The following is a 72089-nucleotide window of genomic DNA, read 5'->3' as shown; positions in this document are numbered from 1 at the left end:
ATTAATAACTGGAAACGTGAAGTAAGTCTCATATTTGATCCTTGTTCACAGGAGGCTTATTTACATAGGAGCAGACAATGTCAGTCGTACATGAAAGAGCTGACAGCCGTTGCTAGGGGGCTGGATTTAGTCTCAACTATCTTTGACCCAGCGCCTTGCGTTGTGCCTTAAACAACGCTCCAGGAATGGAGCAGTCTCACAAGCTGTGGATATAAACCAGCCAATTTAACATCCTTGCCTCTGAAGAGGCATACTGTTTGCTTTTGGATCTGACTATTGTCTGCTGGGCTGGGGGGGGGGGGGGGCAGTTAAGTCCAAAAATAACTGTAGGGAAATTAAAATGCTATGTTGCTCTGCCAGCTACTTCTATTATTACATCTAATTATTGTGAGAACCTTTCTTCAGTTCTCACCAGTAATTTTTTCACTTAAATAACTTGTCACAATAGCTGCCATCAAAGTTCTTCTTTGATTCATCTATAGTTATTTTAAATTCCCTAAATGACACTTGGAACTTTCTTGAGACAAGTTTTACAGTGACATATCCACTGCACAAGTCTGTCAAAGTCAGAGGAAAACCTGACTCTGAGTCAATTTTTTTGCTAAAACTTGAAACACTTTATGCTATAGATAGGGTAGGAAATTCAAGTTTTAGTGCTAGACTTAGATGTGAAATCAGCAGAGGAAATGCATTTGTCTTAACATGTAATTATTTAAGTGCTATTAGTGTATTTTCTTTATTGCATATTACCCTGACTTTTCAAGTTCCTTGTATGATAGAGCAAAAGTTATGAAATAATGGAGAAGTGCATCAGAGAAAATGTAGGGATAAATTACGGGCGCTCTGTGCTGTTTTAATAAAGAATATTTTCTTTTACCTACTGAATTCTGCTAATGAGGCAGTACCCTTCAAACAGATTATAAATATTTTCCTTATATGCCCCAATGAATTGTAGTGTTAAACTTTTTCTTTTTATATATAAGCATGATTTTCACTCCACGCATAACAAATTAGTTCTTTTTTTCTGTTCTATTAATAATTCATTTGATATGTTCACCTCCTAATATAATGCTATGTGATTTTACACATACATTGTTAAAAGACATCATGAAGTCCTAGCGCCAAACAATAGGAAACATTAGACACAGAGATTTGCATGCATGTTAGCTAGTTAAATCTGAGTCTTGGTAAGCTGTTTCATTTACGTTACTGGTTTAATGTAATATAGAATCTTTAGACTTGCTCATCTGAATAGTAAATGCTTGTAGCAGGTCAACAGCACACCTGTAGTTAAGTTTTGGTTGAGGCTAAGTAGATGTCATATGAAGGCTTTAAGGGTTCAAGTCAGATAAATAAAAATTGGATTTCATTCCTGAGCCAAACTTAGCTAAAAGAAGAACCTGCTTTCCATTAACAATATTATTCACGTATACCTATTTTGGTAAAAGAAATGTATTTCGTCACTTACTTCATATACTGACAAACTTGTGGAACTACGCAGCTGGTTACTAGTTAGTTTTGGCTGATCTAAGTTGATTTCTACTGAAAGACAATAGCCCCAGGAAACAGGAGCTTGGCTTGAAAAAATCCAAGTTCCAGCAAGAATCAGGAGAACATTTCAGAAAACTTTCCATTGGATTTTCCATAAATATTGAAAAGAGTTATATAAATATCGGATATCCTCCAGTGTGACCACCGGCCTTGAGTTTCTCTTGTGATATGATATCTCTGGATTTGCCTAAATAGCTCAGCAAGTTGATTCCATGGCTGGTACTTTGTTTTATCCTCAGCTCTTGTCCATATACTGATCATCCCCTAAATACACAGTTTCCCAGGAGTTTATGGAATTAAATAGTTCTTAATATAATTGAGTATTGATGCTTTAATTAAGAGATGGATAGTCACAACAGCAGCAAATGAGGCAGGCAGGCATGTTACAGATCAGCTCCAGAAGAAGTTTTGAGCTTTTATTATCTTGAAAAGTTCCTATTTTTAATTCTGAATGATTACAGTTAAATTTATCAGACTATTGCTAATATTAAAAAAGATAAAACCAGGTAATATATTCTCTATGTTGCAGTGCACTGCTGCTGTAGGAGAAGGAGTGTTCCCCCTTCGCAGTGCTTCCAAGAAGGCAAAACACTGGCATCCTTGTCTCTGTATCGTGGTCATAGATTCTTGTTCTCTTTGCTAGTCCTCAAGTTTTGGGATATAATAAACAATTAACTACAAACTATGCAGACCAGTGGTGACAGCTGCCCAGTAGAAGTAATAAGATGTTATATTCCCATAGCTGCTTTCCATCCATTTCCAGTAAGAACTGTTGAAGCCTGACACTTCAGAAACAACCTAAAAGGCAGTTCCTCTATCACGTTTTTATAATCAGTTGCATATTCTTACGATTTCTCATCATATGTCATCAGCAAGGCCTTATGTCACTCTCTGGCTACATATTACTATTTATTACTAATTACATATTATTAAAGTAAATTCTTTCTTTAAAATGCTGTACTAAATAATATCTTAAGAAAGCTTCTGGATAGTCTGACTTGGTCTGTCAAAAGGACTAATAAAGTTTACGTAGCACTTTGTCAGATTATGATTGTTTTTATGTGGGTTAAATGCTGTTCCTATTATATATAATCATGTCATGTTTGAATAGCTGCAAGTGAAAAAGCCAGTTGTACTCAAGATACAATGTTTGCAAATCTTGAATAAACCATTTATACAGTTTAAGCTAAAGTGGAAATCAACTCTGGCATTTTATTGCCTTGCGTGGTGATTTTTCTTTTTTAACACAAATTATACTTTCATAACCTCTCACAATCCAGAGTACAAGCAGCATGTGAAATGAAATTTACTTTTTGTTATTATTTTCAGGTTTGTTCCATTGCAGATGTTAACAAAGGACCAGAATAACGAGGCTGGTTTTAGAAGATGGCAGTGTGTGTAGTCATGGCAACAGAGAACTCGGCGAGTACCAGCCTCCCAGGTATTTACTGAATTTGTCAGGTGATGTCAACATGCACTGAGTTACTGGCTGCCACAGCCACATTTTGTCAGTGCCTAAGATGGTTAGGTTAGGACTAACTCAGCTACAGCCCCGCGAGCCGCCAAGGTGTACGAAAGTCAAAGCGTCGTCTCCTTCCAGGGTTCAGAGGCAGCTGTGCTAAGCCTCCCGTGAGCTCTGATGCTCAGGCAGAAAGTAATCTGCCTTAGATTTATTGAAGGCAGACATAGTTCAACCAGGAATGTCAGTGTAGAGGAAAAAAATAAGACAGTGCCCTCCAAAATATAAAACCTGTGGGCACCATTGCAGACCTTCCCCCTTTCCCCGAAAAGTATTGAAATGACACAGAGTGAAATGTTTGCAGACAGTCAGTTGAAATACAGTATACAAATTCAAGTCAAACAACCTGAAAAGAAAGGCATTGTTTTGATATTCCTGACGAAAAATGAAAAAAAGACAGAAAAAGCACTCTTTCTGAGCACAATTTCAATGTTTTGTTCTCTGGGTTTTCTTCAAAAGTATTACTTTTAACCACTCAACAGTATTTTAAATGGTTTTAAGTTACGTTGTTTATATACCTGATTGAACAGCAATGTATGCAGACATGCTTAGGTGAATGTTTTTTGCATTTGTCCCTTATGCAAAGACTTTTTTGCATTTGTCCCTCATGGTAAGACTTTAACTAGTCTGCGGGTGACTCCTCCCTCTGAGTTGTGTCTACTTGCAACAGTCAAGAGAAGGGGTAGGGAAGAGAAGTGCTGCAAGTTAAGAGGATTGAACTTTTATGTTAATGCTTAAAAACTTCCTGTGCTCAAGTAAACTCTTACACATAAATTCTAAAAACATGGCAAAAAGGAACATTGTCGACCAGATAGCAGAAATGAAGCTGGTTTTCCAGGGATGGTGGGGAGGAGTCATGACAACATTAATGATCATTGAGTATGGATTTGAGGAAGATCTTAAGGTCAGCCGTAGCTGTTGGTGCAATAAAGGTCAATGAGTAACTAGGCCAGGGGTCTTCTGACACAAGTCTTATGTTGATAGAACATTAAGAATAAGCCCCAAGTACTCCCCATGCAACACTAAATGGATACTAGCAGATTCTGACTTCCTTCTCCAGCCATATTTTCTTGTTTACATTTAGTATATAAACAAATTACATTAATCATAGAAGTCCTATTTCTTAATGCTTATGCATGGTGTCCATTACCAATATTACCAGAGGATCTGCCAATATTTAGTTTTTCATTTTTCTGTCCCTGAAGCCTGCTATGCAATTAGTCACTGTAGTTAAAAGATGCAAATCACAGAAAAAATATTCTGAGTGTACATCATTCAATATGTCACATTACCACATTTCTCTCACAGAATTTTAGTAATCTCCAGCAAATTTTCTATAGAACTATTAAGTATGGTAGCTTATCTCAGACCCCTTAGTGTGTGCGTAGCAGCTAAACTGGGCGATGCTCCATAATTATTCTCAAGCTCTGTCATCAGCATCCACTAATAGTAGCTGTGGGCACAGGAATGCACTTGGTGATACTAAAATGTTCAAAATATATATCTAGTACATCGAAATGAGTAAGTATACTGATTTCTTAACCAGATGACTTTAGGTGGGTTGGTTTTTTTTAAAAAAAAATCATGTTATGGAAAAGATCTTTATTGTAATCACTGGCCAATACCCTAAAGTGCAGAAGAGCTGATGAAGTGAAAAAAACCCCCATAACAAACCCCCTCTGAAATCTTAAGTTCACTGGTATTTTTAGGTATTTGTCAAACAGTATGAAAGATTTCAAAAGTTTGACCATTTGGAGCCCCCTCCATCTACGCAAACTTGTAACCCAGTTTTTCAGTTCACAGAAAACAACATTTTTCTCCTCTGTTTTACTTGGCTTGATTTTCAATTGGAACTTCTCTTTCCCACAGTGTACTCTGAAATGACAGAGAGAGAGAGAGACAGAGATCAAGCATTTTCTTAATGGGTGACGGAGTTAGCAGTAAAGGTCTGTGACTTGCTAATTTTCAGCCAGCAACCTCTTCAGTAGTGAATATGCTAATTCATCATTATGCTCTTCAAATTTGAAAATGCTTTTATAATGTAGCCTCAGGAAGTGTGCCTTGGCCAATTTGTTAGCCATGCGTTAATGGAGGAGTAAGCAGAACCACCTAACCTTTACTGCAGGACATCCAGCCAGCCCCCGCAGAAGAGGACAGAGAGGCACCCTGTACCGCAGCGACTCACAAAAACTATTTGTCATCAGCTACATGGATTTCAAAACAAACCAGTAAAATGTTCTAAATCTTCTCACTGTCAGTTGGGAACAGCTAATGAAAAAGCAGGCTTTGCATGGTTACTCGCATGTCACTGTGTGTGAAGCTGTGGTTGGTTTATAAAATAAACTGATGAAAAGTAGTGATGTGGTTCATGTTTAAAGCTTGCAATAGGAGCAGCAAGTAATAAGACAGAGGGAAGGACCTCATGTTACTTTACCCTAAGTAGTCTGTTTGGGTCTGATGCAATGTGGTAATCTTAAAAAAAAAAAAAAAAAGGCAAAATAGGAAAAAGACAGCTTTATCAAAAAACATGGCTCATATATATATATATATACATCCCAGGAAAGAAGGAGTTGACTGAATCTTCACTGAACAGCACTCTTCACTCTTCAGCTGTGAGAGAGAATTCGACCACACAGTTTCTATTTTCTAGCATTGCTCTGGATATCACGTACTTCTAGCACTGTAGCTGCAGCGCTATTAAAAACAAACTTACTTTATCTTTCTTATTATAACTGTAAATGGGCTTGGACTATCAGCTAGCTACTAACCCACAGGAAATGCCCTCTGACTTGAGCGTTGCTGTATGCAACTATAATGTAGACAATTCATTATGCCTGTACATCAGTATCAATTGTGGTTATGACCTTTTTAATTTACTTAGCAAACAGTAGTATAAAAACTTGACAGGTGCTATAATCCATATTTCCCGAGCTGCTGTCAGCCATTCAGATGAGAGTAACGCTGTAGTTTATTAGAGTGGCAGCCAAGTTGATGCTTATGCATAAGCACACAAGATAGAAAGCCAGTCCTGTGGGAAGATATCTGCTGTACCCGGAGAAGCATTTCAGTGTGTGTTTATCTTTGAATACAAGAGCAACCTCATTATTTCCGTGAGCTGACTCAGATGTTTAGTATCAAGTATGTGTTGAACAAGTTGGCAGAACTGAAACCATAATGCTATGCACTTTGCAAGGCTGAGCCCAAAGGGCCCTTCGTCTCAAAGAACAGTGATTACCGATCATACTGCAAGGTCAGCCACTCGTTACTGTTACATGCTCGGTATCAGTCAGCTCCACAAAATATATCGAAAAGCATTTAGAATAAAGCTTTGCACTGAGATTATTTAATAATTTGTTGAAACAGACTAGACAGAAGTACTAGAAGGTTTGAGCCAAATCGTACCAAGTTTACATACAGCTTCCAATGACTTCATATCTGCTGACTGCAGGGTAGCCACATGCTTTGGTCTGAAAGCAGAATTTGGCTCTATGACAACTTAAAAACAGAAAGAAGCCTTTCAAACCAGTTGGTGGATAAATACTTTGTACCAAAGGCCTTTGTATTTCAACCAAAATGAATCACCACACTTTCTGTCTAGACAATACTTTTTCAAATTAATTCAGCCCTAGGAAAACCACAAAATTGTATATTTGTATTAAAATAGTTTTTTTTTTTTCTTTTTTCACATGAGAAGAATTCTAAACATCCATTACATACATAGCTATTTTCAGGTAGATAGGAATTAATCATATTTATAGAGCATGTTACTAATTCATCTTTACATTCTGATAGTAGAAAGCCTGTTAATGGGATTGAGACACTATAACAACTGTTATACGTAACTGTTATACATAACTGTTTACACATATAAAACATATGCAGATGGGACGAACTCACTTACATCATCACATCTGATTATACACTACATTATTTACCCTGACTAGTATGATTATACACAAACTAATAAGTAAAGAGGGCGGTCAGACCACAGGGTTGATCGACGGCTGGTCAACTTCCAGAGTTTTAAACGTTAAACTCCCTGGTGTGATTTGGATCTGCTCCAGCTAACCTTTTCCCAAACAGTTCAGTTGACAGCATGGGCCAGGGACCGTTCCCAATGATCAGTCTGCGTGTGATCACCTTCTGAGGGCAAGAGAGTTTAGATGCACGGACGCGAGTATGTATATCTCAGGGACAGAGAAAATTCCAGGGTCCATTAAAAATCACAGGAACAGAGTAATTTCAGTTCGAAGGGACCCCTGGCGGTTACGTGGTCCAACCCCCTGCTCAAAGTGGGGTTAACTTCAGTTAGATTGTTTCTCAAGTCGCTATCCACTTGAGTTTTGAATATCTCCCAAGGTGGAGACTCTGTAACATCTCTGTACTGCCTGCTGCAGTGTTTCACCACTTTCACTGTGAAGATTTTTTTCTTTTCCTTAGTCAGAGTTTCCCTTGATGCAGTTTAGGTCTATTATCTCTCCTCCTTTTGCTGTGCACACAGTAAAGATTCTGACTCCATCTTCTCTACGGCCTTCCATGAAATAGTAGACACCAGTGAGACCCTCTGGAGCCTCCTCTTCTCCAGACTGAACAAATCTCGATCCTTCAGCTTCTCCTCATGCATTATCTGCTCCAGCCTGCCAAACATTGTGGTGGTTTTCCACTGGATTGTCCACAGTTTGTCAATGTCTCTGGGAGCACGGAAGTGGACAGGTACACTCCCGCATAAAAATTGCTCCCCCAGCTTTGGTGCCATTTGTTAACTTCCCGAGCGTGAGATTTCCATGCTTTTTTTGTGAGCAGCAAAGCTTAATGGTCCCCATGAGGTATTGCCTTGGGAATTCCTCTGCCACATCCTCGGTCTGGGCCTGTGACAAGCAACAGACTTCTGGAGATTACTAGTGTAGGGGTAAATTGACTTTTATATAACTGGAGTAGCACGTATTCAGGATGATGATCTATATTAATTGCGCCTACAAAATCTGGTTCAGGATATCCCAGCTGTTTTACATAAAGTCATGCTGGCATTAGACTGGATACTAGAAGCAATATAGCAACATTTCTATTGAAGTTAATTCAATTGGCATTTTAATGCACCAATCCTATGATGAAAAGGAGTATATATAAATACAAGCAGAAATCTTCGCTACTTTGGGTTTATTACTCCAGGTATTCAAGCTCCCCCATTTATACATAACTCTGGCAATTCTACATTGTACTGCAACGTGCAGTATAGACACAGTCTTCATCTGAGCCAGCTGCATTCACTGTAACTAGAACCTCAAGAGCTTCCTTCTCCTACCAGATGGCATAGTTTTGGTTCATGACACAGAAATGAACTCATAGCTCGTCTTTAATGCATTAAAAAAATGCATTTTACTTCCACTTTAAAAACTGTTTGCTGTCTTTTTTTTTTCACTGCAGATAGTACTTCTGACAGCCCACTTTATAATTAATCCTGACATCTTTGATGGTCTGTTTCTACATAGAGAAATGGTGTTTTCTTGCTATACTGGCATTTCACATCCCACTGAGTTCAGAACAAAGGTGGTTTTGCTGTGTTGCTTGAATGCTAAGCTTAGAGTAAGAGATGACAAGGTGCATGTAAGCCTTTGATTAGGTGGTTCCATTTTTAAGACATGATTGATATATAAATCTGCATCAGATTCTTACAAAAAAAAAAAAAAGTCCTGTCCTGTTAAAATCCGCAGTATTTCCTAGAGCAGTGCATTGAAAGGATAAATACATACTGCTATGTTAACCTTATGTGCTAGATAACACTGGTGTTAGCTCTATCATAACCATCACAAGCCTGGTTATTATATTTTTTTTCTACTTTACCCATATCTGGAGCACGTAATTTTGTTTCAAACTGACAAAAATCAATCTCAGGACCTTTACCACAGGCGAGGTGATAAATACCTGGAACTTGGAGGCTTTATTTTTGCCTTTTTCTAACACTGCACACCCTCTACATGATGGCATCAGAAGAGTGTAGGATATGGCTACCTGTTCTTGTTCGGGATAGAGGACCAAGTAAGATGCAGAACCTGTTCCTTTGGCTTTACTCCAGCCACTAGCTGGAACTGTCAGTGATGCGCTTTAAAGCTTCTGTGCTCTACCATGGAATACAAAAGGAATATTATATTGTCTGCCTCACAACAGACAAATAACTCACTAAGTTATTTTATAATCCTTTTCCCACAGCTTTGATGGACTAGTCATAGGGGTTTGGTAGGTGATAGAGGTTTAATTTTATTCCTTTAAAGCCATGCTTATTTGTTGATTTTGTATTGTGATCAGCTAAGGTAGGTGTTGGGATTCAGCTTTAACTATAATTACGGTTCATTTAAATGGTGCTGAAGTAAGGCTTATCATCATGTAGCTAGTAGGATCAGCTTTATTACAGAAACTTAATGCCTTTATTAAAGTTAGGAAATAGCTTATGAGAAATGTATAATGTTCCTAAATAGTATTAAAGATCATCCTGCAACTATTTTATATTTTAGTACAAAATTTGCACATGTACAAAATCTGCATCTCAACAATAACAAACACTGGTGTGTCTGCCTTGAAATTGTAATTAATTTACATGCTATTTACTTAATAGCATGTGACAGCATAAACAGCAAGTTCATCTTTAGGTTCTAAGTACAAATGGAATAATGCTAAGTTCAAGCCTCTGATAATCATAAAAAATCCTGCATATTCTAATTATTACTGTCCCATCTCTCATCAGTAAGATATATCAGCATACAGCACTTTTAAGCAGATCTGCTGAAAGCACCTGTAAGCAAACCAGATTTGGCATGTCCACTTGCACTATGTTGTGTAAATTTAGTTTTGTATATAGGGTTTTTTTAGATTTTTCAAGATATTTTCTCATATTGCAGGTTTATTCCAACTAGCAGACTGAAAGATCTATGAAAAGATAGAGACTCCAGAAAAGACCTTGCTGTGAATATTTTTGTAACTTTCTGAGATGCACGTCTCATACTGGTGGCCCAAAAATACATGGCAAGAGTACACCACCCACACTGCAGCACTTCTCATGCGCCAGGGTGTGGAACAGAAAAGGATTACCCTTTCTTCATTCTGCCCATTTTGAGCAACTGGCATCTTGTTTGTGCAGTTGTAAAGAGCAGGAGCTTTCCTCCACGATGGGATATTGGATTCTTTAATTTGCCGAAACAGGGTTCATTTATAACCTGGGATCAACAGATTAGATGATTTTCTATACATAAACACATATACATACATTGATAAATTTACTTCTATATGTAAATAAGAAACTGTTTAAACTCCTGGGTGTCTTCTCTGGTTTGCAAGACCAAAGAATTTGTGAAGCTGCTGACTTCGACTATGGTGATCCTGTAGCACCGTGCAAAGCAAACAGTTTGTAACAACTCGCATGCTTATTTGGATTTACTGCTGAGAAGTAAAGATGTGAAAATTTTGCTTGCCTCCTGTTCTCTGTGACTGAGTCACACTATGGATGATCAACACTGAAACTGTATGTCGTCACTACAACCGATCCTTCCAGTGATATTTATTAAATAATGATTTGAGTGCACTGCAGCGTAAAAAGAAATACTACATGTGTCCTCCCGCTGCACCCGAGAAGGGATAGAAAAGCCCAGCTTTAATATGGTGAAGACAGGAAGTTATGATGGAGCTGGTTTGCGTTCTCATTACAGTAATTGTCATTCATAACCTGCCATTTCCCATTCCTGTCAGAAACTTTGCTGGAAAGAAGAGATTTTCTGTTTAAAATCAAGGAGCCCAGAACCCTCCTCTCTCTCTAATGTTTGTGTGAGAGGTACTCAGTATTTCAGAGAGCCTAGCCCAATGCTTCCCATATTCTCTAAAAGACTGCAGAAGGGTGAAGCAATATGTTCGTTCTGTTCTTCAATTTTGCTTACTTGGCTTATCCTGCTTTCTATAATGGGCTGAAAAAACTGTCTGAGACACACATCATAATCTAGCAGTTCAAAATTAGATGCTTTAAAAAAAATGTAAATAGAAAGCCTATATATAGGTATATACACCTACTATAATGATATACTCTTTCTGAACACTTGAGAAAAAAAACACATTTGGAAACAGACTTACATTATGTATTTTTGAAGTGTGAAAGGCCAGAATCCTTTATTATATTTAGCATACATCGGGAAAAAAAAAATTCCAAAGATTATATCCACAAAGCTTTTGATCATCTTATGCATTGATAGTTACCCAGTCAGACCTTATCTTCCAGATAGTTTCTGAAAATTAGTACATTACAAGATTTTGAAGTGCTTAAACATGGTAAAAGAAACTGCAGAACACTAAAGAGAGGGAAGGAAAGAAAAACTCAAAAAGCTACCTGAAGAAATAGAGAGAGCAAAACAGAAAGGCAGAACAGGCTCAAATCCAGCTAGCAAGATATTAATTCCATCTGTCAGTAGTAGGAAATAATCAGAAATAAGAATTTAAGGTGGTCAATAAAGGAAAACTAGCTAAAAGGCTTATTCCAATGTAATACAACCCAGAAATTTACCCTAATCTTTCTCTCACATTGGAAAGTCTTCCCCATTAAATAAATTGCTCATTGTATTTTTCACAATAAATCTGTGTGCTTAATTTTAACCCGCATGGAGAATTTTTTCCTAAGTAGATAGCTCTTGAGTGGATATTTCACAGTAATTTGCTGAAATTTCATGGCCTGTTTTCCCTAGCTCTATGAACCCTCATGAAAGTCAGAAAGCCAAAAATAAGATTGTTTTTCATAAATTCTTGTACTTCAGTTTTTATCACAGGTTTACTGTTCTGCAATTTCTAGCCTTCCTTCCTTGGTATTATGCAGCTTTATTCAACAAGGCTCTACTTGTACATATATTATACCATGTTACAAGAATTGCTTCCTATAATTATGGCAAATGGCTTTTGCAACATCTTGTGAATCTGTACTAAGCTGCTGAACTTTTGTGTGTTGATCCATAGCAGGAAAGCATGAACATTCTTAACAGGTTTTCAGACTGAAGCAAACATTACCGAAATAAACAAAACACAATGTGTTCACAGTTAATTAATTTAACCAGGGCACTTTTGTTTCTCATGAACAGAAATTTGAATGAATACAAAAAAATAATTTAATTATAAATATACTTGCAGTTGAACATAATGGTGCCATCAATTTTTTAACAGACTCCACATTACAGTCCATGGGGGATCTGTTAAAATATTGATAGCAGGATATGGCCCATTATGAGGACACACAATGTGTTCTATTTTAAACAGAGAATTAATAAAGATTTGTTTGAGGAGGATGTAAGAAGAATAAACTGTAAGGTTTATTTCAGTATATCACTGGAGCATATAAGGAAATGTAAACTATTGCCTTTCACTCTTTTTTGCCTTGAAACCTGCATGATTCTATGATTCCATGATTCTATGTTATTCATAGAAAAGAAAAAAAAAAAGAACAGTGTGAACTAAAATATTTTTATTTTGTAAATATATATATTTTTCCCTGTCTTACATAACAAAAACTAGACTCCCCAAATGGACCAGAGTACTCAAGGATGTGGAATTCTCTTTCTTTATTTTCTGCTTTTATCTCATCCGGGTTTACCAGAATGATGTTTCCATTGTTCTGAGGGAAGGAAATAAAAGCCTCCATTTTTAACTCAACCTCCTTGAAGCCTTACAGAATGCATAAGAGACACAGAAACCAATACAGTATTTCATATCTTTTGTCCTTTTCCTGCTTCCTTAGAAAAAATTGAGGTTCCTTCTATAAATGTTTTCGAGCTAATACTTTCCAACGCTCAAAAGAGGAGGAGAATATAACATTGGTGGCAACTTAGTCTTTGGAATTTTTATGTGATACTCTCTTCTCATTTCACATTTTGTTCCCACACAAAACATTCATTCCTCCCCCTAATTTATTTCCTGTACTGGGGAAAGGGAGAGAAGCACCCATGTACTGAGGAAGCGGAGGGTAACAGAGCCCGTCAAGCCATCACAGTCCTTTGGACCCAACGGTTCAGACTGACAGTCTCCTCCTGTTTGCTGTACGCTGGGTGCATCAGCCATTTGTCGGCAGCCTTGAAAGCCTGTTTGGGAAACAAGGGCAATTTATCACCTTCTAGACACGGATCTTGAAAACTGATGATCAAATCCTTTATCTGCAGGTTTCACAGTGTGAGTAAAGTGGAAGCTTATGTAACTTATTGTTACCTCTTTTAGCTAGCACACCACTATATGAAGCTAAGCTATGTGAAGACAGCTAGCTGACAAGATTTCGGCTGAAGCAAGCTTTTGGCTTTCCCTGTTGGCAGGGCTGGGGTATCTCTCAGAGCAATGATTAGGAGTTCATAGCTCCCCTTGCCCCCCAGAAGGGATAGAAATCTGGTGTGTGTGTGTGTGTGTGTGTCACAGCTGCCAAGTCTGATTTGAAGCTGGGAGCAGTTTATGTCGGGTCCCGTATGCAAGGGCAGTTAGAATCGATAGGTCTCGGAAACACATGTGGCAACTGTACAAATGCCAAATCAGCTCATTAAAATTGGTGAGATTACGGTAAATAATCATCAAACTAATCAGATTCGACTGAGCTATCAGGTAAAGTGAAAATGTATATTCCTGAATCCCAAATATCTAAAGTTATCTCAGCTTCTTGAGTTTCTTGTTTCCTTTTTCTCCATCTTTTACCTGTGTTGTCTAAGTCTAGCCAGTATACAGTGGTTTGATCCTGGTCTCACTAACATCAGTTTCAGCAGGGCTGGGGTTACAGCCTTGAACCTATCCAAACACGGCAAATGAATAAGCCCCAGCTGACTGCAACTTTGTACACAACTGAAACCAGCAACCTCAAATGGTGTCATCGAGTGGGGCCAACAGCCATTCACACTGATGCAGTTAGATCAGCACCTGGTGCTGACAGGATGCCCCTTCCTTTACAAAACAGGTCAAGAAGTCAAGCATTAGATCCTGAGGGTTTTTCTCCGGCAGCTGCATCACAGGATGCAGTTTTCTACATCTATATTTCTATGCCTTTTTTACTTTTTTTTTATTATTATTTTTATTTTAATGCAAGCCTTGATATAATTACTTAGTCCTTGTTTATATGGAAGATGTAGAGGCCTCTTGCAAACTGAAACACAGAAGACCAAACTTCTTGTGTGGGAAAAAGTTTTATCAGGTCTAGTGTGGCCACATAAAGAAATGGGTAGGACAAGCATCTCTTTTTCCATCTGTCTGAGCCCCTATGCCTGCATCTAAAATGTGTGTAGAGACTACACAGCTTCTCATAGGAGGAAAGTGTTAGCAGGTTGCTCATTCTTCATGAAGGCTCTTGGCTTCATAAAATATGCATAATACCACATCTTGGATTTACAGAGATGGTATAAAGTCTGTATTTCCCCATAGATTTTCTATACACAATTTTATCCTAAAATTGAATGCAATCTATCTTGCTGATGACCAAGAAGATATGTGAAAACACTGTTGAAGATATGTGAAAATAGCAGCTGTGAAAATACTGCTCTGCTGAAGTGAAATTAGAAAAAAAATTTAAAATTTGAATTGTTAAAGGAAGGTATTGGGAGCAAATGGAAAGAAAGCACCAAGCTTTTGTTTAACAAATTTTCTAAGCAAAGCCTGTAATAAGGTCAGGTTGGACGGGGCTCTGAGCAACCTGATCTAGCTGAAGATGTCCCTGCTCATTGCAGGGGGGTTGAACTAGATGACCTTTAAAGGACCCTTCCAACCCAAACTATTATTCTATGATTCTATGATAAAAGAGCTGAGGTGATCATAACTGCTCACAGACACAGAAAAAAACCCAACGATTACAGTTTTGGTTTGTCTTACAACTTTAATTCCTGCCAGCAACAGAAATATGCAGAAATCCAATAGTGGTTTTGGTTGGATGCTCACTATTTAGGATATGTTATACTGAAGTATAGAAGTTCCCAAATTGCAGCTCCAGAGGCATTCCTTCCCTTTCAGGAAAACACGGACAGGCTATGAGGCTCAGCCCTGGGACAGGCTATGAGGCTCAGCCCTGCAGAACTGACTGCACACCTACAAGGGCATTACAAGTTGCTCTTGTCTACAAGCACAGGCACAGAGATCATGGGTCTGTGACAATCTGTTCTTCTCATTTCAGTAGTTAAAATTTCTAAAACAGAAAAAAAAATGAATGAATTGTTCTCACGTACCGTCCGTCTCTCGCAGGAGTACCACCACTGAAGTCAAAGAAGAATGGCATTCAGTAGAAATAAAATAGTGAGAGCAGATACTGAGTTTACATGTTGCCTTACATCTTTGCCTATCCGTGTATGTCATGACTGACCTGGAACCTAGCATTTCAGTACTGTGAAGAGAGTTTTGCACTTCAATTTTTTAGGCCAGTCTCTTTTGGATATAATGATAATGGTAGGTGACTGTGGAACTAGTCCATAAGCAGTAACCCTTTTTATCTACCAGGAATTCCATTTTTTCCAAAAAGTCAGATGGAAGAAGTGATAAGTTATATACACTGCATTTTGTGCGCCTGCAATGCCCAGAACAGCTGCCTGAGAGAAGACAACACAAATGAATGGCGTTAGTCTTTGTCCCTTTAAGTATGTAATATAATTACCTGAGCTCAGGGCAGAAAAATGGATGTAAAGTTCATAAGGAAAGAGCTGAAACTGCAGAAATGGAACAACTGCTTTTATTGTGTTGGATCTTTTCCTTAACAAAAATCCATGAGAAAAACATTGGAAAAATGTTTAATCCAGACCAAAGCAGTATATCACGAGACAAACTAAGTAAGTGTCTGTCTTAAGGTATCTGGCTCTCAGGGTGTGATGCAGTGACTACAGATGAGGTCTTATGAGATAATTATGGCAATACAGAATATGCTGACTGATGAATAGTGCCCAGATGTCCTCCCCGTTAAGAGAAGTAAGTGGTGGGAAAGAACATTTCTGAACTGAACCTTTATAGTCTTCCATGATTTAAGACTGATCAGCCAAGGTTAGCATTTAGTTGTGACGTGACTCAGCCTGTGCTATAGCCGTAAATACCCACACCTACCCATCACATCAGGAATATCAAAGCACTTCGTGTATACAATCCATTTAGCAAAATATTGAGCAACATGAGCATAAGTACTTCAAATATGGTTCAAGTAATTACTACTTTATATGATAAACTTAAAGGTTTACCTACGTTAAGGACTGCAGAAGTAAAAATATTTCCTTTGAGATAACAAATAAATTCATTGTTCTGATAGGATCGAGGGACAGAAAACTTAAATAGCTTTAGTCAGTGCCTGTCAACCCCTTGTATAAAGCAAGTTACATTCAATCCCATGAAGTATTCCTTTAGATAGAAAAAAAGCTCACTTGTTATGAACATTACAATGCGCATAGTCATTCTCATCCGTAAAAGAAATGTAAACGTTGCTCCAAGCCTATGCCTTTGAGAGTAGGACACAGCGAATCACTTTTTGGAACACCGAAATCATATGGAAATAATTGTTTCACTTGGAACCTGAGATACAACATGCTGTATTGTGGTGCAATACAATATAGCGCTGCCATGTTGCATCCTACTTCTTTAGAGGAAACAATGGAGAAGAGCAATAGTCCTTCATCCAAATAAAACAATGACATGATGATAGCAAGAAATGGCTTAGCAGGACTAGTCAGTGTCTCCACACTTACAGCTTACTTTTTGCACACTCTTCAGCAAGGATTCCTTTAATCATCATAGTAAGGAATACCTTCTTCCAGACCAAAGGTAGACTTCCCATTGAATGCAAACAAATACTGCCAAACCTGTTCCCTAAGCCCCACGTAGGTAGACCATAATATTCTTCACAGACCATTAAGCAGCCATTTTCCAAAACCTTTTCAAAACCTTTTCAAAAGATGTGCATCTATGTGTTTAACTACACCAGGAAGTAAAAAAATATGATAAATCCCCTCTGCACATTGTATCTGCATTTAATCTAGGCTTGCTTTCTTCTTCCTGTGAACTTTTATACATGAATTTTCTGCTAGTGTTATTTTACAGTCAATAGAGGAGATCAAAGAGCAGAACTAAAAATATTCAGAATTATTTCTTCTCCTCCCTCCCTTTCACACTTCCCATTTTCTGTCAGTTCTGTTTAATTTCTACTTTTTTCTACTTCTAGTAAATCTGTGTCCTTTTAAATTCAACCAAACCTCTGACATTGATACTATATTTTTATTCTGGTATACTATTAATAATAAAGATTCTACAGGTCAAAAATTTCTGTTACTTACAGAAACTTAAGCCATGCCTCAGGCATTAAATAATCAATGATTTCCATAAAACCTAGTATTTTTTATAGGTACATTTCAAAGTTTCTTAAATTTCAGAGATTAGCAGGCAAATACCCTCTAAACAACATTTTTTTGTTAAACTTTCACAGTGTTTTGCTATTTGATTATTTTTCTTTTAGCCTGCAATTCTGAAGTCAAAGATTACATCTAAATCTCACTTCCTTTTTTTTTTTTTTGGAAAACCAGAAGGCAATATGAATAATTTAACAAAATTCAACATGCTATTTAAAATACTTTTCTGGTTAAGCTAATATAATAATTATTTGAAATTCAAAGCCCTTCTATTAGTGCATGGGATACTAAGAGATAATATATTTGATGGATTTAACAATTAGCTCTTTTAATTCTCTGGGACCTTCAATGAAGAGCCAAAATGTGGATTTACTGTAGTCTTGTTAGGTGAAAGAGACTTGTGTTGATCTTCATTGACGAACTCTTCAAATACTACATAAAAATCCATGTTTGTGAATAGACCTAGTAATGTCAGTGGCTAGATGTTTGGGGTCAAAAGTCATAAAATAGCTTGCAACTCAAGAGATATCACTCAAAAAAGTGACAGAGGGTTCCTCCCAGGTATGTGCTGTATTCATCTCACTGTGTCTTTTGTTAATATTCAGAAAAGAGATGCCTCGCTCTGCTAAGCTGAATATTTTGCGCAATGCTTTCCTAAATACAGATGTGAATATGACAGGTACAAAAGAGTACTGCCATCCTAGATGCTAAAGAAAAAAATATTTTTTTTTGCTCATGACTAAAAGCCTTTATCTCTCTTTCAATAGAGTCCTTTTGAAATTGCATAATAAGCTTTCAAATAGGCCCCATCAATGCTTCAATTCAATTAGTATATTAAATTGTCTGTCTCACAAAGTAATATATTTCCCATAGAAGAGGATAATTACATTTTTAAATGTACTTTTCTGCTGCATTTATTTTCTTTTAACTAGGAAAAATAATCCAATCTCAAGCGTATATTCTATTCCAATGGAGCATAGAAAATATATGCACTGAACCAAAACCAAAGCTCATAAACTAATTCATCATTCCAAGACTCAGGTGAGAGATTTTTGGACAAGAGGCATGGAAGCTGCATGTGAACAGAGTAAGCCTGCAAGGTTTGTGGATGCTGACCTTAATGTGGATGCTGACCTCATCTACCTTCTGGCCTGAAAGACGCTTTTGTGTAGTTTCCCAGATATCTATAGAAATTGATACATTCCTTGTAAAAGATGCAATATGCCCTTGAAAATCTCATTTCACATTGTCCCCATTCTGCTTGGAAACCTGTTGAAAATACGTTATTCGTATAATAATACATGTCACATTTCTTATATTTCAGTTATATATTTTTGATAGGTTTATTTGCCTTTATTTTAGTCGTTCTTCCACTGGCTACAGTGAATTGGTTCAAGTTCTGCCCTTACCTTGATCCTATCAAGATATTAAGACAACAAAATAGTACCCTTTTAAGTTTCTGCTGGGCTTGATTCAGGGCATGGACAAAACAGACTAGTTGATTTAAAATGCACATTTTACACAAAAAATAGAGCATAGATACAAGTTTTGCATTTATAGAATCATAGAATCATGGAATCATTTAGGTTGGAAAAGACCCTTAGGATCATTGAGGGTAATCAATGACAATAACAAGTAATCAAGCCAGTAGGAAGGAATTCCATAATATAAACCTATTACTCGGTGTCCTCCTTCTCTGACTGATATTCCGCAGGTATAGCAAGAGGTACAGTACAGAGCACAGTACACCGCTCTGTCTTGCGGCATTTCTGTACATCACTTAGGAAGCTGTTACTGGCAGTAATGCTTCCAACACATACCCTATCTGCAGCCACAGACGGTCCATAGTGATGAACAAGCATCCCCCAGTATGCTTCCGCTGTATTTTTAGTCTGAATGCAGGATCCTACACTGAGCTACCACTTCTAATGGTGACAAAATGCCATGGATAATAAAGTAATTTGCATGTTAATAATACAACTGACAGGTTAATGGGAACCAGCAGTTTAATGGAAACATAAGAGATTTTATATCCTTTTTTTTTTTCCACTCAACCTTTTCCAGAATAATGTTGTTTAAAAAAAAAAAAAAGCCCAAACAAAAAAACCAACACCCAAACAAACCAGAAAAACCCCTTTTATATTTTGATTAGAAGACAACCAAGGGATATTGACTGTTTCACTGAAATGTATCAAGTGCTCACTCCTTCCAGGAGTCATAGAATAATGAAGTCCAGAAATCACAGTATAATTAAGAACATAGTTGTGAGATTTTTTTTTTTTCTCCCCATAGACATTAAGATCTAAAACTAGAATGTAGCTATTGCAAATATTTTTCTGGTTTTTTTCCCAGCCATCAAACGCCTTTTGCGCTCACCCACCTGTGAATGTTTTATTTCAAATATGCTCATATGTGGATACCACCTGCTATTACTCTGTGTGTGGATAAGTCGGTGTGATGCTTGGACCCGAGGCAGGAAGTCCTTTTGGATGCTTTGAGATTCCTGCTGAAGTCAATCAGTCATTTCAGCGGTTGCTTTACAGACCCGCACCTTCATAGGAAGTTAGATACAAAACTGCACACCACAGTCTAGTCTAGGAATCTGTTTCAGAAGTTTCCCATATATGGATTTCTACAGCAGGACACCATCACCTGTTATTCTAGCACTGTTAGAGAGATATTAAAAAGAGACTGTTTTGCATCACAAATCACAAAACCACCTGCAGGACAGCAGCAGTTTATACACTGAGGTGATACATATAACTGAAATAGAATTAAAGCAGATGGAGGAAACTTGACCCCAGCTTAGAATGTCATGTGCATATGAATTGTCTCATCTTGAGATCTCTTTGTTGTTGTGAGCTCACTGATAACATTAAGATTAAAAGAAAGGAGGAAGCAGTGCAATAACATCTCAGTTTTGACAATTCTAAAACTGTGGCTGCTAGGAAAAAAAATTATTGCAGTAAATTTTTAAATTTTTCAGCTCATTCCTGAAAGCAGCAAGCAGATAATATTTTTACCCATGAACATTTATAAGCAGTTATAAATAATCCATTCACTATGGACTTGGTCAGAAACTGGGTTGACTATCTGTGCAGGTGAGTAAAGGAACAAAAAGCTGGCTGCTGGATGCTATATGAACAGGAAAAGCAGATTTCCCCTGAGTGTAGGAAAGGATGGGGAATACACTGTTTAAATGATAATCTGATTCTAGACATCTTTTGACTGCACACAAGTAGGCTGGCTTGTAAGGCTGCCCAGTTCAATTCTATGTTAACTAGGAAAACTCACCTAGTAGTTAAAAAGAACTTAAAAATGCAAGCAAATGGTACACATTAAGCATAGAATATCTGGGGAAAAAAAGAAGTGAAGGAAAATTCTCAAGTCTATTCTAGAACTTTTTGTGTTTTAGTTATTTTAGTATACAATCAAAACCCATCAACACAAAAATCTCCTTTGCAACAGCACCAGCTCCAAACAGTTCAGATCTGAGCATAAGGTGCATATACCATTCTGTATACCAACAGAAGCAAATTTTGTGCTCAAAGTCAGCATAGACCAACTGTAAAAAAAAAATTCCAATATGGCAGTTCTGGCACTTCCACTGATCCCTGATTCCTATAATTTTGTAATAGGGTGGTTAATATTAACTCAGCCTTTAGGCTCTATATGTTGACTTTCAGGAAGCTACAGTGCTTTATACTTTGTAAATTGCTATTGCTCTGTGATATAAAAATTTATACTCATCAAGGAATTACTTGCTTGCGGCTGAGGAGGTATCAGGAGGAGTGAAAAACAGTAGATTTTTAAAGCCGGTGGCTTCCCAGTTGGAAAGGTTAGCATCCAGCTCATGGTGTGCTGCCTACCCATATCTCTTCTCATATGCTTTTGGCAGCCCACTCTTTATCAGAATTGTAATTTTTTTTAAAAAGTGCAGAATTATTTTCCTTTGTAGGCAAATGGCATTCAAGACATAGGCATTCATAGATTTGAATAAATTGAAGCTTTTATGGTTTAATTACATTTGAAGTTAAATTACATATTAAAAACTGAAAAATTAAAAATTAAATCACTGCCAAGGTCACGTTGCTGTTCCTATCTGCAGTTATAGATGAAATAGATGAACCACCACCTCCAGAACTTCTGAAGTGATTCTTCATTCTAAAGCTTGCAAAATTAAGCATTTTTCTTAGAAAGGATGGCAGGTAAACAATCATTTTGAATCTTTTCTCCCTGGTCCTGAAACATTTTTCCTTATTTGGATAAGTGCTGGAAACATGTATTAGTAAGTCTTTTGACTAAAAAATCAAACCGAAGGACACCAGGACAGACCAGGATCATAAAACTAGTTTTAACTTCATCAACACTTTTTTTTGCCTTGGCTTTTGATTGTTTTTTTTGTGCTGTACGTTTTGTGTTTTTCTTAATCACGAAAGATAACGAAATACACTTCTGAGTTTAGTAAAGCTTTTATAAAGAGACAAGCTTTCACATACCACCTACAAATGATACTAATTAAGCTACAATGATATTTATATAGTGCCTTCTAACTGAAAAGTGCATAGCTTTGTAAATAACTCAGTCCATGGTGATGCTGCCTGCAATAGCTATATGGTGGGCTCATTTCCCTAGGGGGAAGATCAGCCAGCTTTCCAGCCTCGTTTACCTACCCAGACACCTAAACCCACCATAAACAGAACAAACCCTTACAAAATACCCAGATTTCCATCCTCCACGTTTTCACTGTAAAAACAGGTCTTAAAGTGAAGATTTTTTTAGTTCAGATTCGAGGTAAAGGAGCTGTGGTTCTGTTACAAGAAATGTCACAGGGCGATCCCGGTGGCAGCATCTGGGTGTGCAGGAGGAAAGTGAACGTTGGTGCACATGTCTGTAAGAACACGTATGTGCTTTGTATTTTCCTGGTTGCTACTGTAGAGTACATAATTTGAAAATATTACAAACATAATAAAATGTACTTTTCACCTCACTTTCTTAATATTTTTCACCTAAGGAGCTACCTCCAGAAAAATGACAATAAACCTAAGGATACTAACTAAGTACTAGGGGAAGCGATGAGGCTAACAACAGGTGCATGGGATCTTTACTATTTGAGGAAGAATGCCTTTTTCTGTGCTCATCGAAAGATGTCTTTTACTTCAGTTTTAAGGATGCACGGTCCAGCTGTGCAAAACTCCTCTAACACAGAACTCTAACTTTCAGGACCTTTTTCATATCAGAGCAGTTATTATAGGACTGACAATATCAAAACACACTTTTGAAGCTTTTTAATTTCTCTCCATTAACTTTGCGAGCAGCAGTTTGGACGGTACACGCCTAGGCAGTGCAGGGACATATTTTACTATTGACTATCTTGCAGCAAGTGCAGCAGCACTTGATGTAACCTAGCAGTGGCATTTTTTATAGAACGGCTACTGTGTATGGAATTTGAAATTCAGAGGCAAAAAAATAAAATCACTCAAGTGATGCTGCTCTCATTATTATTCACATTTTTTTAATTCTTCTTACCTATATTTTTATCTTTTGCCAGGTAGCTCTTCTGGCTTTTCAGAACTTGGCTCCTTTTCTCTTTTTTTTATTCTGGTTCTAGTCATGATATTAAGTCAATTTCAAATTTCCTTCTTTTGTTGTCTTATTATCATATTTAATTATTCAAAATTGAAAGCGTGTTACTTCGTACTGATTTTATACAAAGAATCTACTCATAGACTTATTCCATGGAAAGGTCTACAGAACAAAAGGAGTGTCAGGCTCATTATAGGACAATGTGCACTGCAAAGAACTAATTGTGATGAATACAAGTGTGAGGTGAAGGGAAAATGACAAATGTTCATGCCTAAGATAAAACAGAAGGTTTCTGCCAAGATGTGGGACATATTAAAAATGACTTTAGGAAGTTTTAGAATGAGGGAAAGATACGCATATATTTGGAGGGTGGAGGGGGGGAGAAAACAACATTTTATTTTGTAGAAAATCAAAGTTTAATGTGCTTAATGTGTCAAATTTAGGTGATAATACACTTTCATCTGTAGTCAGTCTTGAACTAATTAATATGGGGTTGTTGTTACACCATCAGTGCTCATCTGACACAATGCATTGGGCTTCACAAAAATTATTGGAATAACTTTTCCCTGGTGTTATTTCATAGGAATTGCTCTGCTGCTGCCGCAGAGAGAGGCAGGAGGCAGTTCCTTTGTCAGTTCTCTGTAAGCCACTCCATTTCTATCTCCCTACAATGAATGTCTTATCTGTTATCAGAAAAGGAAAATGAAAATGAAGAAGCAATGAAAGAAGAGGAAAGTTATCTGCACTATTGCTGGGAAGTGAAAGAGGCAAAAAAAAGGGATGCGTGAATTGGAGGGGGGCAGGGGGCAGGGAAGTAAAAGGGAAAAAAGGAAAGATCTGACAGGCAGGAGGAGGAAAACTACAGAAAACTCCTTGAGAGTGCAGTTCCTATTTGCTTGAGTGCTCCAAGAGAAGAAAATAGGACTGCCTGCATGTGCATAGTTCACATGAAAATTCCTGTGAGAAAGAAGTTCCTTCTTTGGTATTTTTCTATTTTTCTCAAAAAGAATAACCTGAAAAAAAGACTGAATTATTTTTTTTTTCTCCATATGAATTTTAGGCTAGGTTTCCATTACCTAGCCATGATTTCTCTGAGTAGACGAACTGAGGTTAATGAGGTCACTGTACCTCAGTATTTATTTGCATTTACTACAACTAAACAACACGGTTTAATGGGGCAGGGAGGGGAGTTTGCAGGCTTTTTCTGACGAATTGGAAAGCCAACTCCAATCAGTTCTTTGCAGTATGATGAGCCAGAATTTCCAGAATTCAGTAACAACTGCTGAGAGCTAGATTCTGTTGATGATAATACCTTTGCTCTGTAAGTAGCCCATTCACTTTAATTCCATGTGAACCAAGCTAAGAGGTTTCAAACGGAAACAATCCAGGAACAAACACTGAAAACAAGAAATCTTACCCTGTTTACAGCACAGTCAGTAGGCGTTTGCCATGGTAGGTAATTAGAATAAAAGAGAAACCTTTATCTACACAAACCAGCACGTGCAAAACTCAGGTCAACCAAATTTTATTTGCAAACAATGATCTCCCTTTCTCAGTGATGATGATTCAGTTCTGTGTTCTATTTTCTTTTGACACAAAAGGATTTCTGCAATAAAGTCCCTTTCACTACTCATGATAGTTTCCCACAAAATCAAGAGTGGATCCAGATGCCTGCAAAACGGTATCCAAAAGAGAAGCTTCATGAATTCACTCAATAATGTTTTCATGAGCGATTATATCTATAGAAAATGGAGAGGTTATATGTGTAGAAAGTTGGATCTTAGCATATATTTGTACTCTCACGGCATCCAAACATGTAAAAAATGACTGTAACCCATTGTACTTGACACAATGCAAACAGAATCTCCTTAACAAAAAGTGAATGAGTAATTTTTATAATGATGTAATTATGCAACTTTATCTAATTTAGAAGATCAGAGATTGAAATATTGAATGAGAACTACTGTTATGCACAAGAATAATACTTGATCTTATTCTCAATAATGCTAAGACAGCAGATAAAACGAACGCCTCAGATGTGATTGCCAACTCGTGCACAGGGTTTTTTCTTCTCACATCATTTTAACAGCTGAATTAAGCTGATACTCAGACTGTGGAGAAAGGGTGGCATTACAAGAGTGGACTACAGTACTTAAACATTTCTCCAAACTGAGCAGTTTAGAAATAAATACTTTTTTCTGTATAATAATGGACTTACAGTATCAGCGACAGGCTGTTAAATAGCAGGGAAATCAGTTTGGAATGGCTACATTTTCTCAGCACAAGTTTTCCACCACTGTCTAATATAGCTGTGTCTTTCCTAGCCATAAGGAATGCATTGAATAGATGAATAATCTAATCCTTATATATCAAGTTTCTTATATATCCAGAAATTTTGCGAGACTTGAATTTCTGTACCTACAAGAATCAATTCACTAATCTGAAGACGAAACATGAAAAAGGCTAAAACTTGTTGCAGCATACATGCGTTTTTTGGTGTTTGCTCCCTGCACTCCTAATTCCCCGAGCTCTGTGCTCCCTGTGGGAGCACTCTGCAGCTGCTTTCCTGCCTCCTGCCTCCTGCCTAGGCTGCCTCGGAATGGAAATCAAGGCACAACGGAAAAGAATGCACGTGCAGAGCTCATCCAAGACAAAGTCAGGGTGTCTTCAGGGCACGCACCTGGAGCAGGGAGCTGAAAAATGATTCCGGATCACACAGGATAGGCATAGCCAATGTTTAGTAGAACTCATGACAAAGATTTCATAACAATGTGCTCGGGACAGGAAGGATGCCATAACAATTTAAATTAGAGGAGGATGCAAAGAGTTTGCAATTACCCAACCTGGAACTTGTAGTTAAAGTTGAGAGCTTCCTAAATAGAACTAAATAAATTTATCCTCTGGCCAAGTATCACTGCTTCCTTGTCTAAAAAGAGGTATTAATACTCGATCAGTACAAACAAGCCTTACACTCATCTTCCAACTGAAAATAAGAATGTTGGGCAAGAAAGCAAATCCAACTGGCAGGAAGATGTTTCCACGGGAAATCTAACTACCTGTAGCTTCCAGTGAAGTTCCATCTCAGGATGAAGGCTGAGAATTCTATTTATCTGTTGCTGCTGTTAGAACCTTTGTAATATTTCTGTGACTCTCCATAAGAACTTCACAAATTTGTCTTTCTATACAAGATACAGACATATTTTCAGAGGACACACAGGAAATTTAGCTTGCCCTTCAGGAAACAGCAGTTTACCATTAAAACTTGCAACAGCAACAAAAATCCTTTTGATCCTCAGAAACCTTGTGTTCCAGGACAGCTTGCTTGCATGTGTATGAAGTCTATGAAAGAATAGGGAAGCTGTGCTTTTATTCGCTCATTGAAACAAAACACTTCTTCAAGACAGACTTGAAACTCTGCACAAAACTTACTTTGGTGAAAATGTAGACATTACTCCTGAAAAATATTCAGATCTGACTGACCAAAGCTGAGGAACAGTAGGAATATGACATGTACTATTTGAAAAGGAGTCTTTCAGTGGAAAAGGGCGAAGGGAAAACATTTTAATATCGGTACCCTTTTGAAATGCGGTGAAACAGCAAGATATATGTTCCTGAGGAAGGTATTTATGAGCCTTAAGGATAAGTAATTTCTGAGATGATTTAACGTTGTCCAGAAAGGGACAAATTGAGATAGAATAAAACACTGAAACCTTCTCTGAATTTGATATAACTTTAATAAGTCCAGTATAATTTTAATAAGAAGTCCAGTAGATGCCTTCAGGCACACCAGTGGCAGTACGTTTTCCACAGTGTTTTTGCCTCCCTCTAGCAAGAACAAGTGAAGCAATAAAAGAATACTAACCAGGTGACAGAGGTATCCATAACCCACAGTTAATCTTAGTTCATATGTATTTTAGATGTGCAAAATTAAATTAACTCTTCAGTTGGCAGCACATCTTTTGGCACTTAGATTAATCTTAGAAGGCTCTCAAAAAGATACAGTGTATGACACAATTTGGTTTAGGTTTTCAAATTCTCATCTGCCTTCAGGAATAATTGTCATTTCTTGCTCTGTAAAATCAAATTTGATTGCTAGTGCCATGGATGAGGTGACTGTCACCTTTCCATGTCATGTGTACCTCCTCTGCACTGGAATGAAAAGCTAATGTGTTCCTCATGTGAGTCTCCAATAAATGGCATTGAATGGCAATACTGAAAATGTATCATTATGGAGGGGAGTAGAAATTGCAAACAAAAACATGATTAAAAAAAATAAAAAAAAAATCAAAGCTACAAAGCCAAGCATTATAGTTGAGGTAAGAATTAAGTTTGCCCATGCCTTGAAAAAAGATGCACAGCGTAGCCACGTCACTCTTGGGTTCAATAACCCACCAACCAGAGGTGAACTGAGTCAGGGAGTTCTCATGGACTCTGGTTGACCAGATTGAATTCAAAAGCTGAAAACCTAAATGAGCATAGTATTACAGCCAAATGGACTACTAATGGAAGTGGAGTGCTGCATGCACAGTTTCATCAATGCTATGTCTAGTGTCAGTGATAAATGCAAATAATATCATTTAGGCTGCATTAGGAAGAGCACAGCCGGAAGGTGGAGGAAGCTAACGCTTCCCTTCTACTCAGCATTGGTGAAACACCTCTGGAGTGTTGGGTCTAGGTCTGGGCTCTCCAGTACAAGAGAGACATAGACCTACTGCAGCAAGTCCAGCAAAGGGCTGCTAAAATGATTAAGGGACAGCAGCACCTGACATATGAGGAGAGGTTGAGACAGCTGTGACTGTTCAGCCTAGAGAAAAGGTGGCTCAGCGAGATCTTATCCACGTGTATAAATATCTGATGGGAGAGAAAAGAATTGGGAGCTGGACTCTGCTCAGTGGCGTTCTGCGAACAGACAGGAGGCTGTGGGCACAAACTGAAATGGAGGAAATTCCATTTAAACACAGGAAAAATATTTTTTGCCCTGAGGATTGTCAAACACTGCAACATGTTGCCTACAGAGGTTGTGGAGTCCTCATCGTTGGAGATACTAAAAACCTGCCTGGACACTGCCCTGAACAACGTGGTCTAGTTGACCTTGCTTTGAGCAGTGGGGTTGGACTTGCTGAAGTCCAGAGGTGCCTTCCAACCTCAGTCTTTCTGCAGTTCTGTGATCTGCCAGCATCTTCAGTCCCACGGTGCTGGTGCCCAATGCCATCAAGGCTGAGCCGTCAGCTGCTCAGCACCACAGCTCTGGGCTGCAGCTTTCTGTATTTTCAGAAATTTCGGTTGCCACGGGGGAGATGATAAATTTGAGAGGTGCTTCTTTGAAGACATCTGATTTTGAGAACTTGATTTAAATACAGCAGATGCCAGTAAATGGCAGTTTAGGAGTGCTAATTATGCTCTGAATTATGATGACCTTATATTCGATTATACATATGTCTTAGCATCATTACATATAATATAATCTTTCTATTTTATTGGTCAAAAAGAGACATTTAATTTAAAGAAGAAACTGAAGGAAATGTAGCCATTTTTAAGGGTGACATAAGCATTTCTTGATGGAAACATGGTATCTTATTGGTATTTGTAGGATATTATGGAAGAAATTTATCTAATCTAATTTTGTTTGAGAACTACCTTTTCAACGGCTAAAATAAAATTAATACTGCCTTATATTAATATTTCAATTAATATAATTTGAAATATTATTTTCTTCTTCCGAATACTCATTGCAAAGATCTTACCCCGAAGCATTTTCTTGGTTCTTTGCTTGGTGCGAGTTTGCAAGTCATTACTAGTACACACATAGCGATTGATGTGATAGGGACGAACAGTGGCTTTTCAAGAACTCTGGGAGACCTTTGGGTGCTGATAATCCAGTTACTCACCAAATTAATTTGTTGCATTGGGCACAGCAGGTTTACACTGCAGTGATCATATCGAAATTTGCACAGTGCATCCTGGAATAGGCATTCTCTGTGCCACAGAAGCTCTTACTGCTTTTTGGTACAGAAACTCGAAAATGGAATTCATTTATAACAGTTGCTCAGGAGCTGGTTCTACTTTTTTTTTTTTTTTTTTTTTTACAGAAAAAGCTGGTTTCCTGAGGCAAGAAAAGTGATACTGAACAGCAAGAGTTAGGGTAGCTTGCAGGTGATGGCAAACATTAGCAAGACCATGCCTTGCCTTGAGACTAAGCTTTGTTTCTGAAGGCAAGAGACTGCATCGATACATTATCTATTAATACAGTAATTTTATGAGGTACACAACGTCCTAGACTATTTAGCACTCAATTAAGGTTCACATTGCCTGTCAATAACTTCAGAAATGGCAACAAAATGGGCTTTGGCAGATTATTTTCAGCTGACTAACTGGTGGTTGAAGGAATTCATCAGTTCTTTACTCTAGCTGACAGGTTTCTCTTCTTTTAACAGTGCAGGGAGGGAAGCATGGTGTGAAGCAGATATATTTATTAAACCGTTTTTCAGTTCTGACAGTCAAGGAGGCAACAAAACATTCACACCTTAAGCTTTGATACCCTCTCTTGTGTAAAGCTGGTCTGTTCAAAACCACTTGGAGATGTGCTGCCTTTGGTTTAGTTGATTTCAACTCTCTCTTCTGCACTGGCTTGTTAAGGTACGACAGTGAGCTAGAAGAAATGCTACCCTTTCTTCTCTTGCAGTGTAGGTATGGTGCTCCTCCAAACTCATCCTTCAGCTTACAACAGCTGTTTTTCTTGGTGAAATATGTTTGCTTCCATGCAACTTGGCCAGGCAACTAATCCTCCTGTGAGGTCAGTCGCTGTTAATTGCGCAAGTCCAACAAAATAACTATTTCTGATCCTGGACTTCCAAAAACCATCCGATGTTTTCACAGTGAAAATCCTATGAATATGCTATGGTATTTGTGAAGATTTAAAAATTGTGGAGTTGTCGTTCTGTTTCGATGGTGACATGCAAGAATTAAGAGTATGGTTTCAGACCCCGGCAACTCTATAGGAAGTGTTTTACGAATTTGTGTTCTGTATTGAACTTGACTCCCTGATATTCCAAAGTTGTTTGAATGATTCCTGTTTTCTGTACTTGTTTGGAAAGGTATTGTTTCCCTTCTGTCATTGCTTAGGTATTGTTTTTAATGATGTCACTCCAAAGCTATTGTAAAAGTGTATATATTATAGATTGCACAGAATGTCACTAGAAACCAATAAATCAAAGTGGTAGTAGGAACAGCGCAAATAAACCAAAAATGGTAGCGCACGGTTTTCAATTTAAGAGTATTTGGAAGGATGCTTGTGCGGAAAAGATATCAGTAACCACAACGCCTTGCCACCCCGACGATACTGGTTCCCACTCGCGCGGAAGCCGCGAACAGAAGCTCCCGACTCTGCGCACACTGACATTTCTCGAAACCGAAATTCGTGCGGTGCTGCACGACCCCGATGCGGGAGCGTGCGGCAGCAGGGCAGTACGTGCCCTTTCCGCAGCCCAGCTGAAGCCCCCCCCGCGCCACCCGCGAACGCCGCGCAAGGGGCGCTCCGTGCCACCGGGGCTCGGCGGGGCGCGGCTGCCCACGGCCTGACCGCGCTGCCGGCCGCGGGAAAGCGGCGCGGGCGGCCGGGGGTGTGGGGGGGGCGCATCGCGCCTCCCCCGGGCCGCCGCCACCGCCCCCGCCGCGGCCCGGGGCCGCCCGCCCCGGCTCTGATTGGGCCCGCGGGGAGGCCCCTCCCGCCCGGCCCCCGCCCGCCGCCCGGGCGGCCCCGCCGCCGCGCCGCGCCCGCTCCCCAAATACACCTTTGCGGCGGCGGGGATCGGCAGCGGCGCCCTGCCCAGAGCCCCTCCGCGGGGCTGCGCGGCCGCGGGCAGCCCCCCGCGCCATGGTGAGTGAGAGGCGCCCGGGGCGCGGAGCGGGGCGCGGAGCGGAGCGGCGCGGCGGGGACCCTGGACAGCGCTGGGACGGGGCGCCCGGCCGTGCCCGGGGGAGCGGGGCGCTCGGGGCAGGGCCGGGGCAGGAGCCGGGGCCGGGTGTCTCGCGCGGCCGTGCGGTGTGGGGCTGAGCCCCGGCATCGGGGGATGCGCGGGACGCCCCCTCCCCCGGGCACCCCGACCCCCGTTTGCACCGTGCCCCCAGACAAATACGGTCTGGAGCGAAATACGTAGCGATTCGGGGCTGGAAGCGATCTGGGAGCTCGCTGAGGTCCTCAGCCACGAGGGCTACTTCGGCGGCCTTTGTGCATTGTGAGGCTTTCTAAGAATTTGCTAACTGCTAGTGCCTGTCAAGCTAATGAAACCCACTGAGGCTAGCTTTACTTCGGTAAGGTTTCCGATCTGGTTTCCAGAGTAATTCGTGTCATTGCACTTCATGAATTAGACGCAAACCTGATATCTGATCACGTACTCGATGCTCTAACTTCATTTTTGCATTTGTTATTCCAATTTTTTTTTTTCTAGGAAGGATAAATGAAACCCACAAACTGTTGTAATGAACCCCACAAACTGTTGTATTCGTTATGACTGGCAGTTTACTTTTTCAGTCGATTTTCTTAGCTCCAATCGTCTTTCTATTTTTTCCAGACTTTAGGCTTGTAATTCCTTTTCTGAGTGGATAGAGTTGTTTCTGTGGCTAAAGTTCAGTGACCATTACTAGCCTAGGCCTAGTAGTCCCTTTATAAAATCATCTCTATGTATAAACACGAGACACTTGAAAAGTTCCTCTCTCGTATGTAAAGGACTACTTTTACACGTTACGTACTCTCTCAAGCTTCATCTAATACTGCTTCTAAAATGGGTCTATTTTCAGAGCTGGTCACTTATTCTGTGTATGTAGCGAGATGGTTTTCTAAGTTCAAAGGATGAATTAACAGGAAAAAAGTCCTAAGCAAGGAGGCACTATTACTAAAAATGAGTATTATGGTGAAATGAACTGCTTGTAATGCTATATTTGGCTATGCACTTTCACTGGACTGCAGGTTACACTGTGCTGCAGACGTGTTGATCTCAAGAGAAATGGTAAGACTTTTGATAGTTGAAATGCTAGTGGGGAAAAAAGACATTTTTATTCACTCGGATTTTCCATTGTGAAGTCTCAGAATACAGAGTTACAGAAAAATGTAACAGAGCAATTTTTCATAACAAGTGTAAGAGTTTAATTATCTTTCTGTGAATAGAACAAATGGTTTTACTTAGTTGGAAATGGTCTAATCTTATAGTTTTTCCTAAGAGAAAACTCCCAGTGGAGCCACTCCCTTTTCTGATAGTTATGATTAAAATGATTTGTTTCCAAACTACAGAAAGTGGGCGCAAGGAAGCATACACTTTAAATCACATAAATGGGTCTATTGCTTTTCTAGGGTTAGGAACAAAAGGTGGTGAGAGCCCATGCTGGAGATTCCAGTAACAGACTATTTTACATAATTAATCAGAGAAGTTAAGCTATTTCAGCAACCAGAGAATGCATGCAAATGTGTTACAAATGCAAGCATGCAAAGTTCTCTTTATTGTAGAGAAGTTTCTTGCTTGGGTTGTGTTGCTCTGGGGCGCTACATATGGCCATACATTCTGCAGCTCTGATGACTATTCTCTTTGCTTTGCCAATAGCAAGAACCTTAAATGAACTAGATGATTGTAAGGAAGCATGAGGAATACTGTAATGCTGATATAAAAGACTTCATGCTCCATTCTCAGAAGAGAAAAGCAATTGCTGAAATCATGCTGATCTAAAGCAGGCAGGAAAGGTAAGGAAGGAGAAAGAAGGAAATCACATCTCGAGATCTCTTGGCTGCATTTTTTTCCATGGAATTATGTAGCTTGCAGCTATTATGAGTCATGACAGTGCAAGATCATGAGGCAAACATTGGAGGAGAAAGTAAGGAATTTAGTTCTACAGTGGGTTTTTTACCCTTTTTTGACATCAATCAGATGGCTCACCATCCCCTCTTGCACTGGTTGACTTGCTGAGTATTCACTTAAATTATTCAATTAAGTTTTTGATGAATCGTTAAAAATGAGAAGTCGAGGTTAGTCTTTAATGTTGTACCCATAAAAGTAAGTACTAAAGTCTTGTATATTTCTTTTACTCTGATTAATGCTTTCTTTTAAAAAATTGTCTTTTAACCATTCTATGACAGTCTGTTCAAAACAGATCCCACAGTGAAATCAAAACATAAGTAAGAGTTTATAATAAAATATAATACTCAGAACATCAGTAGCAGTCAAAACCTGGTTATGTCACGTAATAAAAGGTAAAATATCGCAGCCATTATGAAGATAGATGCCATCTATTTAAAATTCTAAAAAAATACTGAGACTCAAAATAAGCAATCCAAGAAGTCAAGGTAGAGTTTGTAGCAAATACAACTATTTTCCTTTTAACTGAAATGAGTTGTTAAACCAAAATTATATCTTACTTAAAAAAAATAAAGATCAAGCACTTCAGTAATCTAAGGAAGCAGACACAACATTCTAAACTATCAACAAGGAAGTATGTATTAGAAGGTACTGGCTGTATTTTGTATCTACTCTGTAGACAAGCAGCAAGTTTCCTTTCTTTTATACAAACAAATTTAAGAAAAGTTCAGTATAGGTAAAAAGAAGTGTTTTAAAATAGTTAGTGGAAACTGCAGGAAATGTTTTAAGGAATTTTGTTGTGATGATATTTAGAAATCATTCCATTTCAGCTTGCACATTTTATTAGCAAATGAAAATTGAGCCGTGAAGAGCTGCCATTAGAGTGTCTTTGCTGGAATTCCTTGCACATTTTGTACTATTTCCTTTTTAAAGATCTTTATTGTCCATGTGTTTATTAAAATTTACTGCATTTATTTACATGCTTAGCATTGCAATTAAGATTTTTAGCACTTGAAATTTAAATTAAGCCAAATCTCAGATTTGAAATTGCTTTGAATATTCTTTTCAGCATGTTTTGAGCATCTGAGATATGGCTCTAATATATAGGATATATATTCATCACGTCTTGCATGACTAGTTGTACCAGGAGTAGAGATTCAAGTTCATCATTGAACAGATATTATATTTTTAAGTCAGTGTTCACAGCATAAGTCTTTGTTCGAGAAAGCAACACTGTTCAGGACAGGATATTAATATCTATTTAATTGTAAAATTCCAATAGGATTTAAGCATGTGCATAAATGGGCTAGGACTTCTGGCTAGGGCTTCCAGCTAGGGTGTAAACAATTAATTATTTTTTGTAATAAAGGCAGTAAAATTTGCTAGAGACAGCAGGTTTTTTATAAAGTTTTTGTTTACAGATCCACCTGCTATGAAACAATTGAAAAGACTGTACTAATATCTATAATGAAGCCTTTTACTTGTAACACAGGTATTGATTCCTACTCATTTGGTAACATGCTGTTCTTCCAGTTTTTTGGTTGTCCTACTCAGGTGATGCCACTCTTAGGTCAGTGCTAGTCTTTCCTTGTCGTTTTGGCTCCTCATTTATGGCCTGTAGCTCATACAGGATGCTTATTTATTTTTGTAGACGTGGAGTCTGGAGCAAGCTGACATCTACTCCCTTTTCGTAGGAGTGCAGGTTTCACTGCTGTCAGTTGTTCTGCTGCTTCATGACCTCAGTCAGAGCAAATACGTTCTCTAGGGACTAATTTTACTTCACCACAGAGAGACCTCACCAAGTCCTGTCCATTGCTTCAGACCCCAATTTGAGCTTTAGAGCTTCCATAGGCCTTCAACCTTTGGGAGAATCTCACCCTACCAGAGTGTAGTCTTTTGTGATACTTGCTTCCACTTATTTTTCATTCATATTTCCTATTATATGATAGTTTTGTTAAGCGGAATCAATGCCCTTGCTAAGAATATTAGCTTGTGTGTTTAGCTGCGGGGTATTTTAACTAACATTCTCATTTGATCGAAATGCCTCCTTCCATAGTTCAGACCCTCACTGCTACTTTTAGGCGCTCTCCCTGCTCCACAATACTCGGCAGTATTGTGGTAGCCATTACTCTTGATTTTACTGCTCTGACTCCTTAAATCAGTTCCTCTGTGTCACTTAAAGCCAACTTTTGAATTGATTTTCTTCTTGCGTATTCATACTAGATGTAGCTGTTCCAAGAGAATGGTGCCCTGCTAGTCGAAGTATTCAAACAAGCCACCTCCTCATGCAAGCCAGCACCAGTAGGCTAATTTCTTACAGGCAGCACGCTAAGCCTAGATGATAACCAAGCCGTGACTTTATCTATTATTTCTGAGAGGGTACTGCTTTCACGGGACCCCCTGTCTGTACCTCCTACGCACATGTATCAGCCCGAATGTGAATGGAACGCCGTGCTGGCCCTGCTCGAGTGCCAGTGCCGCGTTTTCTCTGCCTTACCCTAGGGCAAGGGGACAAACGCCTGAAGATTTACTTCCCAGCATGGGGCTACGGGGCACAGAGCTGTCTGAAACCTCTCTTGGGACCGTTCGGCTATGCCTTGCACTTTACGCATGGCTATGCCCATTGATTGTCTCAGCTAAGCCCATATAGAAAATAGGTCAGCCATGCAGTGGCTCAGGAAGAGAGCTTTAATTGTGTAGGTTGCAATCTAGAAAGCAGGGTGTGTGCATCATCATGGAGGAGGCTGGAACCAGTTCCAAAGATTTTATCAAGCGTTGTGGAATCCAGCCCTTAGACAGCTATTTGTGTTAGAGAGTTGCAGGGAATATCCCATGCAAGTCATCCAATTGTTTCAGTGTGAGTAAAAATTTCTTACTATAAGGCAATGTGCTAAAATCCTTTGATTATTTTCTCCTCCACAAATGGAAATTGAAGGAAACATATTGAAGGAAACTCTCTTCCTCAGCCCCATTCTAAGGTATTCAGAACATAAATATATCACTCTTTTGAGGGAAATATATTTTGTGGGAATCTCCCTCGTGTAACTCTAGAATGTCATTGATTCCAGAGGGTGCGGTAAAACTTATGGTTTCTGTGACGCCACATACAGTAGTTGCTGCTAAACTCTCCTCTTTTAATAGCACAGTTATATTTGAGATTCCAGAAACAGGCTTCTCTGTCGTATATTAGACAGGAGTGTGATGACTGCCTTTCTAATGCTGACCAAGGCAAACGTGTGTTTAATTTCATTTAAACCTTGCATTTCACTTGGCACTTGATACAGATGGAGACTGACAAAAGTTGTTCAGGGAAAGCTGATTTCCCTCCTCGGCAAATATAGAAACTCTTCACACACGAAAGAGCATTCGTAAAAGGCTGACTACAATGGAGGACACCTCAGCAAGATTTCCAGTTTGTTGCTTGGAAAAATGGGGATTTTGCATTTGCTCATAATTATTTCTCTGATTTGAAAACACAAGACAATATACCCAGTTGCTGTCGTCTGGTTAATAGGGAGGGATGTCTGCTTATGTTAATAGCTGTGTGGCTCCCTAGTCCTGACTGCAAGCACCCTGGAGCCTAAAATACTCATTGCAGTTCCTGTTTTAAATAGCACTGCTAAAAATGGCAAAATTTCCATGTCTTTGGAGAAAGCATGCATCAATCTAACTTTAAATTTCCTTTTTTTTTTTCTTTTTGCTGAAATTGTCTTCATAGTTGTCTCTGCAACTGGCAAGCTGAGAGTGCAAAACTACTTTCCTCATGTTGACAAAAATATTTGGTGGATTGATAAACTGTTTAAATTTTGGTGAAAATACAGCCATTAGTCCACAGAACTCACAAAGCATATTTAGAGATAGGATTTTAGAATTTCCTCATGGGAAGAATAGTATGAAGGGAAGGATAGTCTTGTGACTTCAGAAGCTTAGCAAGGCTTTTGGTCAATGTGGAACCGATTTTTTTTTCTCGAAAACTTCAGGAAATCATTGCAGGAATAATTACAATTCATTTTAGATGTAATTAAATGGTTATTTTAATGCAGTTAAAGGTTCCCAAACAGGTTGCATGATATTAATAAAAACATCCAGGTGGAAATGCCTTCCTATAAGCAATTACAGAGCCTTCAGAAATGCGAGAACAAAGTAAAACCTGGTGTGTGTTAGGCATGAAGCTACAGGGTGAGGACACCTTCCTTGTTCTGCTTTTATATATAGCACCTATACCCTTTTATGAATCGTACCTGCTAAATTTATTTGAATTTCATCTGTAGAAATGTGCAACTGTTTTGATCCCGTATTTATTTTTTAAATCTGGCTGCAAATTTTTGTAAGGTTTGACCCGCTTTTTGTAAATCACTCAGATCTACTAAACTCCTCGCCAAAAAACCTTGTGCAACTCTGTTCAAGAGATCTGGATTAATTTCTTATCTCAGCTGCAGTCTTTCTTTTGTGATCTCCGGCATGCCTTATTTCCCCACTTATAAAAGAGGCATCCTAATGCTTCCTTTCATATCCCATTTTTCTGTCTTAGCTATTCAGACCCTTCAGGTCAAACAGCATCTTTTACTGTATATTTATTTGTGTATGACCCTGATCTTAATTTGGGCCTTTTGGGGGGTTAAAATAAACAAATAATACACCTAGCAATAGTGATAGAGAAAAAGCAGCATGCAAGACAACAGTGGCACAATTTCTCTGCTGAGCAACCTCCCCAAAGATGAACTCACCAGACAGAAGGTTAAATACCAGTATTTCAGGTTAAGCAAAGGCTCCATAACAATTTTCACATGTTGACCAAGTATCAATCTCACTGACTGAATGGTGGCCTACATGAATGCTCAAAGGTAATGAAATAGTTCCCTTCCCAGGCAAAAACATTTGGTGGTGTGGTGGCAATAAAATAGCATAGAGAAGACGAGTCTTTCAGTCACGAGTTAGGCATGGCTTGCAAAACATTTTGAAAGGCTCATGAGGCAGACTCCATTTGTAATATGATACTGAAAATCCGTAGCTGATCTGAAAATTAGTATCAACTTAGATCGGCTCTGCATTTTGCATGCCACATGCTCCGGATCTGTCGGAGATGCATGATGGTCAAAAATATGTGGCAAAAGTCATTGACCGTAACAACAGTAAAGTTTAGAACCAATAGAGTCATGGATTCGTCAAAGTTTGAAGTGTGCAACTATACCATGCACGAGGTTGTGGTGGGCATCATGACAGAATAATTATTCTCTTAGAAGATTAGAGACTGGCACTAGCAAATACCAGTTAAAATGTTTTTGACTGTTGATTAATATAAAATATGAAATGTGGTTTCCTGATATCTTCCTTCCAGTTTCTCTTTGAAAGTAATTTGCAGTTCTAAGCAATACTAAGTTCTAAGCAAAAATAGGTTTAAACGATAGATTAAAAGGTAAAGGTATCTTTTCAAATAGGCTTTGAAGTGGTGAAGAGCAAGGAGTACTAATGGAATATAGGATTATGATTTACATGTAGCAAAAACTAAAAAAGAACATCCGTCCCTGCCCATGTTGTGGGCAGATTTTTGTCAACAACAAATTGCAATAGGGAAAAAATAAGAAACTGAAATGAGAGTAGTGGTGGCAGAAAAGCATCTAATGGGGTTCATGTATTTAAAAAATACAGTTAGTTTTTATTGCAGTTGCTGTAATGTACTGTATTGTAAATGGCTGATCCATCTAATGCTGGAATAAATATGCCGAAAAAGGCAGTTTCTGCAAGTATTTATACAACATATCCTCACTGTTTTCTTTCCCAACTGTTACTCCACAACCATGGAAAACACTCATAATCTTCAGTAGAATATTAATAAATGCATTCAGATCTTTAATGCAAAACTTAGGTTTGATACTCTGTCTTTCAGCAAGGAAGCTGCATTACTTAGAAATGCAATCCTGTTGTCAGTTTAATATGTTATGGGCAGCGTGGGATTTAGATGCCTGTTATAAACAGAGTTGAAAACCTAGAGCAAAGGTTTACAACATGAATATGCTGCAAAGATATTTGTGATGCTGTGAGAATTCTCTGTTGTCACAGGATACTTGTAAAGTTAGTGCTTTTGTCTCGTTGGAATTTGCCAGGTACAAATACTTAAAACAAATGTTTTGAATTTTCAGCATCACCTAAACTGTAAGCAGAAATGTCAAAGGTTTCTGACCCCGTGTAAAGGAAAACTATACACAGTGCAGCAAACTTTCTTTCCTCCCTGTAGTTTTTTGTTGGTTTTTTTTTTTTTATCTCCACAAGATTCATGATGCTTCTGGATGCTCCAGAATACCAGAAGGTTTAAAAAAATATTGTCTCCATCTTGGCAGGAAATTCTTCATGAAGGACACACTATCTTTCTTTATCCTTAAACTTAGGTCTCTGGTTATATCCTCTAGGAACTCATGCCTCTCATTCCCTCCCTCTGACCCCACTGTACACATGGGCTCTCAGCCTTTTCATCGTGGAAATTCATACATTTCTAGAAAAAGGGGGAACTTGCTATGCAGCATCCTCTTTCTGTGCACATACACAAACACAGAGGTGGAACCTATTATTTGTTATGGGATTTATTTTATCAAGAACCCAGTTAACCCAGTTAATTTACCTTTCCAGTCAAAGGAGCATTTCTTTTCAGGATAATATTCAAATGACATTCAAAACCTATTTGAAGTACTCCTCTGAGTACATATGGACTTGCTAGGGCCAGAATTTAATTTCAGTTCATTTTTAGGTTTTCTCCCACAGTTCACTGTCCAGTCTCTCTGCCCTTACACCTCTGAAACAGCTGAACTGTTTTCTGTGCTGGCTTGGAGCTACTATTCACAGCACCAGTATGCAACATAGCAAGTTGGAGACATCCTATTATTTGGCTCCATTTTTGAAATGAACGTGGTTTCTTAATATAATGAAAAAACAGGTGCTTGGTGGTGGATGCCCATTTTACAGATTTAGGAAACAGCACATACAGAGTAGTTGTTCTTTAATGTTTCGGTGGGAAATAGTACTTGAAGAGCCTTTGGTGTGGGACAGCTCCTACACTAAAACTGACCCTTACGATCGCTGAGTAGTTTATCTATCATTGCACAAGCTGAAGTGTCGGGACAGAGAGGTTTGTCAATTAAATTTGATATTAGTTTTGGTTCTCAGTGAAGTAAATCTGAGATGACCCCATTACCTCAATGAAGGCAATGCGGCCAAGATCCTCTACAGCCATTGCCTGCCGCTTCAGGATTCAGCCTTCATTGATGACGCTACTGCACTTTGATGTTACCTCATTGGAATGCAGGTCAGGGTCTTCAAGGAAGCCAGGTACTTCGTCCATCCTGGGACCTCAGATGCATGTGCAGCATGCACTGGTATTTCAGGAGGCCTGATGGAGAGAGAAAAGAGGTTCTGTATAGACGTATTATAAAAAAGTGAAATATCTGTAAAAAATAAAATGTAAAACTGTGAACTCTTAAATCAGTAACAATGTGTATCTGGCCTTTAACTTAGAAATCGGTGCCATTTAAAACAAAATACTAGAAAATAACATATGAAATGTCCAAGTCTATAAAGTGTTTATTTCATTATTAACATAGGGTAACCTCATTAGACAGTGCAGCAAAACAAGGTGTGTCACTCCCTGCCGCCCATTAGATGCTAGTGAGGCAAAACACTGAAACTAGAAATTGGATCTTGGCAGCCAAATCAGGGTGATAAACACATATCCTTCCTTAATTGAGCAACAGAGAGTAATATAGAACCAGCAGAGTTGGTTGAAACACAAGCTGTAATTACCACAAAAATTTTTCCCCTTAATTCTAAAATATGGCCGAAAAACTTCTTGAAATTATCATTTCAACATTTTCCATAGGCTATACTGACAGATTACAGAGAAGTTATTTGCCTAAGTACCCACTGTACTTCAGCAGAGAAAAAGCAATATATCAGTAAGAGAACTTTCTGTGTCGTTGCAAATTGTTTTGTTCTATTGCCCACGTTTTCATTCTTTCTTACAGATTTTTTAATCCTCTTATCCTTCTGTAGGCTTCCTTCTCTACTTTCTTCTGTTTTTTCCTCCTTGCTCCTTTATTCTGTCTGTAGCTCCCTTTTCTCCTTTTTCTATTTCACATAATAAAAACCAACAGATATTCCAAAATAATGCTACGATAAATGAGAAAAAAATGAGAAAAACTATGCTGTCTGAGAAATGGAGCAAAGCTTTGATCTTTCAGGCTTTGGTAAGAATACTGTGATGTTAACATCATCGCAGTCAATGCAGTTATACAGGTTGTGAGATGAAGCACTGTGGACAGTTCTAGGTTCTCTGCCTAGAATAGCTCCAGGAGGATTACCCATTGGTTCATACAGTGCAGAAAATTCAGGTTCTGTATCATGGAAGCATATTAGTTTGGATGACAAACATTTTTTTGGTAAAAGTTTTTCATATGATTTTAGTCTTTTGGAAAATCCAAGTCCTCTAGTGAAATCATCTCCCTTGTTTTATGGAAAAATGACCTGCATTTTCCCAATGAGAGAAGGGCCTGAGGGCCTTGCCCAGAAAGTCAAAAAAGTTTGTGGGAAAAGTAGCAGGAGAATCCTTATGGTTAAAAAGCATTTAATTTACCTTCATATTTAAGCCTCCATTTAGAGGCCGGTGATTGGTACGTCCGACCAGAGATTCTGCACTGTGTTCTTTGTTAACCCTTTATTGGATTTCCATTCCTCCAAATCTCTTAATCTGTTTAATTTCTGTTAACTTGAAATTCCTGCCACAGAAATCAGTGAATGTCAATGGAATGGAATTTACAAGCATTTTGAGCCAAACATGTGTTTCCGTGCCAGTCTGCGCCTGGCACTCTGGCGCTAAAATACCCAGAACTGAAGCAGACACTAGAGTTTCAAAAATGCTGGATGATGTTATTTTTACATCTGTGGGATTTAATATTCAAGTTTGATGTTGCTCCAAGAAGCTGCAATTCAACAGCTAATGCACTTGAATCGGTGCAATGCATGGTTTGGAACACGCTAAATTTTTCTACATGCATCTGTTATAACCAGGCGAGCAGCACCGACCGAGGCTTCTACTATTTGATAATATTTTTTAGCTATAACGGTGGATCTTTTCTCTGTCGTTTAGCACTGCTGAAGATTTGGAAAAGTAGCATATATGTCATGTAATTTCCTTTGCCTGATGATCAATGCCTAAATGATCCTCTGATTTTCACTGAAAATATTATTAAAACAAGAAGCTACATTTTAATAATAACTTGAGAAATTTCTTTGTAAAGGATCTCACATTTCTAGATCTGAACAACCTAGATTTCTGTTATAGTCTGTCCCACACATTCCTTTTGTTTTTAAACAGAAGTGTCAAAGCTGAATAACCGCCCATAAATATTTTCAGTTTATTTTTCTGCAGGGCCACATTTTCACCTCAGTCTTTACATCAAACTGCCACCAAGGCCAAGGGGAAGTTCCGTATACAGAATAAGTGGTGAATACGGCAGTTATCCCCGAGTTAGTTTTGCATGCCACCTTTTTCCTGCTGCTGTCATTTGCATGTGCTGACTTTTCCTCTGCAAAAGTCATCTGAGAAACACTCTGTGCAATTTCATTTTTTTCACATGCTCAAAAGAAAAGTAGAATAAATGGAACGGAAGGATTTGAAAGATAAGTAGCTGTGATAACTCCAGCAATTGCACTGGAGACAATTACAAGCATCGCAGATTGAACATTCTACAGGAAGCCAAAATCTGCCTCTTGATTTATTTAATTTTTAGTTTTGTTACAGAGGTGGTATACCCTAACAGCAGGCTAGTGTTAGTCATTAAGTGCATATTTACTGTGATTAATTAACAACATTAATTTCTCTTAATACCACATGTGCAAGCTCCGTATTTCACAAAACATCTCACCTTTACTTTGCTTCATCATTTTAGTGAAACAAAAAAAAAGCCTGTGTTTTTAAAGACAATATAAATTCACTTATTTACCATATTTACCTAACTTTCTCTACTTTAAACGCCTATCTACTGTATTTTGCAGAAGAGTATGAGAAAGCAAGTAAGTGATATACTCAACGGGGAAATTGGTATTGTAATGTATTCCTAGAGCATTCAGTCTCACAAGATGTGCTGATAGCCTTTGGAACTGTGCTGCGCAGTGGTAAGATCCAGTGCTTTTGTGTACTCAGATCTTTTTTAAAATAGCAGATTTTGAAAGGGATGGGCTGTGAATAGGCCAATCAGCGAAATAAAAAATGAAGGTACTAATTTACAGTGCACATGGCCAAATCAGCATTTTCATTTATTTTAAACATGTTTTGTAGCAGAAACCATCTGTAAGCATTTAATCAAAAAGGAAGGTGCCTGCTGGTCCTGCCCCGCAGATACCATGGAAGAGAACAATTGAAAAAGTAGCTGATTTTTCCTGTTCTTCAGAGCTGCTTTCTTTGCCATGGGCTCTACATAAAGCAGAATCAGTAGCTGCATGATGGCTGTGAAAACACCTCTTAAACCATATATTCTGGTTGAATACACCTCTTCAATCAATATATTTTTTTCCCTATCAGAAAAATTACAAGGACATGACCTTGCTGCTGCAGGATAAACCATTTTCACTAATTAGAAGTTCCTGTTATTAGCTTCCCATGCATAGTATTTAACTTTTCCAGAATCTCAAATGACCTCAGTTCTGTGTTTACCATCACATCTGCACACCTACCGGCAAAAACCCAAAATGAAAAAAGCCAAGGCCGTATTTTGCTTCAAAAATAAGGAAACATGCAAATCAGTATTTCTGTGACAACAGTCACAGAACTGTTAGGTTTAATCCTATTCCTGCCTTATCCAGAAACCTGTTATTGACTTCAATGGGAGCTGGCATGAGTGCTTAACTATGAATAAATATGAAAGGTAGTTGTCAGTGATTTTCAGTGTGAAAATGATTTTGTAGACATTGGAAACAGAAGTGGCAGCTGGCAAATAGTCAGAAAACTCTGCACTTGAAATCTACTGATGAAACACTTTGCTTTCTACAGACCTAGTTTTCAAACTGTTCTCTGAGACCTATAGAGTTCAGAGAAACTTTTAGTACTCCATTATTTATAAAACTTGCTGTTCATTATAATTTAAAGCTGTGAACACAAAGGGAATATTTAACCATATGCACTGTCATAAGACACTACAATCAATGTTTTATATTGCTCTACAATGCTCCAGGATCTTTGGGAAAACAATAACAATAATGGTATTTATGCAAACCTGTTGCATAAACAGTTACCCACATTCAACTTCAGTTAGATGAATACGTGCATGTACAAGTCTCAGCAAGGTAAGCGTCTGTGAAGAATTCTTTTATCATGTCTGAAGATGCTTTGCAGTTAATCCAGGCCATGGTTCTCAAATGAGGAATTATTTCTTGTGTTAGAAATTTGGAATTTTTAAATAGTTTATTGCTTCTTTTATTATAGAAGATGCAGCAATCCTGGCTAAGTCATGAATACTAGCTAAAGATTTCAGTGAAAAATACTATGAGATTAAAAAAGTTACTAGATTTCACTCTTATTACACAATAGCTACAATTATTTTTTACTTTCTTTGCTCCTAAAAATGTTTTCGACCTATGAACTACATAAAAATCAGATTTTGCAGACATTCAAAGTTAGAGGTCTACTTAAATGGGTACAGTTATATGCACTGGTAAGTTTGAGAGATTCAACTGTAAGTAGGTATTTGGAAAGAATCATTAAGCACAACCATTGACAATTACTTCATTTTCTAGAACCACAGCCCTTCTCCTATTGTGGAATCCAATTTACAGTTCATTGGCTTCTAGCAAGACTTCAGTCTTTACATTTAACTCCTGCTAACTGTCATGAACACCGCATGTCCTCAGGACAGGTTTTAATTCTTGAAAAGAAGGAGTTTTGAAGACATAAATTTATTTCTTCCTTTTCCTCTTATGATTGTCATGAAAGTATTGTCCTTTCACAGGCTGCAAATGGAGATTAAATGCTATATTTAAAATATATTCCTTTAAAGTGTAAGAATAGTTTCCAGATACTTTGGATTGGTTTTGGTTTTGCTTGTCCTCACTGCAGCACCTCCTCTTTTTCAATTGCTTCCTCATCGGGGTACCCGTATCGCTTGAGGTATCATCAGTTCTGTCAGTTCCATATCAGGATTTTAAAAAAAAAAAAAAAATCATCAACTTAAATAATGTGTTGTGGTTCCATACAGCAGGAAAAACACCCATGAGCAGTCAGCCTCAAGAGCTCCCAGCGTGTAAGGAGGCTGGGGTTCTCAGGGGTAGTATCTCCATCATAGTTGCTTACTGGTGGTACAAGCCATGCTTTGGACCCGGGGTGAGGGTGCGAGGGTGTGCCACAACCAAGGGCTGCCGTTTCCGCCTGAGCATGTGGGGGGGGAAGCAGAGAATGGGGTGCTGCGAGGCTGCCTGCTGGGCTTGCTATGGAGTGTTTTCACAGATAGGCTTTGACTCACAGGAAGAGAATATTTTTCCCACGCTATCTTCTCAGCATGCCTCCCTGTTACTTGGTCCTAGCATAGGAAAAATATTTACCCTATGAAAGTACATGTGATACTTAAAATGACAATTATATATTTTATAAGCAACATTTGGGAATCAGTCCTTCCTTTAGCTACATGCCAAAACATGGGTACAGTAATTAGGGTTCCCCCTGTGCCTTTAATTGAAACCAGAGATGTGGCTGCCACATAATTTTCACATCTGGAGTCTGGGCTTCTCCCAGGGCTAAATTTGGATCTAGGGATTTGCTCCAGACCATTAGAGGGAAATGAGTCAGTCACAAAATCAGTATCAGAAATGCAGTGATACTTTAAAACTAGGGGTTTTTCCTGTCTTCAAGAACACTGGTTTCTATATCAAGATATAAAGCTTAGTGTTATTACACAAATGCTAATATTTTAAAGCAGCAGAAATGTCTGTCTCATGAGACATATTAGCAGTTTTGAAGTTTACTTATATATTCCGTGAAACCTATTTTCTGCTGATTCCAATAGGAACAAGATGGAAAAGGAGGTAACTTACTTTCTTCTGAGAAAACAAAAGTAATTATTTTCATCATCTCCTGGCTTAGTAGCTGTCTAATGTTGTAGATCACAATCCATTTGACATGGAGCACAGAGCAAACATTTTATAGTGTTTCTCTGTTTCTTAAAACACTTCATAAAGAAAAAAAGGTAGAACAGTGAGGAAATTCCACATTATGTGGGAAGAAACTCTTTCTTGTAAGCAAGGTCTAGATTTTTAGCTTGCCCTAAGCTGTCATATAGGACAGTCACTGAGATGAGTTACAACATTGAATTTGGATTTACTAAAATGTTTGCACTGTTAAAATAGTAATTGATTGCTGTGACTTGTATTATTTTTTCATAGCCACTGTACTACCTTGTACTTTGCTTGGTAATCATGGCGAATCCACTGGATGGTTCAGTAAGTGCTGTGGTGTGCTGTGGTATTTCCTTACTATCAAAAGTATGCTGCGCATTACAGAAAAGTTCCAAGTATACTTCTCTTAGAAATAGCTGCAAACAGAGCTACGCCTGGGCTTGCACAGCGCACGATGGCAATTAGTGCTTTGGAGAAAAAATGGTAAGACTACTTTAAAGGGCTCTGGGGTACAGACAGATCAGAACTAGGGATGACTTGGCAGACAGAAGGGTGGAAGTTTAGGGGAACAAGCAGAAAAGTTAATGCCTGATAAAGCATATTCTTTTTGAGAGCTAGAATGGAATTTGAGATTGCTGAATCTAGTAATTTCTTGTGTACCAGTAAATTATTGTGAAGTCCACTGTCCAATATCATGTCTCATCCTGAACTACAGAGTGGATGACAACCTTTTCATCAGTTATCGCCTGCGCTCAAGCAGCAAAAATCTGTGCTGTGAGAGCCTAGAATCTTGCTGAGAAAAAAGGTACTACTTTGTAGTGTGAGTAATGCCTGTATCTACACAAGAGTGGTAATGATTTAGGATTGAACGGTCACCTATATTTGGGATTTCCTAGACCTCAACTCCTTGGCTTTGCAATTTTCTTTTTATAGAGTTATATTATTTATGCAACTTGGTCTGATTAATATTTTACTTAGTTTGTGTTGCTGCTGCAGATTTAGAAATCCTATCACTACTGTGCACTTTACCTGATATGCAAGTTACAGCTGATACTTTTTAAAATTATTCTTGTGTAATGACACAGTTATCCCCAGATAGGTTAGCAAATGTATTTACTCTTTTAATGACAGGACCAAATTACTGGAAAGAGGTAAATGAGGCATCCTCAAATTTCAGATGATGGGTTAGTCTCTGAGTGGGGAGATGCAGGAAAACATCTCACTCCTCTTCACAAGGATGCATCTTTTCCAAGATGTCCTCTACCTAAGTCAACAATTGGCCGTTATTCTATTAGGTACGACTCTCTGCCACCTAGAAATTTGTAAACAGATTTGCCTATCTATCTCCTCCGATTACTTACATCTTGTTCTCTCCAAAGCAGCAATACTCAAACAAATTAATACTTGGAAGGTGTGCTCACTCTGAACGTGTTTAGGTTAACAATGAAGCAGCCAAAGAACACTTACTTATTTGTACATGATTTAATAAGACTAATAAATACTTACTTTGACTTCTGAAAATATTAACGTATATTGATGCAGACTTGAGCCATTTTCTCAGTATTTTAGAAGCCTCCTTAAAATCCTTGGAAACAGACAAATTACCAGGGCTTTGATTCTGTTGCTACACACAGCACTTGAAGTAGAAAAAATAAAGTGTGGATATTGCCCTTCAGATTAATAAGACAAAATGATAGGATTTAGTTAGTTTCCCTGTGTTTGTCTGCTGACAGGCACAACAGCTGAATCCACAAGGAGCTGCTGCTACTGATGGGGTGATGGGTACTAACCTGTCTTGCTAGAAGCTGATTGTGTTTTGCCTGTGTGTAAAAGTAGCTCTGTGCAGAGGCCTGCTGACTGGCAAGGAGCAAAAGGCAGTGATTTCTGAATCCCACAGAGATTAGAGCTGAGTGGGAATTACAAGCTTCTGGTTTAGATTAAGGCAAGACAGAAGTTCACAGCTGCTTCTCTTGAGGCAATGGCTTCCAGACTGCACTGAGCTCCTGCAAGTGCTGTGCGATCACTCTCGTGCTGGAGAAAGTTAGATCCAGTCAGTGCTATCTTCTGACTGCTGCAAAACAAACTGATCACTTTTTTAATTCTTGCTCAACTTGCATCAGTTCACCTAACAAAGTGATATGTATGATTAAATACAAAAAAGTAACATTATTGCATAATACCATATTCTGTCCTACTCTGAGCAAGGGACTGCTTGTAGTAAGAAAAAAGTATTTAATGTTGCTTCTAATTTTTGTGTCGTGTCCATAAGCTAAGATTATAAACCAACTTTAGCTACTGTTAACAAATGGTATTGCTTAATTCTTATAAATGGCTGTGTTAATATTAGGGGATTTTACTGTATGATTGATTCATTGCACTGCATTTCATGGCACTGTCAAGGAAATGTTTTAGCAGAGGAAAATATTCAGAAGCAACTAGTACAAATAAGCGTACAGGAAAGCATTTTGGCTGGAAGACAAGTATAGATGTAAATATACAATGAAATGTTTGCACAAAGCATTTTGAGCACTGTTAAGTTATTCTGCTGCTATGACTATGCTATGTGAAGTCATCTTCATTTTTCTGAGTGGCACAGTGCCATGTTGCATTCAGCCAGACACTGAATAAATTGGTTGCTTGTAGTTTGATCTCACAGCAGATTATTTAATTTTAATTTTCAATTTGCTTCCCAAGGTAAATATGACAGCAATTAATATGGCAGAGATGGAGAATTCACATTAAACACTGCTGCTCCCCTGGGATGAGCTCTCTCAAAGCATGTTTGGAGAGAAATTAAATCCACAAACTTTTCCCATGTTTCCTCATGTTTCTTATTTTTTTTGTTATGGTCAGAAAATGTCTTTAACCATTGTGAACAATGGGAGGGCTGGTGTTCTTCATTCTTGAAACACATCTGCAAATTTTTGACTTAACCTGTGATGTGTGCCATCATCTTTCTCATACCTTTTTAGAGACCATTATACTGCTGAAATTCCTTCTGTAAATTCTACACTGGTGATTCATTATGTTTCTCCTGTCAGACCTTTAAAACCACTGTTTAATTACTGTTTGAGCGAGGCAGGTTTTCCTCTAACACAATAGACTTTTTTTCTGAATTTTAGTTATATTAAGTGCAAGATGCACGTAGAATACCAGATGCTAACTTGATGTTTTAAAAAAGGAAGATGTAGTGTATGCATGTTTTTTTCCCAGTATTTGAAGTGTCATGGAATTAGGCTTTCCACTAGGTTTCTTTAAAGATGTGATTTAGGGCATCTCGTCATTGCAGAGGTCAGGAAGAGTCTTGAATTGGTCACAACTTGAAAATTGTTATGCCTAGTAAGTTGATAATGGTTTTGAACTGGGATATATATTATAAAAGGACCATCCCATTTGTTTCTGGGAAAACAAGAACTTCAGGACGCTTTGAAAATAGTTCTGCAGGAAGCTTTCTTTAGGAACTCTGTCATCATTATTTGGAATGTAAAGATCTGTATGTTAATGATACTGGTTTTGTACAACAGTATTATTACTAGAAACACCATGGATCTCCATTTTCTGGAAAACCAATAATGATTTTGTCATAAATAGCAATTGGCAGGAGCCCAAGGTCACATTCAGAGCAAGGGCACAGATTCCAGTCCCCACCAGGGCAGGAGGAGGTTGAATGTGGGTGTCCTGCAGCAGGAAGGATGGCAGGACCTTCACATCAGGGTGCGGTTTGCCCCTGAATAAGTTCTGGCCCGTGACCATCTTCTGGGTCCTCTTCTTCCCACTCGGCAGCTTCTGGAGACTTCAGGTTTTCCAGGTGTAAAATAACAGCATCACTTCCTTCAGAGAACTGATTCTACCTGCCTGGATATTTTTCCTACCATGTCAAGTGTAATTTAATTAAAATACAATATGCTAGCATGGAAGTGAACCCCCAAATAATTTCAGACTATTGTCTTCTAGAAAGAATTAGTTTTAACAGCAGGAGAAAAAAAAACCATCAAAACTATTGGTAATAGCTGAAGGTCATTCACTTCCTTTGTTCTTAGTTTAGTGCAAATGTAAAATATTATTATAAAATATAAAATGTAATTATAAAAAGTAAATATTTGTTGGTATCTAATTTAACCGTTAATTTTTTTCACAAAAGTATATCAGAATTCTTTTCTTCCAAAATGCTGGTATACTTGATTTTTAAGGTTTTAGTAGTGTTAGTTTCTAAATTAAAGATTTATCTTTAAATTTAAGGCCCAAATTCAGCAAAACACGTGAGTATATATGTAAGATTCATCAAAGCCATAAATTTTTTATCTTTTGACAATGGTGCACGTATATATTTACGTTACTATTTTTCTTAACAGTTTATTTCAGCACACAGATCAGTCTAACTACAGAAAAGGTGGTTGTTTTCTGCTTTTCTCTTTCAGTAGAGTAATACAAGGTTATGTAATGGCTCCTGAATAGAAATACTTTTTCATATATTTAACAATGCTTACATTATATGTAAAAGTATTATATATATTTATGTATTGAGAGTGTGGTTCTTGCTTGAAATTTTTCACTGCCTCATTTCCTACACAACAGTATTCAGCAATAAAAAATAAAGCATTACTGATATCCATGCAGTAGAAACAAATGAGTTTCTACGTAAAAACAGAAATCAGAAATATAGAACATTATGTAAACATTCTTCCGCTTCTGGTTCTTAGCATTGTGTTTATTGATTCTTAAAATAATACTTTCATAATTGTGATAGATGTCCCCTAGACGCTGGCCTGACACCATCAGAATTACAGCATACTTTAAAAGGACTTTTTTTGCCAAATACTTTTTTTTCAGCGGCAGCCAAAGTAGCTTCTGCTTGTTTCTTCTCGTCCCCGTGCCACTTGCGCTGGGTCTGCAGCACTCCGCTGCTCTGCCATTCGTTCCAGCTGTTTCAAAAGAAGCAGCTGATAACTTGTTTCAAGGAACTAGTTATTTTTAACCCTGGTACAGTTGCCGTGTAACCCTAAAAGCCCTTTGGGTGTCTCAGGGGCAGAAATAAGCAGTGTGGTGCACAGGCTGATTAAAGCCCTAAGTGCCTATTAAAGAAATAGTTATTGTCCTCTATCTCCAGAGACACAAATGTAATACTTCAGCTGCTTCCAGAGTTGCCAAAAGATCTCAAGGATTACCTTGCTAGAGTATTATATGAGGATGAGAGGATCTTATTCAATGAGATATAGTCAACTGAAAATGAAGGCTTAAGGAAAGCTCCTTTTTCAGATTAATTCTAACTAAAATAAATGTAACAAATCATAAAAAATTAAAAGTTCAGCCTTTTTTTTTAATGTATTGTTTGAAAGATGTGACCTTCAAAAGCATGAAAGTCCCTTGGTGTTTCCAAGCAACTTCAGTTATGTGGTCAAATTCCCATGATGTTAGTTGTCACCAGCCAGTGGCTTTTACACGAGCTGCTAAGCTTTGGTCTTGGATGGTTTGCTGTTCCAGAAGTGCAAGTACTAACTTTAATCATACATTTCTCTATTACAAAAAGAAAAAAAATCTTGGGCATCAAGTAAATTGGGATTTAAGTATCCACACAAATTGGTTTCATTGTGCCATATCAGGTAGTTTCTAATAGCTGCTTATGAAGAATTAAAAAGGTTTCTCATTAGAATTCTGCTCTCTACTCTTTCATAAACCTCATCCATCAATGTGACCAAAGATATATCCAATAAAACAACTTCTCTACCTTAATCTCTAGAGCCCAAATTCATCCAAGAAATTAACCATGCAAACAGCTTTACCTGAAGCAGTGAAGTCAATAGGGATTACAGGCTTAAAATGGCACATGAGCTGAAGTGCTTTCCTGAGCAAGGTCATAGAAAAGCCATTATTTTAATGCACATATGATAAAACTGGTACGTCATGGGACTTTAAAAGAGAAAATAAATGTTTTTAATTTTTTTTTCTTTCTTCTTGTTTCGTAGGGGCACACATTTGTTCCTGTGGTGATTTATAGCTACCAATAATCTTCCAGACTGGTTGCCTTCTCTACTATTCTGGCATCTTCTGCTCTTGTTAGTAAACAGAAGAGAATTATTAAACACAAAGCCAAGTACTCTTAATCTCGAGAGACAGACTTTGTACAGTATGTTCTGCACAAAACTGAAAGACTTGAAGATCACAGGGGAATGTCCTTTCTCCTTACTGACTCAAAGTCACATTACTGAGGAACATGACAAGGACTGCACAGAAAACAGCTCTAGAGCAGCTGTGCCCATCTGCAAAGAAGTCCATGAAAAAGATGCTCAAGGAAACCTTCCTCAAAGGAAAACGAGCAGAAGTAGAGTGTACCTCCACACATTAACTGAAAGCATCTGCAAACTAATCTTTCCTGAGGTAAATAGATACTGCATCATCATCATCATCATCATCATCATCATCATCACCATAATACTTTAGTAGCATTTAAACATAAACATTAAAAAAGCATTTTATGCCAGCCTTTAGATGTAAGCCTTTAGAAAGTTGTTTTGACTTCAAAGTTTGTGTTCTTATGTAGTTCTGCATAGTTTAAATCCTCATTTCATCCTCTTCCATTCCTTCTGGATAGAATTTTGCCACAATCAGTTTTGTACACAACATCCCTTCCACTGTATTTCCCTATATTTTTGCCTTTTATTTGCAACCTTCCACTGATCATTTTAATTGTTCCTTTTAAATCCATGTATTTCTGTAGCAATTTTTTTACAGAGATAAAATCAGAGAAACTTTGCCTTGTTACCTAATTATGTAAATTATGTAGGCACCTCACATGAAAAATGCAGCTCCATAACATTCAACACTTGGGCTTGCCTCAAATTCTGTGGAAAGTGTGAAGGAACTGGTATACATTGGGACCACAAATGGCAAATGGCCAACTCTGTATACTCAATTAATTACAATTCTATTAACTGGATATTCAGTGTACCTTACTAAAAGTGCTGGAGTTTTGTTAAATCTATTTGCAGATCTGTTTTCGTAACTCTTCATCTATTACCCTTTCTCTAAAACTCTACATAATCAATTTTTGATAGACCTACTTTTATCTCTGCTGCACTTACACAGAAGAAATTCATCCCTTTAAACTGATCTTTAAATGTATAAAGGAAAGGACTTTTAACTCAAGAATGAACTGGCAAAGCACCCTTTGTATGATGTCATGATTGCCGTATTGGTTTTCTAGTATATAGTTGTTGTTGGGATTTTTAATTAAATAACTGTGGTTTTTTTCTTTAAAGAGTAGTATAAATGTGTGCAGCTGCCTATTATATAATCATGATAGGCTAGTTCATCAGCTGGGACTAAAGCTTGGTAAAGTCAAGGATATTATGACCATATGCTCCAGGAGCTACTGAAGTTCAAGGTTATTGTCACTGCTATTTACAGTTATTCAAATCATATTCATTGGAATTTTTTCCAAGTCTAGTAGTCTCTTCTCATGCTGATTTGGGGTCAAGACCTAAGCATATTCCCAATCCCGGTTCTCTATAGAAGAGGTTTGCTTGTTTCAAAACATATTTTTCATTGCTTAGATACTTCATAGTGCCTTACTTACAGCAACAAACATCATCTTCTTTCCAACTGAAAACTCCAAAACAGGGGGCTGCATCATGACCCCGACTGATTCATGAACTCCTCATGAGAACAGTGAGTTGTGCATGGAAATTCAGGACATAGTGCATCCCAAATAACTTTTGATTAAATTTGAGATGTGATTGTTTTATGTGCTTCTTTGGGTGTTTACAGAAATATAGAGAACATTGTTCAGAGATAAGTAGTTAATTGGATGGCATTCCACTTACTGCACCAGTTTATACACAAATGTAATTCACATTGTGTTTATATACATGGTTATTCAACTTAGGTTTTTGCTTGGAAAAAGTCTCCAGAATATATTGCCCTTCTTTCACATGATAGTTTCTTCAGATGTGCAAACTTTCCTTTTGAAAACACAAAAAGTAAAAGATACAGTAGAAAACACTAGTTTCTTCGGGGAATGAGGACCAAAGAAAAGCCAGACCAAAGCAAGCCTCACAGCCAAAATCTATCTTGGCCGTATAGTACTATTCTATGACCTTGTCTTTATGGGTAGTTTGGATTTTGAATGATTAGAGACTACATACATAAGACAGTTTTACTGGCCCCAACAATTTGAAATATGCATGTTTGGAAAGTGTTGTATCTGTTCCAATTAGGAACTACAGAAGGGATATGGAACCGTGGGATTGAGGTAAATTAAGGTAAATCTTCATGATACTCTAAGGAATCTTTATTACGGAATCATTTTACAAAGGTTATCTACAGTGACTAGATTTTCATCTGGAGGACATTTGGATTTGCAGCATACATAGCCAAAATTCTTGTTTTTCTACAAATATAAAATAAATGGTTCTAACATTGTCTTGAAATGCTATAGTCTTGAAAACAGAAAAGGAGGTAATCTGAAGCACAGAATGCTATATTGATCTTTTGTAGCTACATTTGAAACTGTGTTACCTTTTGCAATTTCAATGTTGACACTTCCAAAAATTGCCCTGAAAAAAATTTAACTCTTAATATTCCAAGTAAAGTTATGAGGTAGAAGAGCCACTTTTTACTGTTTTGCTCTGGGCATAATGCAGCATTTAACTGACTTTTTCTGTTAGGAGAATATATTTTAAACTGAAAAGATTTCTTTCTACATTTTGCATCCGTGTTTGGCTGGGGTTTTTTTTGGGGGGGGCACATGTAATTATAGAAAGTTGAGTTAGTTATACTTATTTCTTAGCAGAACTGTCTTTATTGCCATCTGACAAATTGGAGGTAAAGCACATCACTATATTTAAAATGCACGACCACTGGTGCACATGAGTGGTACTGGAGCTGAAGACATCAACATAAACTAAACCCCAAACACAGAAATGACATGCTGTTCCTAACAACTATATCATCTTGAAAAAAGATGTTAGTCCCAAGGACAGCAAACAATTCTTCTCTGTATAAAAATGTTACTCTTATGATTAAATTTTCAGCAGCGACGTTTTAATCAACATACCTTTTTTCTTCCCTAGTTTGAAAGACTAAATCTTGCACTTCAGAGGACACTTGCAAAACACAGAATAAAAGAAACCAGGTATGCATGTGCGCTGGGTTTGCAACTAACTTCACTGCAAAAATGTTTTGCAGACAGTTCATGAGGACTGGGGTGGTGACTGGGAACCAGGACTTCTGGAATCTGTTTTCAATTATCTTGTCAAATTGGTGTGTAACATTTCATGTAATGAAAGTTAATAATGATTTAGTTTATCTTAAAATATTTACAAATATTTAAATCACTCACAAAGTTGACTTAATGGGTGAATTTGTGCAGAGAACCAGGCAAGGACTTTGTTTAAAATGAGCAAGTGTTTTGGAGGAACTTGGAGACTACTCAGGCATAGATGGAAAGGTAGATATGGTTGCATATGGATCTAGCCCAGTGTTTCTAAGATCCCAGGAAAATAATTTAAAATGCAAACAATTGGTATCACACAAAAAAAAAAAAAGGCTTCTGATACAGTGAACAGTCATACACTCCAGATACTGACATACATGTTTTCACTGGGCTCACTTGGCTTGTGGTTTCTGTTTCTGAGGCTCTCAGCTTGCTTTTCAGCACTCCTTAGTACTAATCCAATATTAATCATTTGAGCCTTGTAGGAAGCGAGAATTTCTTAGTGTCTCATTATACATTGAAGATTCAATTTATTGAATGCATCTGCAAAAAAAAGCCCCTCAGTTTAAATCTCCTTTCAAAAGTGGAGAGAAATAATGAAGCTAGAAACTACACTGTTGCTCACCACAATAAGAATAAATAATTGCAATGTATCTTTTAAATTATACTTGATATTTTCAAAGCACTTTATGTGCATTGGCTGAACCAAAGATAGCTAGTCAGACATGCATTGTAATCGCTGACTGGCTTATTGATATTAATATTTTCCCTATCTTTAGTTATGTGTTGCTTCCTGGCATATTAGTTTGAAACAAAAAATTATTATTCTATTCTGAATAATGCAATAATGCAAATGTAAACCAGATCTACATGTTTGTATTTCTTTTGCATATGAATATATCTAAGATATTTCAAGTGAAGAAGATATTTCAAGTGAAGAAATTCAGAAAGTGTGTATCAAAGTATGTATTGCTTATATGGAGGTTAATCTGGGCTACCTGTCCTTCTCATCATTTTGGGTTTGACATTCAGGTTGCCATTTATTGACCTCAGAGAACTCAGAGGGCTGCAGTTTTCTGTCACAGAATCCAGATTACTACCAATGAACAAGTAATTTTGAAGTTCATAGTTCTTATTCATATTTCCTCTCAAAACAGAAATACCTGCTCACCTCCTTTGAATATAGTGCAATGTAATTCAAATAAACACTTGAATATAAATTCCAGTTATATTATATGAAATATAGTTATGGCTTCAAGCAAAAAACCTGAACCAAACAAAAACCAGGATTGTTGCAACCTAGGAGTTTTTAATCAATGACAGTCTATAGCCAATGACAGTCTAGTTGGCCTCAATCCATAATCGGAGCTCAGACCACTAAAACTTTAATTTATCACAAATGCACAGGACAATCTAAGATCCTACCAAGACCCCATTTTGAATTAATGAAAACCTGCCTATTTCATCTGCAAAACTTGGTCTATACACATTAAAGACAGGGTAGGTAACTTCTGTTACTTACTATTTTTACCATGCTTATCTTGATTTTTCTCAGGGGTTTTATTTATATTTTTATTATCTTTACAGAAAAACTGGTGATAGAGAAGATTTTGAAAAAATAATCAGTGATCATGCTAATGCAGGAGGTAATGTAAGCCTGTTTAATAATAGATATATAAATATATAGATTATATAAGTTTTATATATATAAAACAATATATCTATATATAAATTAGTCTTGTTACTAAGAAATAACTTCCTCCATGTAAGGGCTGCAGTGATGCTGACAACACAGAGGCTAAACTGTGATCTCTGCCACTAACAGTTCAGAGTGTCAAAATTTGAGCTAGAGACTAGTTTCTCAAGTCTGAGCTGCCATAGGATCATCCACCCCTAAGAACCAACATCTAGAGGGAGTTGCAACGTACATTCAGTAATAAGTTACAGTTTTATACTCATGAAAGACTGTTTGATCCTTTTCATCTTCTGAAGGACTGTAGTCTGTTGGAAGAGAACTGTTGTAATTTGCAATTTGGACCTCTCTGGCTACATCTTTAATAATACATTAACATTTCCAGGAACTGAAACATGGTCTTCTGTACACTTAAACTGTTAAGCTGGTCCTGGCGCACCGTTGGCCTGTGACAAATAACACTTTTCCAAATGATTCCCAGTAACTGTTGGGGAGTTGGAACATTCCCAACAGCCAGTCTGCATGCAGCTACCCTGTTAAAACAAATTTACTAGCAAAGATGTGAGCTGTTCTGTGCCAATTGGCCTCAGTGCTCTGGAATATTCCTATGCTCATTTAATTTATTGGATCAGGCATAGTACTTGTATCTGCATGTGTGCACAGATCCTATCTTATTCTTACTTTGTATTCTTATTTTAAGTTTTTAAATTCTTATTTTATTTCTTTATATTGAGTAAGGGGATTGGGTTAAATCCTGTGCCAAAATGGGCAATCATTCTGTCTACATCTCTACAAAGAACACTGAGTCTTGGATCTTTCCAAACTACAAGCTACTGTCTCCCTGTTTTCCAGGCACACGAGTACGTCTTTGGTTACAGCAGGACTCCTAAATGAGAGGGCCCTCAGGTGTCAGTGCTGGATCAGGGAAGGATATTGCTAATTTGATTTGGTCTAGGATGAAAAAAAAGCCTGAGATTCAGCGTGATGAGTGCAATTCTGACTAAAATGTGGTTCCATGCAGGTGTTCCTGTGGAGACTCTACGGGAATCTCTTGGTGAAGAGCTATTCAAAATATGCTATGAAGAGGATGAACACATATTAGGGGTTATTGGAGGAACTCTTAAGGACTTCTTGAACAGTTTCACTACTCTGCTGAAGCAGAGTGGCCACAACCTAGAAGCAGGAAAAAAGGACAGACTTGAAGATGCTTCCATATTATGCCTGGAGAAAGATCAGGACTTCTTAAATGTGTATTATTTCTTTCCTAAGAAAATCACGAGTCTTATTCTATCTGGTATTATTAAAGCAGCAGCTCATATTTTGTATGAAACTGAGGTGGAAGTGATGCTCATGCCTCCTTGTTTCCATAATGACTGCACTGAGTTTGCTAATCAGCCTTATTTGCTGTACTCTATACAAGTCAAAAGCGCAAAACCTTCCTTATCTCCATGTAAACCACAGTCTTCTCTTGTGATTCCTGCCTCTATGTTCTGTAAGACTTTCCCATTTCATTTTATGTTTGACAAGGATATGTCAGTTCTTCAAATTGGAAATGGGATAAGAAGACTTTTGACCAGGAGAGAATTTCAAGCTAAGCCCAATTTTGAAGAGTATTTTGAAATTCTCACCCCCAAAGTAAGCTGCACTTTCAGTGGAATAATGACAATGCTAAATATGCAGTTTACTGTACGAGTCAGAAGATGGGATAATACTGATATGAAATCATCCATGGTAAGAGATTTTTTATAACCATTACTTCTGTGAGGAATTTGGTTTCTTCAGATAGTGTTAAAATAGCCACAAAACATGGTGCACTTTGCATTGTCTACCTCTCAACATCTAATACAACTGAATCATAATGATTTATTAAGGGCACTCTAAAGTAATTCAGATTCTTAAGTTAATATTCAGTCAAAATTCTGCTTTAGGACTTTTACACGAGTAAAATTTGACTGCTAACTTGATTTTATAAAAAAAAATAATTTGAAATATTGAGATAAACTCAGTACATCAAGATAAAGCCAATGACATGCCATGCTGCTGAGAATAAGGGCATCTCCAACACAAAGACAATGGCAGGGAAAGCTTTACCAAAGTGCCCCTCAATCATCTGGAAACACAGCTGGGGAAAAGATTTGGGGAAAGAAGTAGAAATTTCCTGTGTTCATTCAGCCTTTGGTATCTTTGGTATTTTGGTATCTTTGATATTCTGATGCCTTCATCAGACGCAGTTGCCAAAGGTCCCACTTAGTTTCAAGTGATGGGATTAGTTACTATCTTGGCTGAAGCTTGGTCTGTGGCACATGACCTGGGACAGTAAAAAGCGTTGCATTTTCAATGACTGCTTTTATTCATCACTGGCCCCAGCTGAATTTCAGCTTATATACACCTGAGGCACTCCAGGATAAATTACCAGTTCAGACTCAACACTCCAAGAACTTAAGTGAAGAAAGGTAGTAAAAGGTTTCACCCAGTTATTAATGAAGTGGGAAAAAATGTAGCTTAGATACTTCATCTCAGATGTAGCTTAGATTAGATACTTCATCTCACATCCATTTCTGCACTAAGCAACAGTTTAATGATTACAAGAGGTAGTAGACTCTGCTTTGCTTTTGCATGTACTTACATATGCAAATGTGTATTACCAAGTAACAGGTTTTCTTCAAACAATAGTCTTTCAAAGCAATGTTAAACAGAGCTCTGCAGCACCATGCACATTACACAATTGAATGCGGAAGGGACATAAAAAGACTTCCACACATATTTTGTTTTTTTTAGAACATTAAAATGGGATATTTCTGGCATTTATGTCTTTAATTTTAAATTGCAGTGAGTATTGAACATCCTATGATAAAACTGAAGCAGATTTTCTCACTTTATCTGACAAAGAAAGTGGTGCATGAACCAAACGCCAGAGTTATTAGCAGAAATTCATAGGCCACTATAGTCAGTAACATTTTATCAATAGATGAAAATGCACAAAATTCTTCTTTTTTTTTTTCTTCCTAAACTAAAACTGATACTGACACCCAAACATAATTACATAATTAGGTGTTTATCCTGCACCAGAAGGCTCAAGCAAAATAAACTTATTTGATGGCTCTATGATTTAGCACCCCATGTTTTCTCTCCAGCAATTAAATTAAATTGTAAGGACTATGGACCAGTCTGATTTTCCTATATTTCAGCAAGATGTATTTAATCTAATTCTTCTTGCTTCTAAATCATTGCCTTGCATTTTTTGCATGAATTCTTGTTTCTTCAACTGTTTCAGGTAATGGATCTTAAAGGCCAAATGATCTATATTTTTGAATCCAGTGCCATCCTATTCATGGGATCTCCTTGTGTGGATAGACTAGAAGATTTCACGGGACGTGGATTGTACCTCTCAGATATTCCAATTCACAATGCGTTGAGAGATGTTGTTCTGATAGGAGAGCAGGCCAGAGCTCAGGATGGACTGAAGAAGAGGTTAGGAAAGCTAAAAGCAACCCTTGAGCAGGCCCATCAAGCCCTTGAAGAAGAAAAGAAGAAGACTGTAGATCTTCTGTTTTCAATTTTTCCTGGAGAAGTTGCTCAGCAGCTGTGGCAGGGACAAGTTGTGCAAGCCAAGAAATTTAATAATGTCACAATGCTTTTCTCTGACATTGTTGGATTCACTGCCATCTGTTCCCAGTGCTCACCCATGCAGGTTATCACCATGCTTAATGAGCTTTATACTCGCTTTGATTACCAGTGTGGAGAGCTAGATGTCTACAAGGTACACAATTTACTGCATTTCTGTGGGGTTCTGGGGCAGGAAAGGAAATGAAGACTAAATAGGAATAGGACAGAGGATAACAGAAGTCCAAAAATTATTTTGACCTAAAGCTTCATTATAAGAAAGACATGTTAAGATAAATCACAAAGCAAACAACAACAACAAAAAATCGACAGAATCAGCCATTCATGCAGCCAAGAGAGAAACCCATCAAAACTTAAGAGTAAATTTTAAAAATTAATTTCAATTCCAGTGATGTGATCTGGAGTAAATAGGTGTTTAATGTAGCTATGGGTGCCTGACAGCAGGTAGGCAAGGAAAAGTTTTTTAGCATCATGCCCAGCAATAAATACAAGTTGTGCAATTTTTCCTTTTGAATGGTACTACAGGATCTGCCCAGGACTTAAATAATTTAGCAGGACAAATAAGACTCAGTCAATATGCAGGTAGAATTCTTACTGAAGCCACAGACTTCTATATGTCAAACAGTGTAACACTAAGGAACAAATATGCCTGTTTTAGGTTGAGACTATTGGAGATGCCTACTGTGTCGCTGGAGGTTTACACAAAGAAAGTGAAACACATGCTGTTCAAATAGCACTGATGGCCCTGAAGATGATGGAGCTGTCAGATGAGGTGGTGTCTCCCCATGGAGAGCCTATCAAGGTCATATATTTTATTGTATTCTGTATGGTTAAAGTGGGCATTTTTGTTTGTCTAATTGCCTTTGGGGTTTTTGTCTCAAGGAAATTTCACATCATTGCCTTAGCACAGACAAGTTGGGGAATCAAGTGTGTATGGCTGGAGAGGCTAACCTCTTTACTTCTATGAATGAGAGTTTTGTGGAGAGGTAATGATGAAACAGAGATCTGAAAATCAACCCAAAAGACTTAAATGCAGTGGAATCAATAGGTGCACACTGACATGCTGCAGTTTTTGTCTCACTAGCAATAAATTTGTCAGTGGCATGGAATATTCTGTTACTGTTTTCTAATGAGGAGACTAATCCTCTCTCAAAATTAGATCCAATGAGAACATCTAAGTATTTTGAGGCAATAGGTATAGATATGAATCATCAAAGACATGCTCTGATTGCAGTAATCCACACATCTCTTTAAAGGATTCTATTGCTGTGCTTGTTTTACAGTCAGATACTGAACCACGGCCATAAGATAATAGTGTTAATGCTGTCAGAGCAACTGTTAGATTCAGAGGTCATTATATTTATGGCTTCCTTTCAGTGAGGACTTACGTATGTACTGAACTTTTCATGTAGGTTCACCTCTCACTGAGGAAAAAAAGAGAAAGACCTGGGTGCATGACAAATGATGTGGACTTTCTACTAAGTTCAAATGTCCTGGAATGGGGTCCTATTATTTTTAATATAAGTGTCTCGGTTCATTATGTCTTTCATTTGCTCATTTTAAATATTTATTTGTTCATTTGTTCCTGTAGAAAACTTCAGGCTTCTTTGATTTTAGATTAAGGAATATTCATATTCCAAGACAAAGAAAATGGTTATTAAGAGGATTACATGCTCCACATTTATACAGAGAACAGCAGTATTATAAATAAATGTCATTCTTTTTGTATTTCACAATATCAAATTAAATTACACTTAAAAATCTGGAAACACCTTGACAGTATTATAACATGTTTATAATTTCCATGTAAATGCTACCTCTATAATTTTGAATGAGGAATGCTATTACACTTTAAAAATAATTTTAAAATAGAAAAAAAAAAATTGTATAAGTACCTACTAGAAGATTCTTAGAAGAAAACTGAATATTTCTATTTTTAATGAAAGCATGCATCTATTTTAATGAAATGCTTCGTGAAAGCATTGGCTGTTTTGCAAAGCAACAAATATGTCACACAGTCTACTGTCATTTTATATATGAATTGTGAAAGAAAAAGGCATGACTGCAAACTGCTTACTTTAAATCAGACTTGTATATCGATGTACAGATTTCAGCCATCTTTGCTGTGTGGGTGGATTTTACTTTTGTTGCAGGCTTTTCTGCTTTTCCACTCAAAATTAGAAATTGTGACTTCTTCATAATGATATATTGTCTTGATATGTAAAGAGTAGCACACATAGTAGATACTCGAGCTTTCCAACATCATGCCATTATCGTGTCAGAGTGCTATTCTGAAGGAAACACGTCTATGTATGTGTAATGCACGTAAGAAAAAGAACACATCCAAAAAAAAAAAAAAAAGAAAAAAAAAGAAAGCAGCACCAGCTAAGCAAAACTCAAAAATCTGAGTATGAGTTACAAAGAAAAGGTATCAAAATGTTTAAATTCCTGTATAATTTGATTAATTATCAAAATTCTGTCCTCTGGGATTGGGATTTACTCTTATGTGTGACCTCATTCGCTCTATCTGAACTAGAGTTCAGTTGGAACCACAGCATTTAGATGCTGTCTTTGCTCTTCCCTAAGACTTGTCTTCTGACCTTCACAGCAAAGTAACTACTATTCATCAACTGTTACCAGTCTAACATCATTGTCTCATGTAATTCCTCCCGGGAAAGTATCCAAGTGTCACAGTAACTCCTGCTGATGTTTCTAGATCAATTTACTGCCACAGAGACCAGCGTTATCAGAGTCATATCAGATGAAGGATTACTTACTACAAATGCAAAGCAAGGCAAATTTCAGCTGGTTTTCTCTCTGTGAACAGTGATGACCAGAATGCAGGCATTTTAAGGAGACTGTGCTAACTCAATTTATATTAGTAGCCCACGATTTTTTTGTAATAGAGGAAGAATTTAATGATTTTACTTTAACCATTTTATTTTACTTAGTAATGCTGTTTTCTGTCTTTTATTTAAAGATGCGTATTGGCCTTCATTCTGGATCTGTCTTTGCTGGAGTCGTTGGGGTTAAAATGCCTCGTTACTGCCTTTTTGGAAATAATGTAACCCTTGCCAATAAGTTTGAATCTTGCAGTATACCTAGAAAAATAAATGTCAGCCCAACAACTTACAGGTACAGTGCTTCATATCTGTAAAATGTCCACCTGAAGTAGTTACTGTAATAGTTCATTATCTTCCTGTTGGGTTTTTTTTTTCCCCTCTGAAGTACTGCTGTTTATTTTCCTTCTTTTTTTATCTGACTGCTCATGAATGCACCAGGGTTATTTTTAGTCAGAATGCAGCCAGCAGCAGCAAGAAAAAGGATGAAACAGAACAGCTGATATTTATTTTTCAGTTGTTACATTTAAAATAAATAGGACTGTCTTGGCCAATTTTGCTTCTTACCCTGCAGCTGTATACCTCTTGCTTTTTTTTTTTTTTTTTTCCTTCTCTCATATAGTTGGCTCCTCTTTGAGTTACGTGGCTTTCAGTGTGAACTCGATGCCAAACTGGCTGCAGGTGCCCTTGCAAATAACAGCCTAAGTGAAGAATTATTAAACTTCACCCTACAGATCTTCATTCTCTTTTGCTTAGGGAAGATGAATGAATAGATTGCAATGAATCAACCATGCCAGTGTTTAGTTTATAGAGGTCTTGATCCCAACTCAGTTTAAACCTTTTAGTATGGAACTTAGGCTGTACTATTTATCCACTCAGATCAGACATTTTTAGTAAAGTGTTCTACGCGATTATGCAGACAGCTAGCAGGCTCTCCCATGGGAAATACAGCATCATTCCTTTGTCCTCTGAACCTAATAGTGTCTTCTGTTTAATTGTATGTAAAAATCACCTTGCAACATGTTCATGGACAAGTAGTAGTGTCTTATAGGTGCCAGGCAGAATAATAGGAAACTGTTTTGATTTTGATGGTAACAGCAGTCTACATCTGAACTCCAGGTCTGAATTTTATGCCGCTGAGCTGATACAGACTATTGTTTCTTCCAGAGTGGCCAAAAGTTTTATAAGAATGAACTGTAGAGGGTGAATCTACTAGTAGAAAGTGATATTGCTGGCTGGGTAAAATAACCAGAAATATGGATATAAATTGTTTGGGTTTTTTTTCCTTTTAAGGAAGCTCTTCTACCCTCACTGTATGTAGCCTGGACAGTCAGTTGGTCCTACTTAGCTTGTACCCACTGCCATGTATGTGATAATGCTTTGTGGCAAGGTTCTGTGGCCAATGTCAGACAGGGAATTTGGCACAGGACCCTGACATCCCCTGCAGCATGTGCTATGTGACTTACAGGGTGCCAAGCTTTAGATGATCTTGTATAGGTAATGTAGAGAAAAGTAGCACAGGTATTAGGGCACACAGTAAGTAACCTTTTCCATCATGCACTCTAAACAAATACAGAGATAGCATCGCCAGTGCTTATATTTGTCAGAAGAACAGTGCTGGCCAACAGGGATTTTTTTTCCATGTCCATATGGAAAATCATTTTGAATGATACTGGCTACAGTCTTTTCTGAAAACCATTAGACACTTCCTCCACACAAGACTTGCCTATAACTTGTGGCATAAGTATGTTTCTGCACGGCTGTGTATTCATCTCAAGAGAATATTTGAAATGAGTATACTGTTGAAAAAAAAAGAGAATTAATTCTCTGAGTGCCTAGAAAATAGGCCATTTGGTTAAAAGGTAAACTATTGTTATTATTGGTGCAGTACGTTTGGTTTTTCCCCCTGAGTGAATGATGTGTTACCCTCCCTTTTGTTTAGGGGTGTTTTTTTTTTTTTCTTTTTGATTCGTACACCAATTCTAAACATATGTTAATAACATTTTGGGACCTTACACATCTCCTGTATATTGCAGTAATTGTTTGGAAGCTTAGATACCAGTCATCAGTATTTATCCCTACAGATTAAAAAAATCTGTGTTTCAGATAGAAGACCACTGGGTTCAGTGGACCCATGTGTGAAAAAGCAAAATTATTAGAGGATCTGAATAGTTTAGTTAATAAGCTTTCAGTATTTCCTTAGTTGAAACATTAATTATGGTGACAGTTTCATGTGCAAATCTGAGCTAGCTTTCAGTACTAAATAATTTTTGAAAATATTTACAACAAACATAGCACCTACATGCAAAAAAAAAATTGACAAGACAAAAAAAGAGAGGCAAAACTCCTGTTTGCACTGGTGCACAAGTTAATAGGTCATCAAGGTTACCAAATCAACTATTTTTTTATATTTTCAGCAAAGAACATATAGGTTATCAAGGTTACCAAATTCTTATTATTTTCAGGAAATAACATATAAATATTAAATTAGATTCTGCCCTGCTATATTCTGCCCTGCCGTACATGAAGAATTATTGAATGTCTGTACTTGTAGTAACAATTAGTGACTTGTTAATTTTTAATCAAGATGATCCATCTTTGTTCTAGGTTGTTAAAGGAATATCCAGGTTTTGTGTTCACACCTCGCTCAAGAGAAGAACTTCCACCAAATTTTCCCAGTGATATCCCTGGTATTTGCTATTTTCTGGATGCTTATATTCAAGGAACAAACTCACAGACTTGGTTTCAAAAGAGAGATTTGGGAGATGGCAATGCCAATTTTTTGGGTGAGGAAACAGGAATAGACTAAGTTGTACATTCACAAGTGTATAGAATAAATTTATAAATATTTTGATTTTTTGTATAAATTGAAAATTTTTAAAAATGTATGAAACATGAAAGCACTTTAGATTGTTCACATCTGAAAGCCAGTATTAAAATTTCAGGAAGTATGCCACTGACTACTTTTCATTTTTCCTTTGCATAAGGAACATAGTCACTAAAACTATATTGCAACTTCACTGTTGAAAATGCTACTGAAAACTGCATTTTCCCTGTGGTAATTTGTAAGTGCTACGTAACAACTCTGTCAGTTCTTTCTGTGCTGAGAGTTCTAGATGTATTGTACATGCAGTGTGTCAGGAAATGTAATGTGCAAGTGATGCAGCCACATGCAATGTTGTGAGCTGGTGCTTACCAATGACTATTAAAAATACATTTTCTTAGTGATTCCATAAGAAAATACCCATTAAAATATTGTCATTGCTATTACATACTTCTTCCAGTGCATCATTTGGGCCCCATCCTAGAAGCTGCTGACCATCTTCTAACACTGACTGGAGTCAATGTGTTGAGGGTGCTCAGCGTCTTCTGGATCAGGCTGCTGATTGTAGCTAATACACATATACATAGCAGAGTTTGCTGCTTACTGTTTCATGAACTTTATTTTGTGTATAAAATGAATATAGATTAAAACATTGTATCATCACATACTAAAGTCTCTGTAATTAATAAACTATTTTAGTTCTTGGGTTTTTAAAATACTTTACAAAAAATAATAATATCCACTTGCTATTATGTATTAGAGCAATAAATGTTTTCTTTTTGATGTCATTTAAATTTGAAATGTTTTAAAAGAACTGTAATAAAACATGCTTTGGAGTGTTTGCTTAGAGAGGAAATTCCAATCAGACTATATAAAATGGAACAGAAGCACAACAGTTTAAAGCTGGGATCCTTATTCAAGGACAGCAGTGTGGGTATGACATGTTATTGAAATGCCTGTGTTATACTTGCTTGTTGCCAGGTGAACAGAAATGCTTTAAAACCTATGAACACGTACATGAAATATTTGTATTAGTACAGTACAAGCTTTTCTATTGTGGATGGTGGAACATGAGTGGAGAACTCTCAAGAGTCTGCCTCTAGAAGTGGCAGAATAGCATTAGTTACAAGTCCTGAGTTTAGGATTCTGCCTCTCTAACTAGCAGATCCATCTGCACAGAAATTTCTCGGTGCTGCAGTTTGATCCCAACTCCAGGCTGGAGAAGTGCACTGCTCACACACATACAAATATTTCCAGTAGTATCAAATATTATTAGTTATTATTCTAACCTCTTAAACTCGGGTTTTGGCATATCAAGCCATAAAAGTCTTTCTTCAAGCTACTTGCCACTGAATCAGATTTTGCTCTCTGAATATTTACAGGGAGCAATTACAGTAGACTAAGGTGCCATTCTGTTCATTTTCTGAACTTGACTGGTTCATTCTGAAGCTCGATATACTATTTTATCCTACTATTTTGCAGTAGAAACTGACACAGCACATGTACCATCACAGCCTTGAGAAAAATCCTTATAAGGGACTATCACTAAGAACATTTTAAAAGCATAGTTTGTGAGATTTGCTGTAAGCAGCATTTGAACAAAACTTGAACCATTAAATCCTGCTATTGCTTGAGGTCTCCTCTATCCATCCAAGATGCTTAGAAATAATCTGCGTCACAAAAATGGAACCTGAGAGTCTCTCTCTATATTTATATATACATACCTCTCACACAAGCCATATATGCACACACATACACAAGCATACATATTTGTAACATTATTAACAACAGTGTTTCAAGGAAATAAGAACTATGCAAATCTCAGCGACTGATCTTTGCAGTATTATTTTGGTCAGAAAAATCTTTTCTATTGACATAAATACCCAGAAGCCAGTAGCAGTCCCATGTGGGTGCTCCTGGATTTAAAAATGTGGGAGTATTCGACTACTGACTCTTCAGTAGGCTCATGATATTAAGCCAGTAATGACTGAAGTCAGTAGGAATCTATCCATCTCTGTTATCTATTGAATGTTAAAAACCACACAAGCTTCTAAATAAAAAGGATTTCTTTCTCCATATCTGCTGAATGGGACAGACTCTTAGGAGTGAATTTCCTTTTGTCCCTAGGAAGGAACTGTTGCTGGACTGGATGATGGCCATTCTCACAGCTAGATTTCATATAAATCTGTCATTCAGTAGGACGTTCATCATGGCAGTTTCTGACACCTTCCTAACTGTATCTCTGTAAAATAAAATGTGCCCTAGGCCAAAGTTCTTATTACAGATCAAATTCATCTTCCAACATTACTTCTTAGAACTCTTTTTTTAATACACCCTGGGCTACATTACCAGCTAGGATAGAATTGCTGTAGAATTCCTTTGGATTTTGTAAAGTTCAAAACATTCCCATCTCTACATCAGCCTTAGTTCAGAGAAGAATCCTGATAAAGTGCTTAGGTGTACACATAAAGCAATAAGCTTCAATGTCAGTGAAGTAAATAGGATTTAGGCACATGTTTAAGACAATTATTCAAGAAAGTGCTTTAAAATGTACTTGTGTTCAGAACTGTTCTGCAAAAAACCCCACAAGTCTATGTTTAGCTTTAAGTATAACTTAAAAATTTAAGTCTCACTGAAGTTGTTCCTCTATTTAAGTTTTTTTGCTGAATTATTATGTATTTAATAAGGGACAATTATTTTTAACTAATCTTTTCACTTAGATCTTAAATAGTCCTTTTACTTTTTAACTAATCTTTTCACTTAAATTAAAGCCAAAGGAAAAAAAGGAATCAGGAAGCCAATAAGCAAATTGTTGAGATAAACAAAAGGAAAGCAATTTAACTGATAAAATACCGGGAGATTTTGCAAGGAAATAAAATGGTTTTAAGCTGATGTCTTGTATAGTAGTTTGTATGATATTGCAAAAGTCTTCAGAGACTATTTAGATAAATATACAAATATTTTAGTGTTATGTCCAGAAACAGTTTTGTTATTACATGAATTTTTATTTTATTATTTCATGAAGATTCTGTGGGTCTGATTCCTGTTCACATTTACACTATGTGACGGGAAGATAGATTTTTATCACACTGCAGTTTCTTTGCCAAAGAGGTGTAAATGGCCCTTGAAATAAATAAAGTGGGTCTTTTGAATCTTAACAGTGTCATAGCTAAAGTAAAAGCTATAGCAAAAGAATTCAACTAATTTTATTCCATTCAGGCAACACCTGATAAGATTTCAGGGAGATGTTGGAAAAAAATTCTCATTGCTGGTGTCAGAGGAAGTGCAATTAGTGTGGAGCTGATGTTTTCTCCCTCTCCGAACTACTGTGCAAAACCAAAACAAATGAATGGACAGAAACTAACAGAACAGTGAAGTGCACAGAGCATAATTGAGTATAATCAAACCCCAGAACAGATCTATTTTTTCATGTGAAATCTTACAAAGGAAGAATTCAGACCTCCTCTATACCCCCATTTATTTCTCCCATCATTTTCTTTTGCATTCTCTGCAGAAACAGCTGCAACAGATAGTACAGGAGGTGAAATGAATATTTCTAGCTGAAAGCCATCAGAATTAAGGGGAATTTCTCTTGAATCTTGGCAAGGGGACCCTTTTTCAAACCCCACCCATCCTATAACCTAGCAGGCCACTCTAGCTACTACTATTTTTTATGCTTGCTCATTGTTCTGCAAAAGCAGTGAAAGGGGAGGTTTTGTTTCCTGCGACAGCATTAATTTTTGTGGCTATTTGCCATATAGCATACAAGGGACTGTGTTGCTTTCAAAGCCCTTCTCCAGTTTATCAGAAGTCAGTTTGGCAGGAACCAAATTTAACTTTGAGGCTGTTTCTGAAATGAAAGCTAGAACTATATTTTCTACCTCTAAAGTCTGCAAGACGCGTGCCACAAGAGTCTTCAAAGAGCTCTAAAACCATCTGTGATGGTATGGCTGCTCACAACTGCATAGGAAGGAAATAATTAGATATAAGCTTTGCCTTTATTTAAGAAAAAATAAAAATAATTCCCAATCCCATTTGCATGGACTGGCAGTCCTTTTCTGCAGAGCAAAGGAAGAGAGTAAAACTCACTGTCTTACGTTATTCAGCATTGCTCTGATACTGAAGCACAAATAAAAAAATGGAAGACAATCAGTGGTTCTGGAACCTCTGCTACATCCAGATGCAACAGTTTAAAGATATGTACTCTCCTGAGCACAAACAGTAGGATCTGAATGTTAAATATGTAGTTAGGCTCGGACATGAAGCTGGAGAGCCAATTAAAGAAATAATAAACTGTGAAAGAATCTAAAACAAAGTAAACAACCTTATAAAGTTGTGTGTCTCATCTGCTTCAGCAGATTTTTGATGCTGACAATGAAGTCAAGTTGAGCCAGTGGTTTCCTAATATAAATGAAAATGAGCACATTGCTTTGCAGCCCCATTATAAGGCCACCTCTGAAGATCTCTGCTGAAATTGTTTCCCACCTTCTGAGCAGTACAAAGTTACAAATTCTTGTGCCGCTACAGCAACAAATGCCATGTTTATATGAGTATCCTGCACATCCAGCATGTAATGGGAAATAGAGGAATAGATGCAGTAACATCCCAAGGATGTGAAAAGGGGCAGATTAAGTCATAGATACACTTCCACTCTTCTGATTTGTTCAACACAAACAAAACCTGCCAAAGAAATATTGAGGACAGTAACGTTCCCCAGAGCTTTAGACTACAAGCCTGTGAAAATCAATAGGAGTCTTTCCACTGATTGCAGAAGGTGTTAGGGAAGATTTGGACACATGATTAGTTTGCTCTGCATTGCTAAGATTACATTTCTCTTACAGGCGGATGCGACAGACCCCACAGAGTTTCTCAAATCTACACAGGTTATTGCATTACAGAACAGCATGGATATATTGAGGGCTGTTTCAGTCATAGCTTCTCAAAAACAGTATTAGAAAAGAAATGTAATGGCAGAGTGAAATAGTGTATAGTGGTACAGCAGAAATAATTAATCTTGCTGAAGTGATCTTAAAAAAAAGAGCGTATTTCTGCACTTGAGAAGTAGTATTATGACAATCCCAAATGGCATGTCTTGGACCATTATGATTTGAAACAGATAACTAGAAAATACCCATAATTCAGTTCAATGTCAGTAAAGTAACTCCACCTTCGGTAAGTGAAATCCAGCAACACCATATAAGGCAGCATTTTTATTCAGGATTACAGTAACAATATAAACTGTAAGAGCAAAGTCTAAAGTAAAAAATGCAACTTATTAAAATACTTTCTTTGTTTTATAGTGGTTGTGTATTAACACAAACCATATTGAACTGCACGTAGATGTTCTTGGCCAGATAGTGGTTTTCCCAAAGTTACTGTCTCAGAAACTGCCCTTTCATACAGTATAAAGGATCCTATGCTACTTTTTGCTCTCATGGATCTCAACAAGAATTTCCAGATGAAGTTAGCATCTCAAATCAGGAAAAAACATGTATACCACCACTTTACAAGTACAGCAGTTGTTTGTCTCCTGTAATCACTGACTGCAACTCTTTCAGCTTTCTGATTACCAATGCAGGAAACTCCCCCTGAGCAACATGTTCAGGGGGACACAAAGTAGAGAGGCTGCCTTGTAGGATTTCAGTTACAGAAAACGCTTTCTAAAAGGCTCCTTTCACGCCAGCATTCCATCCCATGCTCGTCCCAGTTGTGGCTAGTGCCACAGCTACTCTACCACTCCTGAGTACCAAAAAGCAGCTGGGCAGCGGGTCATGAGCTGTACCTAGTGTGTGAGGGTCCCCAAATAGAAATGAAATTGCATACTATATCGAATATGCTGCAGGCTTTAAGGAAGTGCATAAGATACAGTCCAAATGGTTGTGTGATGTGCACAATC

General features: G+C 37.6%; 1 protein-coding gene across 4 annotated transcripts; it reads left to right on the top strand.

Moving 5' to 3' along the window:
• Positions 1–30615: 30615 nt before the first annotated feature.
• On the top strand, positions 30616–67042 carry GUCY1A1 (guanylate cyclase 1 soluble subunit alpha 1). Of its 4 annotated transcripts, XM_054824826.1 has the most exons (10): positions 30616–30886; positions 40049–40172; positions 51965–52376; positions 55070–55131; positions 56800–56858; positions 57927–58636; positions 60180–60665; positions 61188–61331; positions 63510–63664; positions 65977–67042. In XM_054824826.1, exons 3-10 carry the CDS (start codon positions 52128–52130, stop codon positions 66176–66178), a joined length of 2067 nt encoding a protein of 688 aa, XP_054680801.1. In that variant the 5' UTR covers positions 30616–30886; positions 40049–40172; positions 51965–52127; the 3' UTR covers positions 66179–67042. The 4 variants fall into 4 exon arrangements, with proteins under 4 accessions (XP_054680801.1, XP_054680800.1, XP_054680802.1 ...); XM_054824825.1 differs by lacking the exon at positions 40049–40172; XM_054824827.1 differs by lacking the exons at positions 30616–30886; positions 40049–40172 and adding an exon at positions 42921–43013.
• Positions 67043–72089: the final 5047 nt, after the last annotated feature.

The sequence above is a fragment of the Grus americana genome, chromosome 4 (assembly GCF_028858705.1).
Source record: "Grus americana isolate bGruAme1 chromosome 4, bGruAme1.mat, whole genome shotgun sequence".
NCBI classification, from domain to species: domain Eukaryota; kingdom Metazoa; phylum Chordata; class Aves; order Gruiformes; family Gruidae; genus Grus; species Grus americana.
Note: the sequence above shows the minus strand (reverse complement) of the source record. Positions and strands in the feature narration are given on the sequence as shown.

Coding starts and splice junctions, on each gene's coding strand:
- GUCY1A1 (XM_054824825.1), top strand. CDS start 52,128: ATGTTCTGCACAAAACTGAAAGACTTGAAGATCACAGGGGAATGTCCT. Junction 52,377..55,069: donor GCAAACTAATCTTTCCTGAG/GTAAATAGATAC, acceptor TTTCTTCCCTAG/TTTGAAAGACTAAATCTTGC. Junction 58,637..60,179: donor CTGATATGAAATCATCCATG/GTAAGAGATTTT, acceptor CAACTGTTTCAG/GTAATGGATCTTAAAGGCCA.